The sequence below is a fragment of the Siphateles boraxobius genome, unplaced genomic scaffold (assembly GCF_051911475.1).
Source record: "Siphateles boraxobius isolate OS27281-9 unplaced genomic scaffold, OSU_SipBor_1 1, whole genome shotgun sequence".
In the NCBI taxonomy this organism is placed as follows: Eukaryota; Metazoa; Chordata; class Actinopteri; order Cypriniformes; family Leuciscidae; genus Siphateles; species Siphateles boraxobius.
This window is the reverse complement of record NW_027508699.1, coordinates 46,986-119,074: the sequence shown is the minus strand read 5'-3', so window position 1 is coordinate 119,074 and position 72,089 is coordinate 46,986. Positions and strand designations below refer to the sequence as shown.

The 72,089-nt window shown below is 37.9% G+C and overlaps 4 protein-coding genes across 10 annotated transcripts in view; 3 read left to right on the top strand and 1 right to left on the bottom strand.

The window, feature by feature from the left end:
* The first annotated feature begins 7,785 nt into the window (after positions 1-7,785).
* LOC143747013 (uncharacterized) lies at positions 7,786-10,865 on the top strand. Of its 2 annotated transcripts, none has more exons than XM_077239547.1 (3): positions 7,786-8,076; positions 8,815-9,027; positions 10,027-10,865. In XM_077239547.1, the coding sequence occupies exons 2-3, from the start codon at positions 8,970-8,972 to the stop codon at positions 10,698-10,700; spliced, it is 732 nt and encodes a 243-aa protein (XP_077095662.1). In that variant the 5' UTR covers positions 7,786-8,076; positions 8,815-8,969; the 3' UTR covers positions 10,701-10,865. The 2 variants fall into 2 exon arrangements, with proteins under 2 accessions (XP_077095662.1, XP_077095581.1); XM_077239466.1 differs by having other exon boundaries at positions 7,796-8,242.
* Positions 10,866-14,484: 3,619 nt separating this feature from the next.
* ripk1l (receptor (TNFRSF)-interacting serine-threonine kinase 1, like) lies at positions 14,485-44,014 on the bottom strand. Of its 2 annotated transcripts, none has more exons than XM_077238929.1 (10): positions 43,367-44,014; positions 42,655-42,811; positions 39,545-39,682; positions 33,868-34,099; positions 32,711-32,860; positions 28,863-28,939; positions 26,718-26,790; positions 22,514-23,065; positions 21,734-21,883; positions 14,485-16,287 (listed from the first exon to the last, which is right to left on the bottom strand). In XM_077238929.1, the coding sequence occupies exons 1-10, from the start codon at positions 43,522-43,524 to the stop codon at positions 16,013-16,015; spliced, it is 1,962 nt and encodes a 653-aa protein (XP_077095044.1). In that variant the 5' UTR covers positions 43,525-44,014; the 3' UTR covers positions 14,485-16,012. The 2 variants fall into 2 exon arrangements, with proteins under 2 accessions (XP_077095044.1, XP_077095132.1); XM_077239017.1 differs by having other exon boundaries at positions 21,739-21,883; positions 43,367-43,982.
* dusp22b (dual specificity phosphatase 22b) lies at positions 41,131-63,818 on the top strand. Of its 3 annotated transcripts, none has more exons than XM_077239151.1 (7): positions 41,131-41,274; positions 46,314-46,347; positions 46,444-46,526; positions 50,129-50,178; positions 53,278-53,352; positions 56,321-56,492; positions 61,795-63,818. In XM_077239151.1, the coding sequence occupies exons 1-7, from the start codon at positions 41,251-41,253 to the stop codon at positions 61,903-61,905; spliced, it is 549 nt and encodes a 182-aa protein (XP_077095266.1). In that variant the 5' UTR covers positions 41,131-41,250; the 3' UTR covers positions 61,906-63,818. The 3 variants fall into 3 exon arrangements, with proteins under 3 accessions (XP_077095266.1, XP_077095359.1, XP_077095440.1); XM_077239244.1 differs by lacking the exon at positions 41,131-41,274 and adding an exon at positions 44,862-45,037; XM_077239325.1 differs by lacking the exon at positions 41,131-41,274 and adding an exon at positions 46,071-46,209.
* A 1,898-nt stretch (positions 63,819-65,716) lies between these two features.
* irf4a (interferon regulatory factor 4a) overlaps positions 65,717-72,089 on the top strand; it is a 13,275-nt gene continuing 6,902 nt past the window's right edge. For 2 of the 3 annotated variants that reach the window (XR_013206614.1, XM_077238751.1), the window contains exons 1-5: positions 65,717-65,854; positions 66,200-66,399; positions 67,566-67,752; positions 68,916-69,007; positions 69,719-69,875. Coding sequence is in view for 2 of the 3 variants with exons in the window: in XM_077238751.1 (XP_077094866.1) it covers positions 66,202-66,399; positions 67,566-67,752; positions 68,916-69,007; positions 69,719-69,875 (634 nt within the window). In the remaining variant the exon portion in view is untranslated. Of the gene's footprint in view, positions 65,855-66,131; positions 66,400-67,565; positions 67,753-68,915; positions 69,008-69,718; positions 69,876-72,089 lie in introns of all 3 variants that reach the window. The other variant, XM_077238670.1, reaches the window with a different exon arrangement.

Below are 72,089 nucleotides of genomic sequence, written 5' to 3'. Positions count from 1 at the left end.
TGTCTTATCCACTGCGCCATCACTTCATACATCTCATCCTCTCCTCCTGCTTTCGCACCTCGTTGACCGGTTAGTGCAGGCTACTGTTGTAGTCATGGTTGTCATGTCATCCATGTATGCTCTGATTGGTGGTAGTCGCATCCCAGAAGCCAAGCGCTCTCCTCCTACTGACCCATCTTGATGCCCTAATGATTACTTCCATTGCCATGGTAAAAGCCAGTGGATAAATGGTGCATCCTGCCATTATTCCAACCTCTAAGCAATGCCATGCGGTGCTGAATTTTGGAGTTGAGAAACTAAATTGCCAATCTCCAAAATAGGCTTTCACTAAATTTGTTATTGACATTGGTACTCTAAAAAAATCAAATGCTGCCCAAAGAAGCTCATGTGGCACTGAACCATATGCATTAGCCAAATCCAGGAATGTCACATGGAGCTCCTTCCTCTCCTTTTTAACTGATTGAATTCGTTGCCAGATAACACTGATATGTTCTAAGCATCCTGAGAACCCTGGAATGCCCGCTTTTTGAACTGAAGTGTCAATGAAGCCATTCTTTAATAGGTAGGTTGACAATCTCTGCGCAATAATGCTGAAGAAAAAAAGCATTATACAATATGTAATCGACTAAATAATTTACCAAGACTTCTGACAGTGACATAGACATAGGTATTACCATAAAGTAGCATGGCATCTTACGCACAGAATCCATTGGATTCCAGTTATGCTTAGTGGCACATCCGATTTTCATTGGCATGTGCCACTGATAATTGGTGTGTTCAAGTCATGCTGTGAAGATAGTTTCTGTCCGGACCACTATCGTCAAATACAATTGACAGTTAGCATACAGTTAGGATTGGCGGTATGGTTCTGTTCTGGGCGAGAACTCTGGGCATGGATAAGAGCAGGAATAACCCAATATCAATAACGATACATGACTTGACGCACCTGCCGTCGTAAAAGCGACTTCCCACCTCGTAAATATGAACACTGCTTATGTTGCAGTGCATGTCACCGTATGTTGTAGCTCCTCCAATAGCCTGGCCTATATTATTTAAACACATATTGTAAACACAGTTGTTTTGATAGCTCAACACATGTCTACATGCATAGGATTGACAGTTCAGCTTTGTCATTTGGATTTATAAAAGAATATATATTATATAGCAGAGATGGGGGACTCGAGTCACGTGACTTGACTCGAGTCTGACTTGAGTCGCAAATTTAAGGACTTGAGACTTGCTTGTCTAAATTAAGAAAATTACTTGACTTGACTTTGACTTGAGATCCAATGACTCGAGACTTGACTTGAACTGTATGACTCGAAAATGACTTCATATACATTTTTATATAAATAATAGCAACATCAATTCAATCGATGAACAAAATGAAAGCAACGGAACCATTGACGCCAGTCATCAGATTCTGCGCGATTGCGTGATGCTGCACAGAAAAAACATACACCTCAGTGAGCACGCTAAATACAAAAACATCTCCCAGCATCGTTTCTTTTTGGATATAAACACTAGAAATTTACCATATTCATACAAGAAGATTTGCTGTACGCATAATAACTGGTAAGGGATATCGGACACGACCATCACAACCTCGAACTTCATTCACCACGTCTAAAAGTAAGCTATGGCTTGTTAAACCTGTTTGTTATAGTTAATTTGACTAACGTTAAATCTAGAGAGAATAGTGGTCAAAACAGCATGCCTCTTTATACAATATTATGTTTTCAAATGTAGCTTAAGGCTGTCAATAGATTAAAATGATAATTAATGGTGGCATATGTTTTGTATAACGTGCATAAATTCACACAGACATTTGCCACAGTTTCTTTCAAATCATGCCTTAAAGCCGAATATGTCGCTCTTTCCAATGACGAAAAACAGCATAGAAAACTGTTAATGATGTTTTGTCGTGTTTTATGTGTCTCTTGAAGCAGGGTCAGATGTTAGACCTATCAGGGGCTTGGGGGGCAAACTGCGAGCAGGATTAATATGTACCCAAAATTCAAGATGTGGAAAAAATGTCCCTAGTATGAGTTATTTTTATATTTATAACATGATATTAAAAAATATTCCCAGAATGTTGGCGCAATTGCAAATGTGATCATTTGATTTTGCAACAGTTCAGTAAACAAAGAGTGAATATTGTGGTGTGACATTTTAGACGTAATATTGTAAATATTCGTTTTTGCTCTATTTCTCCAATGACAGTAGTTCCAAACAAGCCACAGAAAAAGAGTTGTACGTACCCGAACAAATCCAGGGTTTTTGTGATTCAGTGACCCAGTTGCTTAGTTCCAGAATGAATCTGCCGCTTTGAACAAATCAGTTGAATGAATGCTTCCATGACTCGCTCATTAAGACGGCGATTTGGCGCCACCTATTGGTGGTTTTAATTTCATAATTAAAAAAATATTATTTTATTTTTTTCATCTATTTTTTTCTATATTAAAATGATTATATTTAAATCATTAATCTCATAAAATTATTTATGGTATTGTAATTGCAGTGTAATGCATGGTTGGAAAAAAATGGTTAGAACATAGTTAGAAAAAAATGCCCCTGGAAATCAATCTAAGGGGTCAAATATGGGCTATTAATGGGAAAGTTAATGTCTGCCGGTGATATTGCATAAACAAAATATAAGCAAAGATAAACATATGACATTTACTATAAAACCAATATAATTAATGCATTACACTTGTGAATTTACCTTCAAATGTTTTATCTTCAACATTTTTCATAAAATTTTTATTATAATAATAATAATTCTACATTTTGATAATCATAAATACATGCTGTAATAAATTATATGAATATTATTAATATAACGATATAAATATATAAGAAAGGTAATTGTAAAGTTTTTGAATATGACTGACACAGCAAAGTAGCTTTCAGACCTTTTTAATGAACTTCTCAATCTCCGTTACAATTCTTTCCTTTCCTTGTCAACACTCCTTTTCTTCTTTTCTGAATCCCGCCCCTGCATCCGCAGACTCAACTCAACTATATAACTCTAACGCCCCCTTGTGGACTCGATAAACAATGTCTGCTTACAAACTAAAACACATCACATGTTATAAACCGTAAACATTACAGTAATCAAGGTAAACAAAAATAAATAAGGTTGAGGCCAATATAAACTTTTTTCTGTTTGGTGTTGTAACTTGAACTTGGACTTAACTTGACCCTTAGCAGGACTTGCTTGAAGTGAACCATTGACTTGACTTGACTTGGTTTGTGTGTACTGCGACTTAGTCTTGCTTGAGACTTGATGGTAGAGACTTGAAACTTACTTGTGACTTGAACATGTGTGACTTACTCCCACCTCTGTTATATAGTGTGGTGGCCACAACGAAAAACATTCTAATTAAAGTGGTACCAACCAGCCGGGGTTATGTGCCATCACAACCGGACACTTACCAATCAGGTATTTCATATAGCATAAGAGAAAATACCACAAACCATTATAAAGTGACACCTACCATTCTTAAATAAATTCTGCATTGTGAAGTGCAGTGTCAAAATCCAGCACACAGTTTTCAGAGTAATGTAGGTCTGGAGATGCTATATTAAATGTTTGTCTATTATAATGTGGCTACAGCAAGTGCAATAGTTTCACAGACAGCTAAATAGTGTTGGTCCAGATCCTGCCCACATCTGGTACACGTGGACTCAATCCTGCCTATACACTAGTTTAACTGACTAGAGGCCAACAGAGAAGGAAATTAATAGTTGAAATAAAGTCGTTATTTTTGTTTGTTTTTGCGCACCAAAAATATTCTCGTCGTTTGATAAACTTAAGATTGAGCCACTGTAGTCACTTGGACTATTTTAACGATGTCTTTAATAACTTTTCGGGGCTGTCAAGTTTCAATCCTTTTGAAGCCTATGGACTAGTATGGAGGAGTGATCCAGCTCTCAGATTTCATCAAAAATATCTTAATTCGTGTTCTGAAGATGAACGAAGGTCTTACGGGGTTGGAACAACATGAGGGAGAGTAAATACTGACAGAATTTTCATTTTTGGGTGAACTATATCTTTAATGTGGTATTCATAGTGATTCACAATAGATTTATTCCATGTGTTTCCAAGAATGGCCAGTTTGTGTGATCAACAACATACTGGTGTTACACAACATTTAGTGGCACATGCAGCTTATTAAACAGCCCCTCTAATAATCAATTCAACTACATTTAAAGAATATATTACCTTCCATTAAGTACGCATAATTTCTGTATGTTAAATACAACAAATAGGCTTTAACATGTATGTTTGGTTTACTGTAAACACTTATGGAGGAAATGGCACTAACAGGCCATTTTGTGTTTTAGTATTACTTTTATATAATAGGATATTTAACATATTTCCATATTCCCACACTTATCGCCTCATCTCAAGCTATCTGGTAAAAAGGAAAGAACTTTGTTTTTCACTAACTCATAAATAACTCATGACTTCACTATCGCCTGTTTCATCTGTTCAATAAATAGGCTACTACCTGTTTGGGTTTGACAATATTCCTGTCTCCTAGTCTGGTGTGTTTCTGGTGGTTATTTCATCTTCATAAATTGAGGGAAAAAATCCATCAGGCACAGTAGTGGTTTCGGTGATAGCCTTCGTTTCATAGTTGAGTAAATTCTGTGACTGAATCCCCATATGAAAAAAACCTGCATGTGTCACGAATCTGGTCCATGCACTTCCAGTTGGTCACCACCAGAGGTCACCCACTCACAGCATGGATTCTTGCACTTCGCTACAATCCCCATCATTCATTGCATTGAGGACACACACAGCTGATTCTACTAATCACGCCTATGTCACGCTCTTTATAAGCCTTGTACTTTCTCTCCCTGTTGCAGAGTATTGTATTGTGTTAGCTACTCTACAGAGCCCATCCAGTGTGCCCTGCCTTGCCTGTTTTCTGATTCTTGCCTGTGTTTCCTGGATTGACCCTTAACCTAGCCTGTTAGCGCCTCGTTTGGACTATTGCTGCTTACCTGGATTATCTCTCTTTGCCTTGCCCCTGTTGGATATTGTTCGGCGATCGTCAACCCACGCTTGCCCTCAGGATCACTCTGTGTCATGCCTCTGCTATTCCTGTTTGCTATTTATTGACCTTGCCTGTATAACGACCATGTTTTGGAAGAAAGCCCTGCATATGTATCCGCACATCTCGTCTTGTTTAGCCCGTTGCAGCATGGTTCATATACAGCAACCATATATCTTCCTTACTTAAATCAGCCAGAATTACCTTTTGTGTTTCATCTAAGCCCAATACATGTCCTATACAAAATCAGACCGATTATGGCCACTTTCATACTAAATAGCATACATACAGCTTGTAGGGGATTTTTGTGTCATATATGAATACTGTAAACAGTCTTATGAGTTTAACAGGACAAAAGTATGCAATGGTGTATGGTATTAGTAGAAAATAACTGATATTCATATACAGTTCTTACATTGAATCATATGCTAGTCAAATTAAAGTCATATAGGATTTATACACATTTTGTGTAATTTGTTTGTATGTGTTTCATACAGATTTCATGTTTTACTATGTTTTACTAAATTCATGTTTACCCTAACACGCCTTTCTGGATCAAACGTCATATAACCCAACCCATTTCAGCGGGTATTATGAATTTATTCATTTTTTAAGTTAGGAAGATAGCATGTATATTAACTCACCGGCCGTGGCTGCAATAGTGTCCCGACTTGTCTCGCAAGTCGCCACTAACAGAGGGACGGTGACCCAGCACACCGTCCATCAAGTCGAACCATGGAAAGTTTTCTTCTCTGAGCTCAGGTTTGTCCATTGTGCGTTTTAATCGGCTTGTACAATACTGCGCCTGCAAGTTTTTTATTTTTTCCCGAACTTGAAGTGTTGCTCGCTGAATGCTTAGCTTAGAAAATTCAGCAACGATGTATTTTATAACGTCCTCGTTTCTTCACACGCTGTTAAATTGATAGATTCTCCATATCGAGCAGCGATTATTTTGCGCAATATAAAAAAGTTAAATGTGCATCTTGCCGGCTTTGCCGCAGACCATAACTTTCCCTAACACCGATAAACTCCACCTTTTACCTTGCCCACGCCTCCAGCCCGAGCTGGCCCGCTTTGGCCCAAGGTATTCGACGGGCCAGAAATCCTGGCCGTTGGCCCTGAGTAAGCCCTGATCAAGTTACGGAAGTGACAGTGGAAACGCGACTGGCCCTGGCACGCACTAGCACGGCTCGGCCCTGGCCAGGCAGTGGAAACGCGGCTACTGACCTTTCTGAGGACTGTTCATTTTCCTAAAGGATTTGAAAGAGCAGTTGACAGCAATGACATTGTGAGACCGTGTATTTACATTATTTGTGAACTGTCTGGGCCTCTTGTTTGTGAACATATGACATATTGCAAATGAACAAAGTTGAGAGTCAAATATGCGTGGCCCGGCATGTGAGTTTGTGACAACACTGGAAACAGGATGAAAAATGATTTTATTCCAGACTGCACTTGAAACAGTACAGCGTTTATTATGCAAAATTTGGGAAATTAGAGAAGATAAGCTTGTGTACATTGATTTAAATCAATAAAGTTAGTTTCTCACATCAAAATGAGTCTTTCTATCTCTCTTGTTCTCAGTCACAACATTAAACATATCCAATACAAAAACTGGCTAAAAGACAACGGTAGCAGCCTCTTATTCTGGAAAACAATACACAAATAATTATAACATTTGTCAGCACAGAAGACCAAATAATGCCTCTTATGTGCCATGATCTCTGCGGGTGATACGCATAAGAATCACTTCGACATTTAGGAAAGTTTTATGTTTTTAGGTTAAGAATAACTGTTGTATACTAAACTTAGTACTGTGATGAATTTCAGAGAAATTGTTACAAATGAAATCTGGTGATGCAGGATTTGAAATGAAAACTATTGATATGTGAAATATGCATCTGTATCTTGTAGAATACACTCTAATAAATAACTTTGTAATTAAAATGTGTGCTTGTGTGTGTAGTTTAAATGTTGTGTTTCATCTAAGGTTGATTATACAGAATATGACCATGATTGACTATAGTGCTCCACTGCACTGTGTTTTATACATGTCGTAAGAGATATGCTGGACATTCATATTAAATTAGCATTATTTTCCTACGTTTTTACATCATGAAAATCTGTATGGCTTTAGTTGTATGTAGGACATATGTGACAAATATGATTAAAAATCCATCAATATTATGCAATTTATATATGTGTTTTTTGCAGCATATATGTCCCTAACAATATTCTGTTGGAACATTTAAGAATCACAGGTGTTTTTAGCAAACCTTTTCAAAGGGTCGTGCTTTAAAGGTTTATAAGATAAACGATTCACAAGAAGGTAATTTAATCTCGGAACAATATAAATTTGCATTTTTATAAAGTGTTTATAGTAAATCATTGTGAGAACCTAAAATAGTCTACTAAAATGATTTTTAATCAAGCAGGTGATCACGAATGTGACATTACACATGAAACCCGTAAATTAGGATAGCGGGGCATGAACACTTTGACTTTCTCAGCTTGTGTAAATCCACTTAGCCCCGCGTTAGGTGGTGCCCGCGCCTACTATATCAGTACACAAACATCATTAACGAAGATTAATACATGCTTTACAATACAAGATGAAGAATGAAATGCGGAGATATATAAACAAGCCTGAGCAGTGAGAAGAAACCCGAAATAACGCGAGAGATCCGTCACGTGAGCTGGACGATTGATCACATGATTCAGTCACTACAAACGCGGACACTGGGAGGAGTTTTCGTCAAAACAACAGTAATCTAGTGAAAGGCCATAAAAGAGGGGCTCCTTGCGGATACTTTGTTTGTTTGTTTTTATGTAATATTTTTTTTTTCAATTGCATTGGACTAAGTTATCACGTAACAACTGTTGTAAATAGCTGACGTGCGCGCGTGAGCTGTTACTGCGATTTAAACTGGACTTTCCGTTTAACCAGAAGCGCTTTATCTTGCATAAACGCATGATTTTGCTGCTGGAAATGTCAGGAGTAAATAAAGAGGTAATTCAGTAACCATATGACCGTATCTGCCGATCACCAAAGGTCTCAGACTTACATTTGATATTAATAAACTGAGAATTCCAGTGCACTTTGTCTGATATTGTCAAACAAACCAATACAAACAGCAAGTCACTGAAGAAGAAACATGTAGGCTGTGAGTTAAACAGTTAACAACTTAAACAAAGAAGACTGCTCTCACAGAATGTCAAAATTACATTGTGATAAGATGTCATGCATTTAATGTTGCATTAGAAAATGTGTTTATACCGATTTTGTTGAATGACCAACATTTGTTTCTGTCCTTACATTTACTTACACATACTTTGGTTACACTTTATTTGAATGTGTCGTTGTTACAGTGTAATTATACATTTAAGGACTGAGTAATATTAACTAACTACATGTACTTACTAAAGGGTTAGGATTTAGGGCTAGTTGCATGAAATTATGCCTAATTTATAGTAATTCGTATAGTAAATATGTAACGTGTTACAAGGACACATTGAAATAAATGGTTACCCATATTTTTACTTAATATTTTTGTTTTGTATAAATATTTTGTTGTATCTGTGTCTCCTTTCATTTATTAAAGTATGTTATTAACTGTGAAGCTAAAAAATGTAATGCAAAATGTAAATGCTTAAAGATTGCTACTCTATCGAAATAAAACTAGGTAGTGTAAATAACGGTATGTTTGCCTATTAAATTCAATAACTTATTTTTGTGTGTTTTCCTTAGATCTGGCACCTTTAGTGCAATTCACCAGTAAATGCTGAATAGTTTTACCATCCTTCAAATGACGGTGTATCCAGTCAACCAGGAAAAACTAGGTGGAACAACGGAGATCTTCATAGCATAATACTGTAAAATTGTCGTTTATTAAAGAGGAAGACATGAGCGATCCAGATCCATCGCAAATAGAAAACAACGATGGCGATGAGGAACAAAAAGGTTTGTGTCAAATCTTGATTCATTTGTAGAGGAATGCAGATGTTGTGACAGGAAAAAAAGAAATCGGTAAGACTTTACAATAAGGTTCCATTAGTTAAGTTTAATGAACAATGAGCAATACATTCTTTACAGTACTTGTTAATCTTTTTAACATTAATTATTAAAAATAAATTGTTAGTCCTTGTTAGTTCAAGTTCATTAACTATTGTTACATTGTTACAACAGATATGACTTGATTTTAATCATGTATTAGTACATGTTAAGAATAAAATTAAATTAGATTTAGAAATGCTTTTGAAATATTTTTAGTTCATGTTAAGTAATGTAGTTAAAGTCCCCCTGTGGTGAAAATCCAGTTTATAATGTTGTTTATATGTCTAGGTGGTGTTTTTAATATGCTTTAAGACAAGCCATGTGTAAATTCATAAGTCGACAGCATCGCTGAGTATTTTCTCCTTAAAACTGCAGTGAACCAAAGACAGTCTCAAAAACACGGTTTGAAATCGCTGGTGTTTCTGACGTCACAATCTACCTCGTAACCAATCAGATCAACGTGTGATCGTCAACGAGTGGATCTCTGAGCTGAGTGAGTGGGGGCTCATTTGCATATTCATAGAACGCACATACTAAATGAGGCAAGGGTGTCGAGTTACATTCAAGATATTTTAAGGCATCACAAAAAAAAATCAAGGAAAAAACGTTTAAATATGTAATTTTGGTGATCAAAGGTGAGTTTTAAGGGATAAAATGATTGACTACTGGGCGACTTTAACTAAAGTTAACTAATGAAATCTTATTGTAAAGTGTTACCAAGAAATCCAAATGGATGTAAAATGAAGATTGCTTTTATTTAGCGCTGATAAATGTGTTATCATAACCAAGTAGATCGAAATGCTTACCTGACATCTGTGCCTTACTGACAGTTTTTACCAGCTGGAGTTTACTTTCTCTTCAGACGTATCCCTCTTGAATTTTGACAATATAATTTGTTCATTTTAGACTCGGCAGAAGTAGCAGAGGAAAGTCAAGAACCCAATGACGTGGCGTGTAACCATGAATCGGACCATCAGTATCAGAAACCTACGCACTTCATAGCTGGAGAGAAATCATTCAGTTCGTCACAGGACGTTGACCAAGACAGAACGAAGAGAACCGAAGCCAGGCCGTTCACGTGCCTTCAGTGCGGGAAGACTTTCAAACGGGCCACGGATGTCAAAGGTCACCTGCGCTATCACTCCGGCGAACGGCCGTTTACCTGCGATCAGTGCGGGAAGAAATTCATTCTGGCGTCGCACTTAAAAACGCACCTGTCGATTCACTCGAACGAGAAGCCGTTCTTGTGCTCCATCTGCGGCAAGAGCTTCTCGCGCCTCTGCACTTTCAAAGATCACGAGAACATACACACGGGTGTGAGGGATCACGTGTGCTCCGAGTGCGGCAGCGCCTTCGTCACGGCCAACGCACTGAAGATGCACCAGCGGGTTCACACCGGAGAGAAGCCCTACAAGTGTTCCCACTGCGGGAGGAGTTTCAGCCACTCGGGAGCCCTGAAGAGACACGAGCGAGTGCACACCGGAGAGAGGCCGTACCACTGTCCGCTCTGCGGGAGGAGGTTCACACAGTCCAGCAATCTACTGACACACGTCAAGAGACACTGTCCTAAGTCACGCTGATCAACGTGCCAACGAGGACCAACTGTAAATAGAGTGAAATTCATACAAGAATCGCAGACTGTAAAACTCCAGATATGCCATTAGCCAAGCCAATGAGATGACATCGTTTTATATTTCTGATTACATGTTCTTGATTATTTCTGATTAAACTCGTGAAGGAATAAGCATGAGTAGCCTGATCAATTAAACCAAATTTTGATGAATGTTATTGATAGTCAACAGAAATATTGATGGGTCTCTCTGCATGATCAGTGGCACTTTTAAAGTCCCCCTGTGGTGAAAATCAAGCTTTTAATGTTGTCTATATGGAGATTTTAATATGTTTTAAGACAAGCCATGTGTAAATTCATAAGTCGACAGCATCGCTGAGTATTTTCTCCTTAAAACTGCAGTGAACCAAAGACGCTGGTGTCGCTGGTGTTTCTGACGTCACAAACTACCTTGTAACCAATCAGATATACGAGTGAGTGAGTGGAGGCGGGGCTCATTTGCATATTCATAGAACCCCACATACTAAATCAGGCAAGGGTGTCGAGTTACATTTAAGATATTTCAAGGCATGACGAATTTTTTTTCAAGGAAAAACATATAAATATGTAATTTTGGTGATCGAAGATGAGTTTAAGGGAGGCAATTATTGACTGCAGGGGGACTTTAACACTATAGGCAAGTCACTTATTTATATAGTGCTTTATACAATACAGATAGTTTCAAAGCAGCTTTACAGTGATAACAGGAAAATGGTGATTCAATAGCTATTTTCCATCCACTTAATTTTTATACGCATTTTGGGATATCGCATAAAAATACGATGGATGGAAATGCCAAGATGCGCATAAATAAATAATGTGCATAAATGTCCAATTTTATTACTGATATGTTGTGCCGATTTACCAGGAAATTACCATTTTGTTCTTCCGAACACATGGGGCGGAAATGGCTTTATTTGGAAAAAATTTAAGGGAATTTCCAATTTTGTCCCCCAAGTTAAATTCGTGGAAACATAGATAATGATGCAAACAGAATTCTATTCTACTGTAAAAAGTTGATATTCAGTTGAAATCAGTTCAGTGTTGATTCAGTTCGGTTCAATAACTATAAAGTTCATCATTTATAATGTATCCTGTTTTTCAAGCAGAAGGAACTGGATGAAATATTAATGCCTGGAATTAAACGACACTATGTCCGATCATCTGGCCAGAGGAGAACTGGGCCTCCATGATGGTATTCCTCTGTAAACTCAGGCTGTGATCCTGAGGTCATGGAGCACACGCTCATGAAAGTGTGACATCACTAGCGAACAGCCAATCACATGCCTTGAAACATAGAGAAACTGTGATTTAATTCTCACGACAGAGTCGGTGTGATTCAATTCTCTGTTCTGCCGAGATTAAAGAAAATGAAGTATATAAATGCATTTGAACAGCAAGAATAAATTATTTCCATATATCAGTGCAAGTGTTGTATATAAAGTTAGTTTATATAGTTGATAATAGATATACAGAGATTTGAACATGTACACTCAAATGCAGTCATTTTTAAAGCTTTATCTACCGATTTCAAATCTTATTTATATTACATAGATAGTATCTGTATATATTTACATTTATTTAAACTAAATGCTTTTGAATAGAATTGTTCAAGTGTAAAGGATTAGGTGTATAATATAATTTTAACAAATAATTTAAAAAAGAAATTCTTTAAAAATCCGTTGCTGTTCTTTAATTTGCAGCAAGAGAAACTGGGGGACTGGCTTTACTGCATCCGTCATGTGTCACTTTGCTGGCAGTGGCTCGGTGGTTCATGTAGGTTGTCTACAGACCGGAAGGTTGGTGGTTCGATCCCCGGTTCCACCTGACCAAGTGTCGAGGTGTCCATGAGCAAGACACCTAACCCCGGCTGCTCCCGACGAGCTGGATGGCGCCTTGCATGGCTGACACCACCGTCAGTGTATGAATGGGTGAATGTAAGGCAAATATGTAAAGCACTTTGGTGGCCATTGGGTCTGTGAAAGCGCTACATAAATGCAGTCCATTTACCATTCTTCAGTTCAGTGATAATCCTAACCAATACCTAAAATTAACAACTACCTTAGTAACTATTAATAAGCAGTAATCAGTAGTTTATTAAAGGGGAACGTTGTAGTTAATATTTAATTAATAGTGAGAATTGGACCCTAATCTACATTTTTTATATATATATTTATATATACATAATCACTGAATTAGGGCACTTAGTCTAATACTCTGTATATATCCCCTATTCTGAAGTCTAGCTATACTGATAAATGGAAGAAGGGCACTTTTCATATGTAGAAACTACAAAGACAATAGAGAGAAAATTATTTCATAATAGGAAAAATAAAATCTTTTTAATAAAACAGTTTGGATTGATATCATTTCAAAAATGTTTATATATACAGATGGGTGATCAATCTGAGAAGAATCCGGTGGCTGTAATGCATTTTGCTGGCATGGCAAACCAATACAACACTGATCAGCTTTATCCCGAGATCTGCATTTCTATCCAGATGGACGTTTTGTCTGTCAGTCACCAGGGGCCAGTTGATTAAAAGTAATCTGATCGGATTTCAGCTATCGGATTGGATCAAATCTTGAAAATGGGTTGTTCAAAAGAAAAAACAAAATGATTCTGAGATCAGATTAGATAAAATAAAAAAAAAATCAAGGCTTGGTTTTGATCTGGATCAAATCATCAGTTTGTGTTGTTCAAAACGTTTTAGTAAGATTAGGATAACTTTGGGTACCTCCAATTTGGAACAACTTAGCTTTGATTTTCTCAGTTTTAGAGTAAAAAGTGTTTTTGAAAAAATATATTTCATAAAAAAAATTACAGAATTTAATGTTTATAATGAAAAATTAGCAAAAATACTATTTTCAATCTTTTCACTTCAAAGAAAAGCGATCAAAGTCTGAAGTCTGTGCTCTAAACAAAGCATTCAAGATTTACGACAATTTAAGTTGGAAATTTCATTTTCAGGTCTATGCTGAAAACGTGAATAAATGGATGTGTAAGCCCGGCTGGATCGGCCCAATGGGGGTCTTCTGATCAGCGGGCGAAGGGCTCTGCGTGTTACTGTCTGTCCTTTTCTGCAACATTCAAGATTAAATGGAATACATTTTCTCGTATGTATTAACTCGTTATTTCATCTGACTGAGGTTTTAATGATATCTGGGCATCATTAAAAGTAAACTAATATTTGATTATTCTTTTTTAACTCTTTAATTATGTGTTACCCGCTCAGATTAGGAAGCTATGCCGCTCGGAGGTCCTCGCGTCTTCCATGGGTCTCACGTTCACATTCTCGACTGTTTCGGTCACCAAACAGAGGTAATTGACTCATATCTTAGACGGTCGGATTCACCCTTACACAATCCTAGATACTTTTATATAAGCCCCTTGAATTTGCATACACTTGAATTTAATGTGATGTTTACTTCAGGCAGAGGTATGGCCACTACTAGCCTATTTATAAGCTAACCAACTTTACTTCTCTTATAATAGATTTGGATTGGCCATCCTGTGGTTTCCCACGTACACTCGTCTAAAGTAACATTAAATTAAAACAGGTAAAACAGACGCAACCATATTTAGGTTGGTCAAACAGTGCGATTGCTGCCCTAAATGGAAATAACTCGTCTCTGCAAAACAAGTACACTTGAATTAGTGCCAAATATTAGTCGTCATTAATCTGACACAAACTTGCGGGAACACACGAATCCAGTTAATCTACTTGGGAGAACAATTTCAGAGTCAGTCAGAATAAAATCAAATGTTTACAATTTATTGACCAGGTAATAGAACAATAATTCAAAATTCAGTTCATCAATCAAATATAATAACAACAATTCGGAAATCGAGGGATTTGTAGAAATTATTATCTGGCAACGGAAAAACTACACACAGCGATCGTGTGGGCAGTCAACCTACAGACTCCCCGAACCTTTTTGCCCATTTTCCTTAGAAACCCAGATAATTCAATTTTCTTACCAAATGGTGGTGTCTGTCATTATAATTAGATTAGGTCCCCTGGTGAGGACTCATGACTGAGAGATCAGAACACATGTAGGGAACACCTTTAAGGGACACATCACTTTTCTCATATTTGATCACTTCGTTTAGCTTTTCATTATGTTTGGGAGAATGAGACCAATTTACCAGGCGCACTGAGACACTTTAAATGATACCAAATATGTATAGTTATGGGGGGGGGGGGGGGTTTGGCTGGGCCTTCCTCCTATAAAAAACCCCAAAAATACAAATAATAAATTAAAAACAGTATCAAACTAAAATATAGTACATTTATTTCATTGAAATCAAATGAAAAATTTGTTAATTTTTGACCGCCATGCGAAGAGCACCAGAGGGTTGACCCACACAGACTCCTCTATCTGTTGTTCTTTATATACTAGCAGCCAACATTGGGAAATGTAACTCAATTTGAAGCACTGCTAATCCAGATTTGGTCATCTGCAAAAGTGTGTATCTGGATCATTTTCCTTTGAAAAACCGGCACAAAAGTACGATGGATTACCTGATCCTGGATAGCAAAACATGGGATTTCCAAATATAGATAATTCTGATTCTGATTTTGAACTACTAGGCCCTGGATAATGAGAGTGACATATTTAAATATAAATGTGTATCAAATGAAAAAAAGAGTTGAAAATCATTTTGCTTTGGACTTCATTACTTCGCTCGCAACAGTTAACGAGTGCGTTTTCATAAGAGTGTGCGGACAAGTACTTTTTTTTTTTTTATAAATCCCCATATGTTTCAATGCCCATTTAGTACGCACACAATGTTTATACACCAGGCCCCAGATCTCCGTCCGAATGACCAAGTGAGGAAACATGGTTTTGAAGGAAGGCGTTTCATCTTAAGGCCTTCTGGTGACACGTGCAAACCCAACACTATACTACTCGTCTGTTGGTTTTTCATGTCATTTGTCACCCGTCTGTATCCCAGCATTTCATTCAAAACAAATCACTAAACAGAAAATCAAACATGAGTTCCTTGAAAAAAAAAGAAAATACGAAATTGATTCAACGGAAATAGAAAATGTCAGTTGCCAAAAACGGTCAATGATGAACTCAAGACATGCTATGATGTGTGTACAGCATTATAAAGATTTGTAATCGTTATGCTGTAGCATTCAACACCTGTCCAATCCAGTAAACGACACACTGTGTAACCGTGATGGATGTTATTCTGTCAGCCTTGTAAAGGTTCACCGTTAGATGAAGGTTTGTGGAGAGGAGGACGTGATGACACTAGCATACGGTGGTGTTTCAGGACTCCAGCAGCTGTAGGAGGACGCTGGATTTGATGCAGCCCTCCAGCGCACGGCACAGTTTGCCCACGGTGATGCCCAGCAGACCCTCCTTCATCTTCCAGCGCTCCAGCATCTGGTGCACCACCTCTGCCAGGCCGTCGCGGCCGTAGTCGTGCTCGATGGTGTCCACGTCTATGTCCGTCAGACCCAGTTTACGAGCCACTTGCTTCCAGTTTCCACCGACGTTCTGCCGCACAAGCTCCAGGTGATCTTCCGTGACGGTGTGGTCCTCTGTTCACGACAACACAATCACATGACAGAGACAATTATCAGATGTGGCGCAGTAGGAATCTCTTTTATTCGTTTCCCAAAATCGGTGTTTTCCGTTATCTTTTTTCTAGAATGTGTTTTTGATGATGGTTTTAATCAGCAAAAAGGATGTCTGGTTAATTGAACTCACAAAACTTTAATAAAATCATTTATTATAATTGTAACAAAAGACATATAAAGCATAAGTCATAATAAGTCATTGTGTTTTTATTACCTTAGGATGAGCCATTTCGATCTAAACACACACCACGGGTCCCCTTACATTGAAATAGCCATTTTGCGCTGACATGTTTCTACGGGAGCCCTGAACGGACAAACTACCACAGAGCGCGTTTCATCACTTTGTTGTTCTTCATGCAAAGAAGCTAGCTAAAGTCAGCGAATACAACAATACAACTGACACAATGATGAACAAGTAACAATAAAATTCGCAATAACATATCGTTTTACTGAATAGTAAAGTAAATATAATTTCCTACTTAATCTTTGTAAAGAAACCTGATTGCTTTACTGGCTACTCTCTGCTGTCTCAGACGACGACATCACTTCCTGTCGGCCACCGTAACTTCTGTTGAAAAATGTCTTCAGTCTGAACTAAAAATATTATTATTTATAATGTATAAATGTATACTTATTAAACAAACAAGAACAAAATCTACCAGTTTTGGAGATGTATTTCAAAGTATTTAGAATATATTTTATAGCAGTTATTGTGTAATCTGTAGTGGAATATGTTGGGTATGTTAATTAAAAAAGTAATTAGTTACTAGTTACTTCTCATAAATAGTAACTGAGTTATAACTTGGATAACTTGTATCCAATAACCTGGATGCTATGGAGCTAGAAATGTGTCTTTATTACATGCGAGAAAATAAATGATCTGAGAGAAGAAAAAAAAAGTTTGAGAGAAAAAGTTATCACACTGATAGCAAAAAAGCATTTCATGAGAGAAAAAAGAATATTTGAGAGAAAAAGTTTACATACCAATAGCAAAAAATAATATTTGAGACTAAAAAAAGTATTGAGAGAAAGTATTTTCTCATAGAACATAAAAAAATATAAATTTGAAATTTTTTAAATTATTTCTGAGAAAAAAAATCTCTCTTAAAATACTTGGAAAAAAAATCTCAAATATATATTTTTTGCTATCAGTGTGAAAACATTTTCTCTAAAAATAAAAAGTGTTTCTCTCAAAACGCTTTTCTTTGCTCTCGATGCAATTTTTTGCTCTCGTGTCAGGATTTTGCTTTAGCTGTGAAAATTGTGTCATGGGCGGGGCCACGTTCTTTTTTTCCTATTGGAACGTTCCTATTGGCCAGTCGGGTGAGCATCGTCTTGTCTTAGGAGTCGAACTGAATCATTACACCATTGTTCGCGTTCGGTTCACCTAGATAGATGCAGTCTCTGCAGATGATGACACACACACAACTCGATGGGTAGCTGGCTGAGCAAGTTCAGCATCACTGAAGATTACACATTAAACAATAGCACTCATGCAAGTTTACCTAGCATGATGGCTAATTAATAATTAGCTTTACTAGCGATTAGCAAGCTAATAATATAATACACATTCATTCATGAATATGAGTGCTATTTTTAATGTTTAATCTTCAGTGATGCTGAACTTGCTCAGCCAGCTAACATCCAGTTGTGTGTGTCATCATCTTACCCAAACATTGGAGTGTCCGTGCTCGACTTAGAGCTTAGATCAGGCCCAAAAAATCAAGCCCGATCCATCCCGAGCCCGTGCACGTTGTGTCCGAGCCCAGCCCGACGCATTAACAATAATTATGAGCCCGAGCCCGATTTAAACCCGAGTCCCGACCATTTTAATACGTGGGTCGTTATAACTGACGTTCTCAACTACTTTCTATGTTACTTTCTCCTCCTCCTCTGTTCTGCACCTCCAAATACTTTCAAGTTAGCCTACGTGTCGCCATCATACACATCAGCATAAATGCTCCTGATAAATTATGTGTTATTAAAGCATTAACACACACACCACTGTTATAACATAAAATCAAGCAGCTACTGAGTGCATGGTTTGGCATGACTGAATGCGCGCAAAGTGCGCTCCCTGAAAAATCCCTAAAGCTGATATCAGTTCATCGCAATCTCACACATCTGTTATTATCAATGACGCTGACTGCACAATGAATCTTTCATAATATATACACTTTGTTTGTTATAATTAGAGGATTTGCCAGCATACAGAATTCAGCTCTGAACAAAAAGTCAGTTTTGAGCAGTGAGGGGAGACTATCTTAAATGCTTCTGATTGGCCATTGCGTTCAAGAAATCAACACATATGTCTGTGATTGGCTACATCGCTCAACGCTGCAAACATGTTATAAAACAAAACTCTGGCCTGTAAATCATTTGTATTTTGTTTTAGTTGTTCTTGTTGTTTTTCTGCAACAGATGAATAAAAATGTATTAGTTTTTATGTTTTATTCATAGATATTTCTAGTTTGCGGGAGTCCCACAAATCGTTTTATTCTCCCGGAACCCACACACACAGAGTGAGTGCATTACAGCCCGCGCCCGCGCTCGCACTCGGCCATCAAACCTAGTCCCGCGCCACACTCTCTTGCGTTGGGTGTGCACGTCTCTAGATCAGAAGCCCGGCCTGGCCCGAGGATGGTGACGGGAAATATCGGCCCGAGGTCGGGCCTGGGCTCGGGCAGGGAATCTAAACTCTAAGGCAGAGACTGCATCTATCTAGGTGAACCGAACGCGAACAATGGTGTAATGATTCAGTTCGACTCCTAAGACAAGACGATGCTCACCCGACTGGCCAATAGGAACGTTCCAATAGGAAAAAAAGAACGTGGCCCCGCCCATGACACAATTTTCACAGCTAAAGCAAAATCCTGACACGAGAGCAAAAATGTTCTATGAGAAAATACTTTCTCTCAAAACTTTTTTTAGTCTCAAATATTATTTTTTGCTATTGGTATGAAAACTTTTTCTCTCAAATATTCTTTTTTCTCTCATGAAATGCTTTTTTGCTATCAGTGTGATAACTTTTTCTCTCAAACTTTTATTTTCTTCTCTCAGATCATTTATTTTCTCGCATGTAATAAAGACACATTTCTAGTTCCATAGATGCCACCAATATTAAATATGTTAAATGAATGAAATGGACACTAAATAGAATAAATTATTATAAAACATTGTACACTGTCCCACAGCAACATTAAAATTGTGTAGATTAATGTGAGAGACACCTATTCAATTCGTAAGGGATAATCCACGGCTAGCCATGCATTAAAGGATTTCCTCCGCTTCGCGTCGGGTGGTTCTTCTCCTCTACGCCGTGTATTAAAATCCTTTAATGCATGGCTAGCCGTGGATTATCCCGCTTATACCACGGTTATTTGCCAAGTTAAAAATAAGTTAAAGCTGCAACTGATGTTTACAGTGTCATTTTTTCACAGACGTGTAAAAATGACGGTTATTTTCTTAAGTTACGGCTCGTTAGTTCTAGCGCTCCGTCTGCTTTAAATAAAGTAGAGCCATCGCATTGCTTTTATTTGAATGAATTATCACATTTATTTAAATTCATTATTAAAAGAGAGAGACAAAGAACTGAAAGAGTCCCAATTGCCAAGGTAGTTGAGCCCCATCGGCTCCCTGGTGAACCACATTTCGGTGCTCTCGAGTTTGCACAGAGGGATGCGTAAGAACGCTCCGGCATTTTCTGGACACTTTGACAGATATTTTTTAAAGCTGTCCACGGGACAAAGTGGGTCGCCGGGGCTCGCAAACATAAATCCTCGTAAATTTTCCCTATCCGATGTAGTGGGATCCTTGTGGTTTTTTGTCTCTGGGTTATGCGCCAGGGTCAGGTACTGTTTCCCATTCTCGTCTTGCCGGAGAACGAAAGACTCTTTTGATAGGTTACGGTTTCCTTCTCTTCCCCTCCGTGCAAAACACAGCTGTATGTCAAACCAAACTTTTCTTACAAGTCCTGTGGGTGTGAAAGGGGAGAGTGCAGGTGCATTTCTAATTTTCTCCAAGTCAGACTCAGTAATACGTGGATGATGGACGCTGGTGTCTTTTCCATTTTTCCTGTAGCGCTTTAAAACTGATTTAAAGATGGCATTGTGGGTTTTTGGGGTTTTATTTTTATACCCTACAGAGAACTTCATAATCAGAAGCTATTTAAAGGGTCATTCCACCGGTGGAGACATGAATATGTATTGAAAGTGGGTCATATATGTAGTAGAATATAGTATCATAAATTTCTAATTTGGGACCTTCTTGGCCGATAAAAGGCAGAAAATGACTTTTTAGTGCTTGTGGATTGTAGACAACAATCCCCATAGTGCATTGCAATGCTCAGCTCCGCAGACCACTCCCACTACAGTAGCTAGCATAACTGCAAGATATTTGTGCAATGAACCTGCCACGTTAGCCTGTTAACAAAATGAAAATAATCTTACTTTACAGAATGACGACCATTTGACCCTGTTGGCTTTGGCTGACGTTGCCAGTTGACGTTAGGTATTCTAAAGTAGGTCTCCAGGACGCCGCTATCCATATGGGGTGCGAAACTCGGGTGAGCAACAACACACACGTCCGTGTCATCCTCCGATTCCGTAGCACCGCTGGAATTCTCGGCAGCAGACAGACTCTTGTTCTGTGTCCATTGGCGCACAGTGAGAGTACAGGCACCACCAATCTGCCCCAGCTCGAGCCATTGCGGGCTCCTCGTCCGCGGCAGGCAGATCGTCTGCATCGGCTGTGTTGGCAGCAGCTTCAGCTGCCTCCGGTTCCTCCATAGCCCTCAGCTCCTCGTTGCTATACTGTGGCTCATAAAGGCAGCCATGAACATCCGTTTCTACCATAACTTCGTCAAAATCCAGATCCTCCATAATGCATCCGCCTGTGTATTCAGTACCTTCGTCCATATTTTCAAAAAGTTTCTCCCGGTGAAATCAAACGCACTGGCACTGATCTGATAGGTCTGTTAGCGCATTAGGTCCAGCCCCCTATGGGCGGGTTTGAAAGGGTGGGAACTAGTGCTTGTAGTCTTCACAGAAATCCCCCCCTTTTACACTTCCTCCTACAATGATGTAAAATGACGATTTTTGCGTCATTGTAGGAGGAAGTGAAAAAGGCAAATAGAGGATTTCTCTCGTCTCAGGGGAAAATGAAAGAGTGTTGCACGACCATTCAATAGTATGACTGGATTTCTAACAATGGAAATCTTAATGCAAATGGGTGGAGTGACCCTTTAAGCAATATATTTTATTGTCAGTAACGGTAATGTCGTTGTAACGGGGAAACAGTAATTCGTTTGATTGCTTGTTACTGAAAAATATAACGCCGTTATTCCCATCACTTTTTAAAACTTTCCACAGCAACTCACTAGGTATGAAGCAGCGTGAAAACGTCTTACCGTACTTCGATAGAAGCTCATTATATCTGGTTCTGTTGGCAGGTCCAGTGGATATTGAGCTGAAAGGGCTGTTATCAGACACTCGCAAATTCATCGTGTTGCAATTCCCGATTTGAATTGCTTTGGCATTCGAGATGTTAACAGGCCACCCTAAAGAAAAAGCAAACCAAGGAGAAAAGTTAAAAGTACATCATTCTGAGAAAAAAAACAACTCAGTAGCTTCTCATGCCTGCAAACTCAGTACCAGCGGAAAATGTGATGTAAACAACATTACAGTTCTAATAGTTAAAATAAAATGATAAACCCCAGATTTCAGCCTAATAAATGGTTATGTATGTTACATATAACTGGCCTGAACAAAAATGCCAGAAGTGTTAAATGAAAATGAAAATTCACTCTCTGACAGTAGATGGCGTTTATAGACACGCATAAATAAAGTGGTTACCCCTGTTAAAAAAAAGCATCGCTGTGCTTATAAACACTACTTTATTAGGTATCATATGGATGTAAGATAAAAAGAAAATGCAATAAAAAAAATTCTGAAGACAGACTTTTCCTTTTATTAAAATTCCTGAAACCTAGACTAAAATTAAAGTGAAAAAAAACAAAAAATATAAAATAATTAAAATCTATAATATTATATCACTGATACTAAAATAACATTGCCTTTGATTTGCACGAATCACACGAACGACCCGTTTTAATGTCAGAACGGGGAATTTCACCGCAAGCTGCCGAGTTTGCAGGTATGAGCGGTGCACTATTAACTGTTAACTGTACCAAAGTCAGACGGAGGAGATATGAGTTGTGAGTTAAAACGCTGGCCAGCGTTTGCATCCGGTATGAGATACTCTGCTGCAGATCCACTATCTGGGCAGGACTTGAAACGATCGTATATTGGATGATGAGGATGATTAAGTCTGTCCGCCTCAGAATTCGGCACCGAGAGATGACTTGCAAAGTCTTGCCTGTGAGAACCGTCAAATGGACTCGCGGCAGCCGGTTTCAGATAGACATCGTCCAGTAGGGTTGGGTAAGTGGTGGGTTTCACAGAAGACACATCTCCGGCACACCTGCTACTGGCTGGTTGCTGTAGGAGCGGATTATAGATGCTATAGTCTGGCTGATCGACTATTCGACTACCATGTTTGTGATAGTTGTACTCTTGTGCCAGTTTCAGCTCCAGATGTGGAGAGCTGGGAGGAGCTGCGTCGATCTCCAGGAGAGACTCTTCAGCCGTCCTGTAGCTGAGGTCTTCAATGCTGGCCTCCACCGGCCCGATATCTGAGCTCCTCAAGGGCGCTGGAGAGTCTCTGGAAGATGGGGAAGGGTCTGCGCAAACACAAGAAACGCTGCATATATGAGCATATAAATAACAAAAAATTCACAGACTATGAAACAACTTAATCAAATTCAGTCAGTGTTTTCACTCTTAGGCGGCATTTACACTTAAGCTGCCCTGTCATACACTCGGCGCAATGCGGCACGATGCAAGTGTTTTTTGCTAGTTTCAGCCAGAAGCAGTTATCGTTTTCACGTCCTGCGCCACGTTGTTTAAATAGCAAATGCATTGCCGCCTGTTACGTCCAAGGACGTATTTATTTATTTATTCATTTACTTATAATAATATAAGTATTTTCTTCTGAACCTTTGATTTACTTTATTTCTGAAAGTGCGTTGTGTGGAGAGTATAAGGCTGCAGTCCAGTGTTTGCAGAGGGAGACACATTCTCCGCTGCTCCAGATTGAACACTGGTGTTAAATTGGGCTGGTTCTGATATTCAGAGACTGTAGTTGGGAGTTAGCTGTGGCTAACTGAGAGTCACCGTGTTAATGAGATCCTGATCTCATTTCAGCTAAATACTAAGCAGAAGTTAAAGTTATTGTGTGATTGTTAACCTGTTTAGTAGTTACTGTTGTGAGGGAAGCTTTAGGGGGTAAGTGCCTTTTTCTTTGAATACTGTTTGTCCCTGTTTTTGCATAGCAAGGGAGTTGAGGGAAGTTTGTGTTGTTTATTTCTTTTTGGTTAACCTTTCTTAGGTTAGTTAGGACCCCTCCCAAACGTAGTTAGTGGGCTGTTTTGTTTGTTATTTTAGGCCTTGCTCTCCCCTGAGCCATTGTTCCCTGACAACGTATGTTCTGTCCTCATTTTCTTTTTTTTTTGTAAATAAAATCCTTTCGTTGATATCATCTGGTGTTGTCTTCACTCTGGGACAGAGGATTGAAGAGTGTTCTCGCCTTTCTCTTTTTTTCCTTTGTTACCTCTCCTTCCGACCCTTAGACGGCTAGGGGAACGTAATACGCCCATTTGTGTGCCCATGGTGCCCTAAAGTCAATGGCGCGTTAGTAATGTGCGCCTATAGGCGGGTCCACAACGTTCTGCTTGCACGCTTTAACTTCACGCACGAGCAGAAGCGTTCAGTCTTTCTGCTTGCAAATTCCGCCATGTAAATAGCGAATCCACAACGGCGTGAGCGCAACTGGCTTTTAAAGGGAATGGGAGATGAGACTCTGATTGGTTGATTGCACGTAAAGCCCAAAACACACCAATAACTCATGAGGAGAATAAGGACAATCCCTATAAACCACGCGCTGACAATTTTTCCCATCGTTAAACTAGCAGAAGTGGATTCGGACACGCCCTAAGTGCACTTGCACCATGCGCTTTAGACCATATGCTTAGATTGATAAGGTCTTGATGCCCAATTTCCGATATGTTGACTATATCCGTTTTTTTTACGACCAGCTTACATCTGCTTTTAAAAGTGACCCATATCCCATACCGTATCTGCATACATATTATTCACTTGCCGATACAACCCAAGGTAGAGGTACTGACCCAGAAAAGCTTAGGCCAAAAAGGAAGTAAAAACGGCATGATTTGCAATGGAAAAATTGAAAAGAGTCATGTGATCACGGTTGGTGTCCACCTGAGTTGACGCCATCCGCCGCCGATTTTTGCACGAATCAGATTCATAGCAGATTTATTTCCACATATGAATGAGGTCTGAAAACAATCTGAGAATATTGGAATCCATTAACTTTTTTCCAGCTTATACATCCGTGGGTCATATCAGACCTGGAATTCTGGCACATGAACCATGTAATGTAAATACGTCTCCAGTCGACACTTAATAATATTTATACTCTAGCAGTCTACAGTCGACAACTGGCTTCGAGTCGGACGACGTCTCATCCCTTTTTACACAAGTACTCTGGAATAAGATCTCTAGAGTCCAATAACCTGCTGCGCTGCATTAACTGGACCGACTCCAGACAATGCCTTAGAATATTGTTTAATCACGGCCGGAGGATCTCAGACAAATACAGAGAAAATCCCACCAGCAAAAAGAGTACAACAGTTTTATAGAATAGGAGCATGGCAAAGGGGACAGGGTTCATTACATAGTTTTTCTCTAATATTATTGGTTCTTCATATGCATAATTCAGCAAACCCTTCTGTTACTAGGTAGAAGCTTTACTTTGTTACTCAAAGTCATGAGTTAATAAATTTAGATATGTCTAGTAATTTCCCGTTTTGTTATATTCGGAGTTGAATCAGACACACACTGACTGACTTTGACCACAGGGTTTTTTGAAAACATTTAGGTTTCAAAAGCATATAAATGTTAATCCTGCAAGGAAAATAAATGTTAGTTATGATTAGTTTACAAAAAATTAATCACAGTATATAAACATTTCATTATTGCATTCAGTAATGGAACCGTTTAACAGACTGTGATGATGCATTACCTTGGCATTAAAGTAACACTATGTAGTTTTTCAACCTTCATAATATATTTCCAAGACCCTTGTGATGGTACATCGATTTATAATAGGTTAAATGACACGTCTGCCATAGCCTGACGTGGTCTGTATCGCTTTTACTGGCACTATGTAACTTCGGGTTTTGGGTAGTGACCGGAGCACAAAAAGAACTACAAAATTCGACTGCTTTACGGCATACATAGTTTTTCTTCGTTTGTGATGTCTTTCATAAAATCATGCATTATACTCTACCTTGTCTGTGGCCATTGTTGATTCCAAAGCCGGTGCTGGATAAACAGCGAGCGTGCGCTTGCGACAGTTAGGCTGCGGTAGGCTAAATTATTTACAACAGCGGTAATGGACAATTCCGCTTCCAACCTGTAGGGCGACCGCAGAGGAAAAGTTCCTTGGTGTTGCTTTAAATTACAGAAAACTGCTGCTGAAGTGTTTTGAATACAGCGGCTGAGGGAGTGAAGGCAAATTTGACATCTCTCTCTCTCTCTTCTGACAAACATAATCAATCTCGACATTTTTGTCCTCTTTTTAACATCATAGAAATGCTATTGTGGATTTTTTCTTTTGTAATTGGAGCATATGTGAACGCAAAAAATCCTAAATTGAACAGTATTCCGAACAGAAAGGGAATGAAAAATACAACAAAAAAAGACATAAAAAAATACAAAATACAAAAAAAGCAAAACATGCGCTGTATCCGAACACGCCTACTTTCATACTATATAGTAGGACTTCCATAAAAATAGTATGTGACAAAAGAAGTATGTCCCAATTCAAATGACAAAATTATATCTGTTATATTATATCTGCTCTGTCTGTGCTCACGATACTGGTGTGTGTCTTTCTGTGTGTGTGTGTGTCACATGGACAGGACATTCACAGGCAGCGTGTTCTCTTTTGTCTTGTCACGCTTGAATGTTTTAAAGCATTTGCATGAATAAGAGCGGGATCATATAATGTAACGCTACCGAAAGGATTACAAAAATTAACGGATGCTGCATTAATTGCATTAAATATTTTAACGCATTAAACTAGATCGCATGTGTTAAAGCATTAACGTTGACAGCCCTAATATATATATATATATGGGTGTCACAATGATAAACAATAAAAATGGCATTTGATGTCAAATGGTTGCTAATCCCCGAAGTAAAACAGCAAATCCACAACATGAATGTCATTTTATGAATACATTTGCTTACCTTCAGGAGTGAGTGAGTCTGTTGTGAGGGATTTCATTTTTTCTACAAGCTCCTCAGGGCCCTGATACAATCTCTGTGCAAAAAAAAAAGCAATGTAAGGAAATAAATAATACTAGCACAACTGTCCTATGTTTCACTTCCTGACTGCATCTCTACCACAAATGCAGTCATTATTATGTGACTGGTTTCAAAACGTGCACAACATTAGTTCAAGTAGACGTGTGAATGCAAGAAATATGGTCTAGTAACGACCAATTCACGACTGAATCATACGGAGTCTGTTCTTTTCAATAGCTGTGTTTACACAAACCCTAATAATCCAGTTGTAGTCGCAATTTAAAAAAAGTCAATTGGAATGAATTGGCCAAATCCATAAAAATGTAATTTATAAAGGGTTGTTTAAACCTTTTCCAATCAGAACAAGAGGACATGTAAACACTTGATCGGATTGAAAACCGAAACAGGAAAGTGCAATGCATGGGCAATGACGTAGAAATGGCGTAACGGCGTATAACGCACAGAACGAGTTATTGTTGTTGATGAATGAAGTGTCATAAATGACCGTCAAGTGTTGCCAACTTAGCGACTTTTTCTCTCTGCGTCTTCTCTGTTAAGAGAGAGGAGCAGTGCATTCAGGCCACATCCACACGAAGACAGAGCTTTCCCTATCCAATCTTTTTTTTTCCCTCGCACTAAATTTTTTTTCGTAAACACGGCGTCATCTCAGGAAATATATGCGTACGCACGAAACCACTGAAACTGACTGAAAAAGATGTGGTATACATGCCAGACCAGTATGTGGCGCTTTAATTCTGCCATAGACATACACTAAAGGAGAAGAAGACTCGGAGCTTGCGCATAACCTTGTGCGCTCTATACGAACCAAACACGACAGCACAGTGAAGACGAAGATTGCTCACCGTAGTAGCATACGAGCAGAAGATTTTGCTTTAGTAAAGCTAATAGGCTCAGTAGCTTCTGCAGCACGATCACAAGCATATAGTCCGCCATTGTTGTTGCTGTTACGTGTGACGTAGCGGTGTGTGACTAATGCTGACATGTGGTGTGAAGACATCATCATTTCACAAAATGTTCAGATTGGCCGTACACACGAAAACGTAATGGTGTCGGTTTCAGATTTATCCACTCTGGGACCCGGTTTCAGTGTCCCAAAACGCCGGATCCGTCTGGACGAAACGCCAATACGATATACAATTTGTACGTATACAGCTTAACGCGTCTACGTGTGGACAGGGCCTCAGTTAAAATAGATATTCTGTTGCTTCTAACCTGAACACAGCACAGCCATTTTCTTTATCATATGTGTATGGAGATTTTATCAGACGACATCTCGATTATAAATCAGGATTTTAGTGCAGATTAACAGTTTGGAAGGGAGAGCTGGTTAACATGTAGTCTTTAATGCAAATACTACGCAATTACGTTACAAATATGCTAATTAGTGTATGACGCCATCAAGCAACTTTTCGAGCAGGCTTTAGCTACTTTCCATTGAAAGAAGTTTGCAATTAATTCTGCTTCCACTCAGCGTCTGTGAAGTGGAGCAGGACAACATCGCCCCATCAGTCCTTGCCTCGGACTCTCATCCACTGCTTGTTTTGGGCGTTTTTACTGCTTGATACATATACGGTACAAAGCTTTATGTGCTCATTGTTTCCTAAATTAGCACCCGGAATAGATAAATATCAAGTCTGCTCTTTAAAACAAGGAAAATAAGCAATGTAGGAGAATGGTTAGTATGCTTTTGCATTGAGTTCTTTGTGAGCAAAAGCAAAGTTTCTCGGGGGAACGCAAAACTTTTACGAGAAAATACACAAGCATTGAAATATACTTTTTCATTCCACCCCATATTTTTCCACCAGCATGTCCCTACAGAGGCTCTGTAGATTTCCTTTAACAATCATAAAACTGATCTTGCACAGGATAGAAAATAATAGTATTCTATTAAAATGTTTTATCATTTTGAAGTGTAAATACTGTTAATATTTAAGTATTTATTATGTATATTTCAGGGAACTGTGCTCAGGCGATAATGTAATAATCTCAGCAGGCCTAGCAACCAGATTCACCTGACACGCAAGCTGAGAGAAAACAACAACAACAACAACAACAACAACAACTTACCTTCAGACTTTCCAAATCCACTTTTACATTTGGTTCCAGATTTTCTCTGTAAAACGGTAAAAAGCTCTCATAGCTATCTGTAAAAAAATAAAAAAATAAAAAAATAAAACAACCAAATTGATAATCAGTTCAGTAGATTACATCTACTACTAGATTAGATACAAAAGGAAATCCAATGTAATCCAGGCCCAAAATAAACAGTTAACAGGTGCCAAATGCAATCACAAACTGGCTGTGGCAAGCAAATAAAACTTGAAAAAAAGGCATATGCAAAATAAAGGGTCTGAGCCTGGTTGAGTTAGTTAGTAGTGTTAACCAACCCAGTTGCCTGAGAAGGTAAACAAAACACTGCATCTGGTATTGCCACTATGGGTAAAACCACCAGTGTGTAAACAAAAGGGAATAATCATTAGCAGACGGCATTGATGACAGTAACGTCCGTGAGACTGTGTTTGGTATTGATGCTATGGGGAATCAATACCCAATACGCCATGCTGAGGGAAAGCCTGCCTCACAAGGCTGTGAATATGCATAAACATAGTGGGCAAAGCATAAATATGCTCTACGAAATACCCAGCCGGAGTCAAAAGCATGTCAACCCCATGGGCGCATCCCATGTGACTCATATAGTGGTGTTACTACCCAAGCCAATAAACTAGGAAAGATCCACAAGCTTCTATCCTCCAGCAAGGGAAGTCCTGGGTTACGTTTCCCAAAAGCATCGTTGGCCAACTATGATCGCAATTTCCATTGAACTCTATTGGTAACGACGGAACTTGCGACCATAATTGGCTTTGGGAAACGCACCCCTGGCTGTTACACCTTTCTCCCTACCTTACGGAACAGGCCTCAGCCCTATATGTCCCAGAGAGCAGAGCTCAAAGAGGAAAATACCCAACATAACCTCAGCTATGTCAAGCATATCTTAACAGAATTTGACAAGGCTGTTCGGGAGCAGCCAACCGAAGGGAGTCTACTCCATTTTAAAGACCCTAGAGTGATTAGGGGAGAATAGCTAATCATACCCTGACTTAACTAAAGTCAAATCTCCAGGACTCACTACAGTTAATGACTAAACTATAGAATGCTACAATGAAAAGGGGGGAGGGCATGGGCTCTACCCATCAATTTGCAACACTGATTATACCTATAGGAGCACCCCACCAAATAGGGGCATATATCCCTTTTTCCAGACCCAACAACAATTGGGGAAAAAATAAAAGGAATGAAAAACTTAAAAAAATTGTGAATTGCCCATCATAGATCCATTTACCCTGCTATGCCCTAAGGTGTGCGTGAGCAGCCTAGCATACAAGGTGCTAAAAACCACAGTAATTAGCACCTCCCTTCGGCATTGCCACTCGTCCAAGGGGGAGCATGCATCCTTACCCTTTACTCAGGAAAGTGAGGCAAACGAGAGCAGGACATAATGCAGTTTGCCCAATATCTCTCATCATCAATGCTCTAAATGCTAAGGAAGCTGCAGGGAAGCCTAGGACCTACATAAAGACCCCCAATGTAACCGGGGGAGGGCAAGCCATACTCTGCCTTGAGCCAATGCACTCTACCTAGGATCCGCTATAGCTTATTGCGTCATCTTTAGCGCTGAACCATAGTAAGCAACTGTAGGGTATGGACCAATCAGACACATACTAATTATTCATTATATACAAAGGTTTATGATACTCCTCACACAGCCCAAATGAACAAACACAAGGGCAGAAACAGTGTCAGGTTACAGGGCATGATAAGGAGATTTTACGACCTCCGAGGAATGTGGCCACATACTCAAGAGAGAGACTATGAAACAGAAACCTCTTTAAAACAGACTTTGCTGCATTAATCATAGACTAACTGATCTATAAATGAACATGCATAAAACTGTGAAAGAATCAGTGTAAATGGTTTACTGTCTCGTGTACTATTAGGTATATATTATGGTATGTATCCTGGTATACAACCAACTAACGATCAATGTAACCTCACCTGTATCATGCCTCCTACCTAATTAATGCTCATTTAATGACTCACACTTTGATGTACATCACCTTCTTCTAGAATGCAGTGTGGATGTGTTATAGCTATCTGAGCATTAATGAAGGTATAATCATGCTAGGGACAAAGATCTGTAAATCAACTAAGAGCCACTTTCCCTCTCAGACATGTCCCCTTTCTGATTGGTCGAGTTCAACCCTTAAGGTAGGATCTTTTCCAGGCCTTATTAGAGACAGTCCACATGTGACCTCGCTCTCTTAGTTCTTTCATCCAGCCGCAACACTGTTCTGGTGATTCTGGGGAACCCCCTCCCCCTCCACGGGGGCCCCAGGGCCCAGCAGGCCTCGATTCCAACCAGATATGGGCTCAGGCAGGAGAGAGATGACTCTCTCACAAAGAACCAAGGACAATCTCAAGAGTTTTGGAACAAAGACTCCAACCAACAACGACTCCAATCACCCATCCTTCCGACTTCCTCACTTCTCCTGGGTGCTCGGCGTGGCCTCAACAGAGTCCCAGGCCTTCACCAAACCAGTCATGCGTTCCTGGAGAAAGAGAACGCTCAACCAACTTCCACTTGACACTGCCGGAACCATCAACGACTTCAATTTTCAACAACTTCAAGAATTGTTCCCATTACAAATGCAAGTATTCAATTCAATGAAATGTGAAAATGAAATTCTGATGGTTCTTCTCATAGACCCTCTTCCGGTTTCTAATTTCATCCTATCACTAACCTATTTATGTATTCATGTGTGTATGTTGTTTAGTTTATTTATATTCATATAAATATCTATATTTAGTTAATAAAACTTGTACATAATATGTATTTGGTTCTGTTTTGTTTGCAATACAAGTCACTTTACGATCACGGTTTTTGCTACTGGCTCAAAGTACTGTACAGGCGAAGAAATAATTATTCTTCTGTGGCCATGGAAGATACCCTTTATTAGAATAAATTAATAATCAAAAGAGTTCGTTGGAAGAACTGATTAATTGATTGTAATATTAATTCAGCCACATCAAGTTAATCCAATTAACTGACCCAAATATTTATAATTAATAATAACAAGATATTATTGATTATTAATATTTCCAGAAAGCTGAGTTCCTTACACAACAGATAATAAGGAGGAACACCCCATAGGTGAACTTCCTATACTTATTAGCATTGTCGAACCAGGGCAATAGAACACCCATCAAAGCACCCATCCCTACTTCAGAACCCAACAGAAGTTTGGCAGGGAGGTAAACGAAGTAGAGTGAACCTATACTGCCCTACATAACTCCATTCACTCTGCATCAGCCCTCACGGACCCCCAGAGAAGGATATATCTCCTGAAAGCTGAACACCGAGGTCCTGTGATAATATTCGTCCCATGCGAATCGGCATCTCTCTGATTTGGCAGGTTTGTATATAATTTTTTCAAGGTTTTTGTTTCCTGTGCGTCTTTTTATCCATCTTTCACGAAGAATGGAGTGTTTTGATAGTATTTTGGGTGCTGGGTCTTATCGCTATACCATCACAATACATTTATACAATTTGCAGAAAGAGAAAGCTGAAAATCATCAGAAGAGCAAAAACAAAAAGAATGATAAGATGTATAGCATCATGCGGTAATTTTTTTGAGAAACTTTTACGCAATGGAAAGGTACCATGTATGTTTAAGGTTCTTGGAACCATTGATGCCAATACCTCTATTTTTAAGATTGTAAATGAGGGTGCTAAATTGACAGAAATATTTCAAAAAATGTCTGGTGTGGAAGATTTGTGGTTGGTAGATATTCTCAATTCACTCGCATTGGCACGTGTGACAAAAATTAATTTGAGGATAAAACTCCAGTGCTTCTACCTTTAAACGTGGGGCGGTCCTTAAACTCCGTATTCCAGCATGTCTTCATGAGGTCTATGATCTCTTTAGGTGTGTCACTTGGGATTAGAGCTTCATCGGGCCGTTCCCCCTTACACACACAGAGGCAGATTTGATCCTCACTTCTGGCATCTGAAGAAACAGAAAAAAACACTTTCTGGTTAAATACTGGTCTTGAGCTTGTTATAGGGAAACTATTAAAGAGGGTTTCCATGCATTTACATAGACTTAAAAGCACAATGGCAAAAAAGGACTATTTTACTGTAGGAAATGGTCATCTTAAACTATATCATGGCTGTTTTGGTTCAAATAAATTTACATGAGGCTAATAGAATATATCAGGGACCTACGGAAGCCCTGGACCGCAACGTAAAAATAAATAAAGCCGAAACATTTTGAGATTAAAGTCGAAACATTTTGAGATTAAAGCCGAAACATTTTGAGATTAAAGTCGAAACATTTTGAGATTAAAGTCGAAACATTTTGAGATTAAAGTCGAAACATTTTGAGATTAAAGCCGAAACATTTTGAGATTAAAGTCGAAACATTTTGAGATTAAAGTCGAAACATTTCGAGATTAAAGTCGAAACATTACAAGAATACCATCTTCCGTTGAAGTTGTGTGTGTGCTTGCCGTTGTTTCACATTGCCGCACAAGCATTCATTACGGTGCGCGTCCACTGCGAGTGTGAGCGAGTGTTTCCAATTCATTACTCACGTGTATGTGTGTGTGTGTATATAAAGAAATGTGTTTGTGAACAAAAGGAAATTCTAACCGTAACACACACACACACACACACACACACACACACACACACACACACACACACACACACACACACACACACACACACACACACACACCTTCTAAGGAAGACTGTATTCTCAAAATATTTCGACTTTAATCTCAAAATATTTCGACTTTAATCTCAAAATATTTTGACTTTAATAAGACCCCTTTTTTTTCTTTGAGAATAAGGAACTGTGCTGTTCAAAATGACAGCAGTAATGAAAATTAATTTTTAAATGATTTTATTAAGACCATTTTTTACTACCCTGAAAAAGACTCTCTTGCACATAAAAGAGCCCTGTTAACATTGTCCTTCCACAGAAGGAAATGGTTCTGAAACGAGACTCACTTTCATACGGCTCACGGCCCGTGAGGATGACCCAAACTACAATGGCAAAACTGTAGACGTCAGATTTTTCGGTGGAGCGAGTGTGGATGCTCCCGAGGTGCTCCGGGGCCATATAGCACAGCGTGCCAGCGCCATGCAAACACGACTTCTTTCCCAGGCGACTTTGTCTGCGAGATTCCTCTTTCGTCAGCTTGCTCCATGCCTCAGATGTGGCCAGACCGAGATCTGCTATCTGATGCAAACCAAACAGAACCAGTGTAGAGGATGCATGAAATTTCTTCTGTCTTTGGGTAAAAGTCAAGTCAAATAGGATTATCTCATAAAATATTTGTGGATAAAGCACTGTTTTTATTCCATGTGTTTAAAGTCCCCCTGTAGTCAATAATTGTATCCCTTTAAACTCATCTTTGATCACCAAAATTACATATTTAAACGTTTTTTTCCTTGGAAAAAAAATGATTCATGCCTTAAAATAGCTTGAATGTAACTCTGCAGGACAGTTGATCAGCAGGATTGGGCACCCCTGATGTACAGTTCAGCTCCAACCCTAATCAAACTTTAATTTTGAAGTGATCCTGAAGACGTTAACTGGTTGCTTCAGGTGTGTTTGATTAGGGTTGAAGGTAAACTGTGCAGGGGTGAGTTTCCCAAAAGCATCGTTGGCCAACTTTGGTCACAAGTTCCGTTGTTATCAGCATAGTTCAACAAGTCGGTGTTTCCCGAAAACATAGTTCTAATGAACATCCGCAAACAGCATCGGTTTGAACGACAGCTCTAGACCAAGCATAGTTTCTTGTTTTCCTGACATCTGGACTTAATAAATCCTTGTCTTGAGCAAAATAAGCAAGCTGACATTCAGTGCAATCTGTATCTTTTATTTAGAATACATACAAATGTCATTTACGTATTTTCGTTTGTCAAGAGATTTAAAGCACCGTTTTTGAAGAGAGCGCATGTGCGAATGTGATCTACCACGTAAGAACGAGCCTATGATTGAATCTGGGAATAGAGCAAAATAACTGAGAAAAATAAGAAATAGTCCTCAGATGCCATGTCCGTAATTTATAGCAAAACATCTAGGATTAATTTGATCTCAACAGATTCATTAAAAGAAGTTATTACTCCGCCACCTGTGTGACATCATTAACCAACATGGTTGAACGACCAATTTGCGACAGTATGGTTTGTGTTGTGGTTGTGTATAGTCGTGACTAGTTAGTTGATTTCTTCGACGATGCAACGTACTATGAGCAGCGAGTTACGTCGTTTAAAGGGAAACGCACCCCAGGACAGTCGATCGGCAGGAGCAGGATTGGACACCCCTGCTCTACACCCTTGCTTCATTTAGTATACGCGGTTATATGAATATGCAAATGAGCCCCGCCTCCACTCACTCACTCAGCTCAGAGATCCACTCGTTGACGATCACACGTTGATCTGATTGGTTACAAGGTAGTTTGTGACGTCAGAAACACCAGCGATTTCAGACCGTGTTTTTGAGACTGTCTTTGGTTCACTGCAGTTTTAGAGGGTAACTAAACACTAAAACAACTTTTTTTAGTTAATGATCTGTAAGAATGGAGCTTCATAAATGCTGTTCATTGATTCAAGTAAATTTTTTTACATTTGGGTTTAAAGTGTTTTAATTCTACAATATATGGTGTAAAAACGTCTGAGTGCTGCCCTCTTCAGGTTGAACAGTGGCTACTGCAGTTGAATTTTCCTATTGGAAGTTGTGGTACCCTTTGACCTCAGAGGGACCAGCTAACCACGCCCTTGCCTACAGAGAGATGCGTCTCAGGTGCCCTCCCCCCCTCCGCTGGGCTCTGCCCACTTTTCCAGCATTTTTCAAATATTGCCAGTGGGTGGAATCAGGCTCTGACCAGTATGGGGGTAGAATTGTTGCATTATTCCAAATAAATAGATTATGATCCACAAATAAATGTAAAGAGATTCACAAAAATGTATCAAATTCACAAATAAATAGATTAAGATCCACAAATAAATGTAAAGAGTTTCACAAAGAATTATAAAACTCACTGAGATTTGCAAATAAAAAATATATTTACAAATGTTGTTTATACCACAAACACAACTCTGCCTGGCATTTATTTGTGAATCGTTTTTTGTGCATTTGTGAATCGGTTCCTGTGCATTTGTAAATCCCCTCACGCATTTGTGGATTTTGAAACACTTCTAGCGTCAACATGCAGACAAATCCACAAGTAAGTGGACTCCACCCACTCTTTGCCTAAGCCAATCAGATAACGGCTACATTGAGCTGACCAATCGTAGCACGTTCTCGCTACAACCAATCACGTTAGGCTTTACACTCGGGGCGAGAACTGCATGGATCTGATATATTTTGTAGATATTGACACCCCTGAAAGCATCTGTAATGGGAGCTTCATTCAAATTAGCTGTTTGTGTGGTTAACGCACCCCGTTTCCAAAAGATTGTAGGAGTTCAAGGCTTCTTTATATTTATTGTTCTTTATTATTATCTCAGGATTACACACAAATGATCATCACAGATCCCGAGCATCACCCTCTCTACTGGAGTCAAGCGGCGCGTCAAAAGCAAATAGCCGATTATCTTCCCTGCCGTAGCAGTTTCACATCATGTAACATGTTTGCAATGTTAACACATTTTGCCCATGACGTCTGTTTTCTTACCTGAAGATATATGACGTGTAATCTATTTTATTGACTATGCTGGCTACATGAAAATTCATAATCCGTGATAGTGTCTACTGGACGCGGTGCAGCGCGACACGATGATTCACTGATAGTAAACGGATGCCCGTTCTTCTTCTGAAGTAGCGGCTACTACACGCAACTACGGAGGACACATCATTTGCACATTTGCTCCATTGTCCATTTAGAAAGCCTCGCACGGGGTAGACACGATGTAACAAATTACAAAACGCATGATTTTGTCTTTTAAAGCACAATCGTTGTGACAAATAGCTAGCTATAGGACATAAATATTATGTAGAAGACAAAATATCAGCCCAAATGACCATCATTGAAGATGTAACAGCTAATGGGGTTTTGAGTGGATAATGCAATGCTGAAAAAATACATATTTGCATTTATATTGGATGCTGTAAGTAACTTTTACAATACAATATTATTAAGTCTGATTCATATGAAATATTATTTATGTGATCAAGCGTTTTAACGGATAAATTCAAATCGCTTGTCTGCTGGGCATTTCACTTTTAAATGCATGTTCTATATTTAATCATTAGATCCACGGACCTGCTATTTAAAACTTGAATGAAGAAGTGGGAAAAGCTGTTGTGACAGTAAATTCCCCAATATTACACAAACTCGCGTATTTATCACGAGGTTGAATCCAGTTATTCATTAGTCAGCAACGCATTGATGCTTTTCTGTTTAATCATGAATAACGTGACGCTTCCATAACGCGTTGTTCCCATAACTTAAGCGCTGTTTCTCTGCCATTTTCAAAGGCTCATAAAAATGTGTCTTGGCTTGATACACAGTCTAATGGTCTAACTCTAACGAAATCAAAATTTTAAACATATTTTACTGAAGCAATATTATGGGCCTTATAGCACTTCCTATTTGAGCCAATGCAGATGAGTGAACGAGCAAAGTTATTTAATTCAGGGCAAGACTACTCTGATTGTAAAGCCTAACGTGATTGGTTGTAGCGAGAACGTGCTACGATTGGTCAGCTCAATGTGACCGTTATCTGATTGGCTTAGGTAAAGGGTGGGTGGAGTCCACTTATTTGTGGATTTGTCTGCACATCGACGCTAGAAGTGTTTCAGAATCCACAAATGCGTGAGGGGATTTACAAATGCACAGGAACCGATTCACAAATGCACAAAAAACGGTTCACAAATAAATGCCAGGCAGAGTTGTGTTTGTGGTATAAACAACATTTGTAAATATATTTTTTATTTGCAAATCTCATTCTATTTATTTGTGAGTTTTATAATTCTTTGTGAAACTCTTTACATTTATTTGTGGATCTTAAACTATTTATTTGTGAATGTGATATATTTTTGTGAATCTCTTTACATTTATTTGTGGATCATAATCTATTTATTTGGAATAATGCAACAACTCTACCCCCATACTGACCAGGGGTTTAGTTACCCTTTAAGGAGAAAATACTCAGCAATGGAGTTGACTTATGAATTTACGTGTGTTTTGTCTTAAAAAAATCCATATAAACAACATTAAAAGCTTGATTTTCACCACAGGGGGACTTTAAAAAGAACAAAACCATCACTTCTTGGGAAATCAGTGCAAAATATCTATAATAAAAATGGAAGTTGCTGCAATCTGGGAAGAAACTCTTTTTTCCTCCATCATAAATGACTTGCGTTACAGAGCGTGCAGATGAAACACAATACACGTTGTTGTGTTATCTTGCGTTCAGACGCTGGTGTTTGGGAACGCAGTCATGCAAGACATTCTGAGAGGTCATTATACCGAACCACTTTGATGACAGACTTTGGCTATGGTTTCGGACACCAATACAAATCTCTGTCCCCTCAAATAACGCCCTATCTGAGGGTCTAGGGGGCGATTTTGGATTCAGCCTTTGGATCAGTAATTTCAGAATGATTAAACCAACATTTAAGATGCTGTGCGATGCGATTGGTCTGCTGGTTTGTCTAGTTATCCAATCTAACCTGTTGAGGCAAAGTCACATGAGTTTTTTGTTGCGCATCGAGGGATTTATTTGGTAATGTGTTTCTATCGTAGTTTATATGCGATATCCCAAAATGCACGCGATATACTATATATTTCTTCTCTTTGCAATTTCTTTCTTTTTTTATTTTACAATGACAAGATATCGCAGAAAGATACTGCAGACGTTATCAGCTGCTTGACGAGACACATTTGCTAAATATTAAGTCTAAAAAATTTTACTTCATAGTTATGAGATACACACTAGCAATTATGATTATGATACAAATCATAATTGTGTCTTGTTTTTGTGAGGTTGGTGCTGCGGGACCATATAAGACCATAATCTAATCTATTAATATAATCTATTAATATAAATTTTCATTTAAGGCAAAACATCACAGATCAATAGAGTAAAAATATTAACTAATAGTTATCATCATACTTCCCCAGTTGACTGATTACATTAAGAATTGCAATACATTTTTGTATTACAAGTTTTCTGAAAACTCAATTACACTTTATTTAAGGTGTCTGTGATACAGTCAGTGTAATTATACATTTAAGTACTGAGTATTAATAATTAACTACATGTACTTACTATAGAGTTTGAGTTAGGATTAGGATTTGGTTGAGGGTTAGTTGCATGTAATAATGCATAATTTATAGTTATTACTACAGTAACTACATGTAACATGTGTAACAAGGACACTGTAAAATAAAGTGTTACCGAAAACTTATTATGAAAAACAACTTTTAAAAATATGAACTGTAATTTAAATATATAGACGTAAATAAAATGCAAAAAAAAGTGTATTTTTAATGTTTTCTTTCCACTAGTCTGAAACAACACAAATGCCAAATAGCCAAAAATCTCAAAATTGACCAGTGCAAGAAGAAGAAGAAAGTGTCTTGTCTTAATATGAAACAGGTCTAAATATTTAACTATTGCACAGCTTTTACAAAAGGTTGTTTTTTGGGGAATTAAGAGGTAAGTTTTATACTTTTATATGGAAATTCTTGTCCACCAGGATGTTCTCGGGTTTCAGATCTTTGTGAATAACTTGGTTCTCCATGAGATAAACCATTCCCTCCAGGATTTCCAGAATGATCCTTCCTTTCACAGATACTGGAACCGTCACCTGGAACAAAAAATATGAGGGAAATTATTAAGTGCACCACTTCAAAACTGAGGAGAAATTTCTCTTAAAATGAACCGCATTAACTGATGAATTGTTTATTTTCATGCACTGTCTTTGGTTTCCTAATTTCCCGGTAAACTAAAGGAATTGTGCAAATCAGGGAATGAAGCAAACAATATTTCACTCGACTAAAATACGATGACAGAAACAGAGTCACGGTGAAATAAAAAACGGACAAATCTTTTTTCTTTCTTTTATGGAATATTGCAGTATTTATTATGCACATCCTTATTTCTTTGTTTATCCATGTACCTCGTAATCTTTAATCAAAATAACTTCTGCCTCCTCTTTCGCAGCATCTCTTCTCAGATGACGAGGCCTACTGTTGTTCTAGTTTAAGAAGCTGTTACACGGATATACGCGGGGAAAAAAGCTGAACTTTTTCAGATTTTCTGAAAGTTTTGAAAATAAAATCACAAACCACAGTGGGTATTACATGCAGCTGTTAAAGTAACATTTATAGAATAATTATGAACTTTGACGAAACAAAAACGGAACATTTTGGAAAAAGTAATATTTGAATCCATTTTTACACTTTAATTCATCAAGTGTAGTGAAATTTCCCCTCTTATGCCTTTTCCTTTCCTCACTGAAGCACCATTATCTCGTTGGTTTCACATTACATAACTAATTTCACATTTCAAGCTTTCTATAGATATAACTCTTATTGTGACTGAGGCACATATACACCAAGTTTTGGTTCATTTTTGTGACGCGCTCCAGTCTCGAGAATGCGTATCCTGTTTGTTTGTTTCTTTCTTTTTCCTTTATTTTACAAAAGAATAAAGATAATAAGATACGAATAAAAGAAGACCCTTTAGTTTCAAATGATGTCTAACTATTATCTGTATGACCAAAAACAACAGAGTATTTAAAGTTATTTTCAGTTTTATGAGAAAACAAAAATCCCAGTGCGTTCTTCGAACGCTAATATAACAAGCCAGAATTAACCTGATTTTAGAACAATGCACAGCGCCACTCGTGCCAAAACACTTATTTATAAACTTCAATGAATGCGCAATGAATGGGATGAATGTTATCCCAACCGGGGCTAAAAATAATTCATCAGAGGCAGGGATACTTAGAGCAGATCCCACCCTGGATACACGTCACAGTTAGGGAATGCAAAGGGGCGTTTCCAGAAACTTTCCATGGGAAGTTAAGCTGGGGAATTTTGGATATAGTCCAAGTTGGAAACTTAACAGGAATTTATGGGAATTAATAGAGGGTTGATGTCACTTTCCCGCGGGAACACACTCCCTCAGCCGGACTGAGTGGCACAAGAGCTGCTGAGTGACTGGGTTTAATAGGGGAAACTGCGAAAACGCGAGTAAAACAAACGATTATCAGTTTAAACTAACGGTTAGACTCGATATATTTTTCCTTACAACTTACCAAAGATCCAGTGATCCGTGGATATTGACATGCAGCCAGGAATCGTGTTTCCTGACATTTATATGTGCCTGGTTTTGACACCGGGGAAATACATACAGCAAATTTGCCTGTGAATGCTTTATATAAATACAACAAAGGTAGGTCTAAATCCGGGTGATCACTTATATCATCATATCATCCAGCCCTAAAACTTGTATCGTTTTTTGTCAGTGTTTATTTAAAAACATCCAATTATGCAGAATATACGATGGTAAATAATTAATTGATTGATGAGTTGTCAATACAATAATATAGGGTATGATTTTACCCCTAAATTCAGCATATTGACACAAAATGATAACTGCAAATCCACCCTTTGCTCTACATTTGTTTCTGTGAATTGCAGAGAATCATTTGCTTGTCTGTGCTTTAGCTTTCAGCAGTCTGTAAAAATATACCTCAGATTTCTTGTCAAATCTAGTTGTACAGTCAATCTCAAAGATCTTTCCCTTTTTAAATGTGTTTTTCACGGCTTTCACGCTCAGTGTTTCTGCCACTCAGTGTGTGTAACCGCATCACTCCGGCCGACGGTGACTGTGGCGGGGGAGGCGTGGTTCAGCGAGGTCTGCGACGAGAGAGAGAGTGGAGAGACGAGCGGCGGTAAGTGGGTCAAGCGCAAAATGACTGACACCTGTGTCTCGTTGCAGTAATTGGCGTGGGGAGACCGTATAAAAGACAGACTGGAACCAGCGTCCGGAGAGAGAGGGCTGAGGTCTCGTGGGATCGGAGAAAGAGGACTCTGGAAGAGGAAGACAAACCCTATCGAGTATTTTGGAACTGTGAATGAGATTTATGTTCGACGTGCGCATGTGGCGCGAGTGTGATCTGAGTTTATTTAATAAAGTACCCACGAGCCTCAGCCAGCTGACCCCGGTCTCCTTCCTTCTCACACACAAAGGGGAAACTACAACAGTGTCGTCACACACACACCCTCAATTAGACATTTGGGATCAAAAATTCAAACATAGCCTAAATATAAATTTGTGTTTGGTCATAAGCAATTATGCATGCAAACTAATACATTTTTTAAAAATGTCATTTTTGACTTATTTTTTGATGGAACTTTAATTGATTGTTTTATTGAACAAAGAAAAACAAGCATAATGGTGTGTGTGTGTGTGTGTATATATATATACACATACATACATATACATTCCCATTAATTCCAGGAATTTTGCAACCCTAGTCAGGGAAGAAACCACTAGCGCAACTTTCATGCTGACTTTAAAGTATTCAACTCAGAGAGTAATAATGTTCATTTTGCAAGTTAAAGGAACATTAACTGATGCTGCATTTTATATCAAGCTACTTAACAGTAACTTTACAGATGTTGAGCGTCCTTGAAATAGATTTCATTGTAAATTTACAAGGACATTCAGATTATCTTTGGACACTTAATATCACACTGGTCACATTCAAATAAAAACTCGATGTACATTTTTGCGTATAAGTGCTACAGCAGAGTCTGCAAGTCTCACCGTCTCCAGCATGCTGAGCAGGTTTCCATTAGGAATGAGCTCCATTACTAAAGAATAGTCTCCGTCTTCCAGAATAACACCCAGCAGCTTGACCACTCGCTGATGGTTTAGTCTGCTCATCAGACTGCCTTCATCCAGAAGAGACTGCTTCTGGCGCCTGACACACAGTCATATTAAAGTGTGTTAGTTAGTTCACACAAAAAATGATCCCATGATTTACTCAACCTGAAATTGAAAGTTCACCTAAAAATGAAAATGCAATCATCGTTTACTCACCCTCGAGTTGTTCCAAACCTGTATGTGTTTCTTTGTTCTGCTGAACACAAAGGAAAATATTTGGAAGAATGTTTGTAACCAAAGATCTCGGACCCCATTGACAACCATAGTAGTTTTTATTCCTATTGTGGAAGTCGATGGCGTCTTCCATAGAAGATCTGTTTGGTTACAAACATTCTTCCAAATATCTTCTTCTGTGTTCAGCAGAAAAAAGAAACTCATACAGGTTTGGAACAACTTGAGGGTGAGTAAACGATGATAGAATTTTCATTTTTAGGTGAACTTTCCCTTTAAGCCATTCTAGGAGTATTTGGCAATGGCATATTAGTAAACGGATCGTTTTCATTTTTGGATGAACGAAGCATTTAAATGGAATGTATTAAAGTCAACAAAGCATAAATAATCGAGTTCATGCTCCGACATGCCCGTTACTCACCCGTTGCGTGGCGGTCCGGTGTAGACTGTCTTCAACACCACCTGGCCTAGTGTTTTGTGGTAACACAGGTAAACTTCCCCAAACCCTCCATAATCCAAAGGCTCTTTCTTGATCAGATCTGTTGGCTTCATGAGATTCAGGCTCGATGCTGTAGCCATAGTTCCTCTATTCTTAAAGACCACTTCCCTTAGAACAACAGAAATATAGGCTACAACTTTATAACTCTGTCTGGAGCATTGCGGAAGTGGCGAACATTAAGTCTAACAAATCGCTATTTCGCGACGCTCAAAAGTGAGAATTGAAACGAAAAGCCACAGAAAAAAAAGTATTTCAGAGAAAAACATTAGAAAAAAATTAATAATAATTTGCGCCAGTACGCGAAAAGTTGCAGTTTGTTGAGCTGTTCATTTCCCTTTGACAAAACTTTTCCATTAGTTAGTTACAATACAAGTCATATCGACGCAACTTTTGCTCTGTTCCTTATTATTGACTTCAACCATTAGACTTCACCTACTACTGGTTACGTTTAACACTGACCAGAAACACGAAAGTTAATCAGTATAAGATATCGTGTGACATAACGCCAATCCTCTCTCTTATCCTTTGCTTCCGGGATAGGTTTACAAAGTGAAAGTAAAATTCAGGCAGACAAACATAATCAACAGCAGAAAACCAGATCACGAGACCACACTTAATCTAGTGATGTCAGTTTATTACTGCTTATGTAGGTAATTATGTTCAACAATTGAACATTTATTAGCTTATTGTTAATAAACAGCGAATGTTTGTAAACTTTAAAAATGATGCATCAATGCCAAATGTTCTAATCAAAGGTTTGTAGGGTGATGGAGCAAATAGAAGATAGATAAATAAATAAATAGGATTTATTTTATGGGCTTACTTGTAGAGATAGTGGAGTGACAGTTGCAGCACTGGTTTACAATGGATTGACCCATCCGAATCAAGCTTTCAAGTTAACTGTTATTTAAAATATTTCCTCTTTGTTATCATTCTCCAAGATATGCAATGTACTTAAATAAATAAATACTATATTAAATAAAAAATAAATAAAACAAGTATGCATCAAATCAAAGATTAGGGTGATGGAGCAAATGGAAGAAAATAAATGTGATATATTTTTTTTGGCTTAACATTTAGAAGCAGTGGAGTTACGGTTACATCACAGTTACAATGGATTGACTAATCAGAATCAAGCTTTCAGAAAACGGTTGTAAAAATTAAAAATGTCCTCTTTGTTAGCGTTCTCCAAGTGTAATGGATTCATATATGTAGCTATTTTGCAGAGAAGGATAACACTGATGACACTTAAACCTAATTTAAAATACAACTGTGTGTTATTAAACTTATTTACTAATTGTATTCTGAAATACAGTAGGCTAATTTCACTTTAAATCAGTCCTAATAGCAAAACGACCTGTGAGTCCATGGACAGAATAGGTGTCTGTTATATTTTGTGTACTGTGTCTTTAAGAGAGGCTCCAGGAACTCGACACAGATTGAGTGTAAACACGACAAGTTGGTGAGGCTTGTGTTGTGAGCGCTTATTGTGAATCAAAATTGTTGATACTGGTACAAGCCTCGTTTAAGCGGACTCCTGAAATAAAAGCCACTGCTAACAAACACCGTGGCATGGGAAACGGAATAAATAAGGTATATGAACATGCTTCCCTCATCTCCTTCTACTGTAAGTTAGTGCTTTACGTCTGTGAGTTTGAGAGGGATTATCGATCGATGTGACGAATCGATGCGCCTTCAAACACGAACAAAACACGACGCAGCCTTTCAAGTGTTTGTGTTTATTAGTGATGTTGGCTGAGGAAAGCGTCACTGTTGCTCATACTTTGGGCTAGAGATTTGAACAAATCAGTAAGTATGAAACTTTGTGACGGTTATGAATGATTTCTCAAACTATATGTGTTGTTGAGGAGTTGCTCGGTTACTATTACTACGATAAAACGGATGAAAAAACAGATCTCACAAATAATATCACTTGAAGATGGACTCTTTTGACTTTGGGCAGTAAGCAACTGCCTATAAACAACCAACAACACGCTAGCAGCCACGCAAGTTGTCAACTGCTAGGAACCGGAACACCTTAGAAACTGCAAAGCAACGTGCTGACAACAATCCAGAGCACCATAGCAACCACTTAGCAGTGTGCTGACAACTAGACCACCTTAGTAACCACATAGCAATGCTCTGGCAACAGCCCACAACACCCAGACAGTAGCTCGAAACATCTGCAGAGCATTTTGCTAAAAATCGCTCATCATAGCTGTATGATAGCAACCGCACATAAGCACCTTAGCAACGCACAGCAACATTCTTTCATCCTTGTGTGTTATCGCTGGATTGGTCATTTATGACACATTTTGTTTGAGATAAAATAATGCGCAGTTTATATGAAGAATGCATTATTCGCTAAAACAGGAGATTAGAACTTGATTTTATCCATTGGGATTAGATTGTAGAAAATGTTACCATTTGCTAATTGTTGCCATGGTTTCATGTGAGTGACAGGGTTAAAGGCGGGGCAGGTTAATGTTTTCGGTTTCATGGGGACTTTAAAGTCAACATGAAATGGAAGTTGAGTCTTTTTCCTTCCGATTGAGTGAACAGGCTTCTGGAACAAGCAGGAAAACAATTAGGGTGGGGCTTGATTTTATCCATGGAATTAATTGGATGGTTGTGGTTTGCTATTGGTGGATCTCATGTGAGTGACAGGTTGCCCCGCCCTCATCATCAGAGATGTTTCTGAAGAGGGAGAGGAAATTATTCTGATTCAAGAGACACATGAATGAAGAAAAAAAAAAGATTTTATGGTGACTTTAAACACATCTGTTGTCTATTTTTGAGTGCTGTAAGATGTGGTTTTGTATTATTTTGGTCTGGTTGTGACTGAACAAACCTGCTTGTTTCGTCCCAGGTTCTGTCAGACCTGTACTTGGGTAACTTCAAAGGTAAGAACGGACAATACTGGAAGCGAAAACATTAATTTTTAATAAGGTGCATGTTTAGGAAAGATGATAGATGTGTTTATTTGTATTGTTTTACAGATGCCAGAGACAGGGAGCAATTAGCGAGAAACAACATTACACACATCCTCTCCATCCATGACACCGCCGCTCCCATTTTACAGGTAGTTTGACTCTTTTTTTCATGTCTTCAAAATATAAAGAAGCTTTTGATGCACTTACGGTCACAGTGTCAGCTGAATGATGACATCAGGGTTCCCACGGGTCATGGAATTTCTGGAATGTCATGGAATTTTAAAAGGTCTATTCCAGACATTGAAAGTCAGGGAATTTTATATATTTTTTGTCCAAGTCATGGAATATCAGGGAATTTAGTTTGTTGCTTTAAATTTTAGTTTCCATTTATCAAAATGTAATTTTTCTATACCGATTCTCACCAGCAGCAGGGGGTGCAACCGCGTGTTGTTGACGAAGACCAGAGCAACAGTTAGAGCAAGCCATTCATTCATAAAAACTCACATACATGATCTATAGTATAAGATACATGTTAATATTCCTACATACATGATTAATCTGGGAAGGGTCATAGCTCTTTCATATTGTTGTCCTATATTGTTAGTTTAACTGTAACTTATGTCGCTTTGGATAAAAGCGTCTGCCAAAAGACTAAATGTAAAATTGGCTTGACATTCGCACATTTAGGGACCGTCTCTAAAGTAACATTGGTAGTCCTATAGGCCTAAACGTTTCTAACTTCAATAGCAAACTTAAATTTATCTGAATAAATTGCGCATTATGCCTGACACCTACAGGAACACTTAACAGTTGGTTTTATGACTGCAAGTCGTTCTCTTCAAATGCTATTGAAGATAGAAACGTGTATACCAATGTCGTATGTAACTTTAGAGATGGTCCCTAAATGTGCGAATGTCCAATGTCAAGCCAATTTATGCCAGTATCACTGAGAAACGCCCAGCTTTAAACTTTGCGCGTTAAATTCATATTCTGAGTCCTTCTGCTTGCCTGCGAGTTTGGTCTTTTATATCACTGTATGAGTCCATTAAGCTACGTTAAGCGTTTTATATGTCCAGCAGGGGAATGCTGACATATTGAGGGAAACCCTAGTAGCTACTGCATGCAGCACAATCACCGCAATATAAGGTTGAGGCAACTAAACAACCAATAGATATGTCAAACTCAAATGTAACATTGGATCTGTATACATCCGTATCGGTGGAATAACATTATAATCTCGTTCACGGTAGAGATGCATGTAGGCTACACAGGAAAAGTAATCGTGAAGACACTGAATTTCACATAAAACATAATAATCATTCACAGATACACTTACATTGTTGTAAATGAGTTTTTATGAATGAATGGCTTGCTCTAACAGTTGCTCTGGTCTTCGTCAACAACACGCGCTTGCACCCCCTGCTGGTGAGGTGGACTAACAGCAGATGGAGATTATGCTCGGTAATCTACTGCTTTTCCTGCAGTTCCTGGATGTCAACGTTGAATTTACTGTCGAATTTGAACCACTGAATTTGTGGAAGTGAATTTGCAAAGCGAAATAAAATGGACCGAAAACCGCCTGTTGAATATTATAGGTTGTATTTTTAATCAGTTTGAATATTGTGGAAGTGAAATATGAAAGGTGAATATGGATTATTGAAATTTTACTAATGAAAATGTGTTTGAAATGTTTTGAATTTAAATATTCACAGCTTAAATATTCAACCATGCTAAATTTCAGCCCATAAAAATGCAAGCCCTAAAAATACAATGCATTAAAATACAAGCAGGGTTAATGCAATGCATATTTCAAGTAGTACAATTTATTTATTTTTGGATTTTTTTGAAAAAACAAAAGGGACAATACATATTGATGAACATTTTCACAAATGTAAATATGTCAGATTATAGCCTTAGGCTAATTTCCATCTGCAATTCAACAGGCTTTTTGTTTCAAAAACATTTGGCCTTATTTTACTTCCATATTATAGGTCATGGAAATTCATCTTTTTAGTCAGTGAAAGTCAGGGAAAAGTCAGGGAATTTGACATTTGGTTTAGAGTGGGAACCCTGTGACATACTTCATTCTCAGTATTTTACCCTGTTTAGCATCTGAATGTGTGTTGCAGCCTGTTTAATTAAAGGAGAAGCTCACTACAGAATTAAAATCTCCAGATAATTTACTCTCCTCCACGTCATCCACGATGTTCGTGTCTTTCTTTCTTCAGTCGAAAAGAAATGAAGGTTTTTGAGGAAAACACTTCAGGGTTTTTCTCCATATAGTGACTTCAATGGAGTCCAACGAGTTGAAGATCCAAATGTGAGTTTCAGTGCAGCTTCAAAGTCTCGACACGATCCCAGACGACGAATAAGAGTCTCATCTAAACAAAGCAGCCGCCATTTTATTACAAAATAAACATTTATATACTTTTTAACCACAAATGCTCGTTTTGCAATAGCTCTGTGATGCGACACACATTACAAAGGTAGAAGTAGCGACCCAGTGTTTACAAAGTGAACGTGCAAAAAATAAATAAAAGGTAAATTAACGATGTCGGACGATTTTGAAGTTTTTCGCCCTATACCAGCATTTTCTGCTTACGTCAGGTTAACGCCTGACCTTTCCAACGGGATTACGTAATGCCTGAAGTCCAGGACGTGCAAGACAAGCATTTGTGGTTAACCAAAATCATATGTGTGGGATGTTTAGTCTCTATAAACTCCAATCTTCGTCCCCCATTTGTTAATTTACATTACATTTTGCTAACTTTGTGAGTATTATAAGAATCTTGAAGATTATTGAAGATTACAAACCATCGCTCATTTTATAAGAAGAAAATAAACATTAATATACTTCGTATACTATGTCGTGGACGTGTGAGACAAGCTTTTGTGGTTAAAAAGTATATAAATGTTTATTTTTTTAATAAAATGGCGGCTGGTTTGTCTAGATGAGACTCTTATTCGTCGTCTGGGATCGTGTCGAGACTTTGAAGCTGCACTGAAACTCACATTTGGATCTTCAACTCGTTGGACTCCATTGAAGTCACTATATGGAGAAAAACCCTGGAGTGTTTTCCTCAAAAACCTTCATTTCTTTTCGACTGAAGAAAGAAAGACATGAACATCTTGGATGACGTGGAGGAGAGTAAATTATCTGGAGATTTTAATTCTGAAGTGTATTAATCTGTAATAAAGTATCGGAGATGCAAGATTTATTTTGAGATTTAATGTGTTTGTTCTGTAGGGACAAACGTTATTCATTTAATTCGTGCAGGTTTTAAACAGTCTTAAATTCTGCAGATACTCTTATTCAGCGATGGACTTCTCTTACAGGAAAATAAGGCCTGCATTTTTCCAATGTATTTGAATTGTTTAACAAATATATAAATATATATTTTGTCAAAGTTATCTAAAGTTTTGGGATAAAGTAAAACTAAAAAAACAATCCATGCAAAAAAAAGAAACAATAAGAGTTGAGTTTTTTGACATTGTACACATTTTGACATGCTCGTCTTGCACGAAGACAGATAAAAGAATAAAATATGCTGCAGCATTTCTGCATGAGCTATGAAATGCTATGTTTTAAGTTTATTATTGAAAGTGACCACATTGTGGGCATGTGTTGTGCAACTAAAAGGTCTGGATTTGACATGCAACTCTCTGTGTTGCATACTTATGTTTTTCCCCTTTACATGTGATTTAGAGACACATATTAAAGCACATCCATGTCTTTGCTCCATTTCTTTAGGAGATGACTTATCTTTGTATCCCAGCAGCAGATTCGCCCACGCAAAACCTGTAAGTATAGCTCCGTGCATTTCTGACGGGCATGTTTGCTGATAGCTGGCCGCCAGTGGGCAGCGCGAGTAACTGTGGCAACCTGAAGATGTCAATGCTTTTTATAAGCGAACTTTTTTATAAGTTCTGCATTTACACATGCTGTTCCCTTGATTACACTCAGTCTGTGATGTTGGGTTTTACAAGCCATATCAAACTAGTTTCACCCTCGAGCGCACATGTATTAACACACACACAAGCACGTAGAGACCCGCACATACGCACACTTCCTCTTGTGGCTCTCTTGGTTCAGGAAGGAAGTTATGAGCTGGGTTCTGCAGTGATGCCTTGGTCTCACTACGCCTTTATTTTTATCCCCCCTTTACCATCAGCCCTCTTGTCACCCTTACGAGCCTGCGAAACCCGGCCATGCCTAATGTGAAACTGACCCTCTTTAACCAAACTGGACAAACCCAGCCCTTTCTCATCCTGGTCCTGTCAAAAGGATGGATGTTCTGGAGGAAACGCTACCGTAATTGACCGTGTTGTTGATGCTTAAGAGAAACCACAGTCAGATTTCTTGACAGTTCTGGACAGTTTCAAGCAAAACAATGTCTGTGTTTTGTTGCTAGTAGGATATTCAAATAGTAAGACAATGCAAAAAGGTTTTATTATGTTAGGAACAATATGTTAAGTGTATGTATTCTTAAACACACATAAGGTTTTAGGAAGAAGACACCCAACATGTCCTCAGAACCCCTCGTTCACTGAAAAAGAAGAAAAAAACAATAAGTAAAATGTACTTAATTTTTTAAGTAAATTTCACATATGGACTAATTTCAGAAAATTAACTTTAAAAATAACTTGGATGCACAATTAGGTTCATTGGTTAACATTAGTTAATGAATTAACTAACATGGATTACCGATGACCAATAGACTTGTTCCTGTATTTGTTAATCTTTGTTCAAATCAGTTCTTTGTCTGTTCATGTGAGTTCACAGTGCATTAACTAAATACAACCTCGAATTTTAATAGAGTATTAGTACATGTTTAAATTAATGTTAATAAATGCTGTAGAAGTATTGTTCATTCTTAGTTCATGTTAACTAAGGTAGTAAACTAATGTTAACTAATGAACCTTATTGTAAAGTGTTACCAGTAACTTTAACTTGTCCAGTTAAAGTTTGTTGAGTAATTTGTACTTAGTTGAAGTTTACTTTGCAATACAAAAACAATATAACACTGAATTAAGCCATGCTTTACTTCGAACATCTAAATAAAGAATTCAGTAGATATTGTGTAGACAAGATATTTACATAATAGAAGTAATGTGGTACCCACCAGAACACAGAGATCTCAATGCTTGGTACACTATAGACAATAACAGTAATGCTCGTTGGATCATTTTTGAGTATGAATGTGTCATTTTGAGGAAAAAAAATTAACTCAAGATGTTCCAAAACTTAACAACAAATGATAAAACTGGAAATACAGCTGGAAAACCGAGAAAATGCAACTGTATTAATTATGCATGCCCCAGTGCATGATGGGAACACCAGTATCAGAAAGTTGAGTAGCTTTTGCTTAATGTTATAACGTTGATAATTAATTAGACTTTATACTGTTGAATGCTTGATTCTGATTGGTTGTTTTTCTGATTGGTTATTTTCAGTTATCACTTCGCCAAATTATTTCAGTTATTTCAAAGGTCTTTACAGCCCACAGAACCTTAACCCACAACGACACTGACCGAGCAAATAAATATAGCAAACAATAGGATAAAAATGACCAATTATGTATTTTGCATTTATTAGTTATTATGGAAAAGTACATCTCTCTTCATTGCTCTCTCTTCCAGTCAAACACACACACATGCAGTACAGACACACACTCGAGTGTTGTCAGCGCTGCTCTGACGATTTTATCATTAAAATAGATGTTAAAACATCTATGTATGTTTTTGGATGTGGTCACCGTAGTATAATAAGCGGAGTAATTGACTCTGGGCCGTTGAATTATTGAAAAATAATTGAAAACAAATCCTTGCCTGCATTAACTTGATATTTAAATGAACTAACGTGACATTAAAATTACATTTGTGTTTTCTGTAGTATTTACTTCACCACAGAATCATCTTTATCAGTTGTAGCATATGTTATAAGCATACCAACCTGTCCAGATCATGGAAAACCTGTAAATATTAGGGAATTTTATAAATAAACAACACATGAAAATATCTGTATGAAATCTGATTTTCTAGTTTTGCTGTGCTCTAAATTATCTTTGCGAGTGCGTGTGTAGAGCAGAACCTGTCCATCAGTCTGTCCATCTGGCTCATTGTGTGCATTAAAAAGCATAATCACTTAATTATATCAAATCAAAAGATTGATAGTTGTTGGTACCCTACATATAAATGGAAATACCAGTGTCTTTTTTTTTCAATTTTATTTTTAAGTATTGGATTTTCATTGGTTAAACAGTGTGGGACCAAGAACAAGTAAAGCACAATAGTTGCAGGGTTAGTTCACCCAAAAATAAAAACTATGGCCCGGTTTCACAGACAGGGCTGAGATTAGGCCAGGATTAGTTCAATTAGGGAATTTAAGTATCTTAAATAAACATGCCGTAGGGGAAAAAAACACATTACTGATCTTGAGACAAAACAGTAGCACTGACATATTTTTAAGATTTGTCAGTGCAATTTGCTTTCAGTATTAACAGTTCAAGCATACATTTTAGTCTGGGACTAGACTTAAGCCTTGTCTGTGAAACCGGGGGTGAAAGTATCTGATTTTAATAGTACTTAAGTATTTTACTCGACATTATCTACTAAATGTAAGAGACATGCCAGTGAAAAAACAGAAATAGTTGATTTGTGAGGAAAATATATTTTGGTGAAATATTTTTAAGCCACACTTACTGCCTTAATGCCAATGCATTAGATAGCAAAATGTCAAAACAAATCTTTGACATTCATACATTAAGTGTGTCTTCAGTGTCCAAATATGACATGACTGCATTGAAAGAGGTTATTTGTCATTCCAGCATCCTTCACATTTGTGTCACTTCTGTGTAGACCTATATGTGGTGAAAAAAATGCTCTCTTTCCCCTCCACAGCATTCAGCATTTTAAGAAGAGCATTGTGTTCATGCACGAGTCCCGACTGAAAGGGGAGGGCTGTCTAGTTCACTGGTAAGTGAGGGGTTTGTATGTAGGGCTCGACATTGACATTTCACTCCTACCAGCCAGTTTGGCGGGTTTAATTTTATATATAATATATATATTTTTCAATTGTAGTCTTTTAAAAGGGCATCTGAAATAATTAAGTGCAATTTAGTTTTGTCAAAAATATCGATTTTTACGATAGATATCGATACTGAAATATCTGAAATGCTTCCGATACTCATTTTCTGCAGAATAGATACACGATACCAGCTGCTCTTTCTCTCTCTCTGATCTCTCCGACAGCGAGTTACACACAAACCCGCCTCTCACTCACTCGTTTCATTTTCTCCAGGTGAATATTGTTGCTGTTACAGGGCTTGAATTTCGGCGTGGGATTGCCCGTATTGCGCATAATTTTACTAATTTTGGGCTCAAACCTAAAGTGTGCGAACATAAAGCCGCCATTTAGTACTAAATTGAGGTCTTTTTTTATGCTTATTGCGCTTAAACGGTCAAATGCTATGTTATGTTTTAAGAGAACGTAATCTGTTGAGAAAGAAAATGCATGTGTAACAGTATAATGGATCTGTGCTTCAGGTCTTAAAGTGACAACAGCCTAATAATCCTGCTGCCAAATTATGAGATAATATTAAAAAAAATATATGGCAGTTTTTCCCCATGGTATCGATGCCCAATTTGTGGCCAGTAAAAATGCTGAGTGGCTAGTGACTTTGGAAAACCACTTGCCACAGTGGCGACTGAGCAAAAAAGTTAATGTCAAGCCCTGTTTGTACTGTATGTCCTCTAACAATTGATATCTACACCGTAAATGAACTGATGTTAGTAGACCCTCATGGTTGCATGCACCAAGATATAAGAGCCTACCTTAAGAGGAAGCAAAATGTGCACACAACCAAGATACCAGCCCTAAACAAACCCAGGGTGATAATGTGAACAGCTGATAACTAGGTGTCAAGGGGGGGCTATTTTTGAACTTCCCAAAAACAACAGTAAACATGAGGCTCTCTGTTTGATATGAGAATATAATGCAGCATAATGTGTAGAGTGCTTCATTCTAGAAAACAATGAGGTTTGAACTTTGAAATGTGAAACTCTTGCAACATCAGTGAAGTTGAATGCTTTGGGTTTGGGGCTCGTTCTAATCCCTAACCTAAACAAGCGGCAGTAATCATTATGTCGTATTGTCCTGTAGTTATTTTAATGTCCATGTTGTGTGCAGGATGAGGTCGAGGGCCGAGCGAGGCTGGTGGCGTGATTAATGAACGACACCTGCGCGACGCACCGGTCTCGTATCTCTCACGGAGGAGTGAAGACAGTGGAGATCGAGAGAGGAACAGGCCTGGTCTTATGTTGTGTTTTGATTTATTATATGTGAGGGGCTGCTGTATAATAAAACAAAACACAACATGAGACCAGGCCTGTTCCTCTCTTATGGGGGTAGAATTGTTGCATTATTCCAAATAAATAGATTTTTGAGAATCTCTTTACATTTATTTGTGGATCATAATCTATCAAATTCACAAATAAATAGATTAAGATCCACAAATAAATGTAAAGAGTTTCACAAAAAATATAAATATAAAAAAAATTATTTTATCTGGTATTTATTTGTGAACCGCTTTCTGTGCATTTATAAATCCCCTCATGCGTTTGTGAATCGGTTCCTGTGCATTTGTAAATCCCCTCACGCATTTGTGGATTTTGAAACACTTCTAGCGTCGACGTGCAGACAAATCCACAAATAAGTGGACTCCGCCCACCCTTTACCTAAGATTGATTGGTCAGCTCAATGTGACCGTTATCTGATTGGCTTAGGTAAACGGTGGGTGGAGTCCACTTATTTGTGGATTTGTCTGCACATCGACGCTAGAAGTGTTTCAAAATCCACAAATGCGTGAGGGGATTAACAAACGCACAGGAACCGATTCACAAATGCGTGAGGGGATTTACAAATGAACAAAAAACAGTTCACAAATAAATGCCAGGCAGAGTTTTGTTTGTGGTATAAACAACATTTGTTTCTAACTCATTCTATTTCTTTGTGAGTTTTATAATTCTTTGTGAAACTCTTTACATTTATATGTGGATCTTAATCTATTTATTTAGAATAATGCAACAGTTCTACCCCCATACTCTCTCGATCTCCACCGTCCTCCCACGGCCCTCGACCTCATCCTGCCCGCCACAGCCAACATTTTGTGAAAATATGGAATCAAATCAGTAAAAGATACTTAGGCTACGTCTACATTAATCCAGATACATTTGGAAACAGCTTTTTCCTTTAAATATGCTCTCCGTCCACACTAGCGTTTTCAGGCATTTTCTGACATTTCAGTGTGGATGAGAAACTTTTGGAAAATGCCTGAAAATGCTAAATTCACCTTTCTGCACATGCGTAAAACCTCACAGAAGCTCACGGAGATGATACAGACGGAAAAATAAATAAAGTTATCGTGCAATTCTTCTGACGGGATCATTTTATATAGCAAAATATCTCAGCGTTCACTGAAGCGTCCAGGTCGCACTCTCTCACCATTATACGTTTGGTCTAAAACGCTAAAACTGCTCTCATGTTTTGCCGCAGGACAGCAAATGTGAGTAAATTCTCTCATGTTTGCAGGACTGTGATATGAAGAGTGTGCAAAGTAACGTATTTTAGCAACAGTGTGAAAGTGAATAGCAAATTACAGGCACAATGCCAGTAAAAACATGAATATCTGTATGTGCAATATGTGTCACATGACTAAACTTACATCATTATTTTTAAATACCTCCGTTTTGACAGTCCACACTACAACATGAAAACTGCGTTTCCAAATCCATCCACTTTGAAGAGCATTTTCATTAATAAAAACGCTGTCTCAGTGTGGTCGGAAGGCCAAAACTGAGAGAAAAAGATGCGTTTTCAAACGAAAACGATTTAGTGTGGACATGGCTTTAGTGAGTGGCTGATTTTTGATTTCCTGTGATCCAGTCTTGCTGGCGTGTCGCGCAGCGTGACGCTGGTGGTGGCGTACGTTATGACCGTCACTACCCTGGGATGGCAGGACGCTCTGGCCGCGGTGAAGGTGGCGAGACCCTGTGCTTCACCTAATGAGGGCTTCCAGACGCAGCTGAAGGAGTTTGAGAGCACTCAACTACAGCAGGTGATTCCTCCACACGTGATGAATGAAATGACATAGTCAGTGGTTAGCAGCACCAAAACAAAGATGTGAGTTCAACTGAAGTCAACAGTGCCTTTTGAACCTCGTGAGTTCATGTTTGAAGGTGGATGATCCTAATCAAATGAGTTTGTTGTTATTGTGGCAGTATCTTTAGTCACCTGACCACTTTACCATTGACCTGGAATTGTCAATGACCATGTTTATGTGCAACCCCGGATTATCGTCGTTCTACACCCCTAACCCCAGGATAAGGAACGTTTTACATGTGTAAAGTGGGTTAGTTTTGTGCTAGTTTTAGCCCTGATTGGGCGGGTTTTGTTACGCAAACCTGCCGACCCAGATGCTGCGCACAGTCACGGAAACAGTGCGCTGTATGAACAGTATTTGATGAACAGTGTTTTCCCCTCAAACACTGAAACTAGTGACTGAAGAAGCGACAATTGGAGTGAAGAAGAAACTTTTTCATTCTTACCTTTTATAGTCCGAAAAGTCCATTAAGGATAAACTTAACACTACAGTGAGTCGGCAATATATAATATGAGGATTGCAATGCGAGAGCCTTTATGTAAACATATTGCATGCGGCATTCGTCCAGTAAGGGTATTAAAGGAGTAGCTCACTTCAGAATTAAAATCTCCAGATAATTTACTCTCCTCCACGTCATCCAAGATGTTCATGTCTGTCTTTCTTCAGTCGAAAAGAAATGAAGGTTTTTGAGGAAAACACTCCAGGGTTTTTCTCAATATAGTGACTTCAATGGAGTCCAATGAGTTGAAGATCCAAATGTGAGTTTCAGTGCAGCTTCAAAGTCTCGACACGATCCCAGACGACGAATAAGAGTCTCATCTAGACAAACCAGCCGCCATTTTATTAAAAAATAAACATTTATATACTTTTTAACCACAAAAGCTTGCCTCACACGTCCACGACATAGTATACGAAGTATATTATTGTTTATTTTCTTCTTATAAAATGAGCGATGGTTTGTAATCTTCGATAATCTTCAAGATTCTTATAATACTCACAAAGTTAGCAAAATGTAATGTAAATTAATAAATGGGGGACGAAGATTGGAGTTTATAGAGACTAAACATCCCACACATATGATTTTGGTTAACCATAGTATGCAAGTCTGAAACATTAACCCAAAAAAGTTTAAAAGAGAGAATGAATACATAGGCCAAACCACATAAAAGGAAAATCATGAGATGGGAAAATTATGTACATTTTTATACATTTCTCAAGTGGTTACATATAGAATGTATAGGATTTAAAGGGTTTATTTCTCCTTCTCAGCAATAATTTAGAGAGTCACAACCAAATTCCTTTTGGGGTCGTAAAAGTCTTATCAGTCTTAATGTGTCCTGTAACAGGACACCGGGTGTGTGTCAGTGTGTTAGCTTCAGTTGGCATGCTAGTTTTGGGGGAAGTTTCATAGACCTTTGTTGGGAGAGTGAGTTTGCTGGATTATTCAATAAATAGGGCCTATAATGAATAATTTGTGTGTGTCTGATTGTTCCAGATGCTACACTTGTAAATATCAGTCGTCACTCTATATCTTCCAATAATATCTTAGTAAGATGATATTTAAATGCTTAATTTTATGATCAAAGCTCTGTAGTTTTAAAAGTTATAACGCAACGATGATTGAGAGATGAACAAATAAACCTTCCTCAAAAGCCTGATGATTATTTGAGACTCACATTTGAACATGATTTTTCTAAAATAATAATAATAATAATAATAATTTATGGATTATCAGGTAAAGCTAAGTTGCTTCAGTCCAGTAAGTATTCACCTTGAAATACTGAAATTACAAGTGATTCTTACGGTTACTTTATAAAAACAGTGAAGATTTCACTGCAAAAAAGACACGTGATGCACAAGCTGAATGTTTGTACAATTATCCTGAAATACCTTTTACATGCTAAAAAAGTCTAAACCCTCAATCAGACGACAGTAGGACTGTAGTAGATTGTGGGTTTTTCAGCAAAGTTTTTACCGTGTTGAAAATTGAGTGGCCTTAGAAATTTGGGTAACTTTATTTTACCGTTGTCATTGTTACTTACATTATCATGCTAGCCAACATGCTTATTCTAAATAATGTTAGTGACATGGCAATTCATGTAAGCAACATGATCATTTATGTTAACATGCTACATCAAGATATTGACATGCTAATTCATGCTAGCAACATGTTAAATAATGTTAGCAACATGCTAATTCAAGTTAACAACATGTTAGCAAAATGCTAATTCATGCTAACAACATGTTAAAATCCTGCTTTTTCATGCTAAAACATGTTAGCAACAGGGTTTTTCAACAAAGATTTCATCGTGTTCATCATTTAGAGGCTTTAGAAATCTGTGGGGGGGATTTTGAAACATAACCCCTGAAATGATGACTTCTGGTGAATATTGTATGCTATCATACATTATAGCGTATTATAATACTTATTAAAACCTATTCGGCCTATATATTTATAGAATAGCAAAATAGGCCTAATCAATATACAAGACTGAACCACATAGATATATAAAGGCTATCATGATCATTTTGCCAACAATGAACCATGGATTTGTTTAGTTTATAATATGTTTTATTTTTTACTGAAACAAATACAACATATAACATTCAAAACCAGAGTTGGGTATAACGAGTTACAAAGTAACTGTATTCTAATTACTTTTCGTGGTAACGCAGTAATGTAACTCATTACATTTTAAATTTATGTAATTTGATTACAGTTACTGATGTCCATAAAATTAAGTTACTTGCGTTAAAAATGTATTGGTAAGAAAAAAAATATTTAGTAAAATGCATTTCTAATCACGTTTGGCCGGCTGCGTCAGCATGCGCTTTAATGAATTACCGGAGAACGCGCTTCATGAGGCACACACACAAACAAACGCAGCGCTACACGGTTTGGAGCACAGTCTGGCCGTTTCTCAATACTCACTACGCAAACTTCGGACTTGCGTCCTTGGTAGTTCAGACTTGCCAAGTTTGACTCAGGAGAACGAACTCCCGAGGACGAGAGGGCGCGAGTCCGGTTATTCTGCAAACGGAACCGCGGCGTTCTTGATCTCGTCACTCAGCACGCTCTGGCTAATCCAGTTATCTCTTTATGTAGCTATATTTCAGGCAACAATATATGAAATATGGTATAAAGTACAACTCTGCCTCTTTTCGTCAACAATAAAAGAAAATATGTAATAAAACACCACTCTGCCTCTTCTCATTTAAAAAAATCGTAAACATATTAATGGCCACACAAATGTGGTACAGGCAACGCGCACATTGATTATCTTCACTGCATATATTTATAACAACACGAAATATAAATCACAACCCTGCTTCTTTTTGATTTCATTTTAAAAATATTAAACATTATTGATCATTAAAACTGCTATTTAACAGAGACAGGCTTGTCATTTTATTTTATTATACATACAGTGAAGAGAATGTATAGTAAAATAAATATAAAAAATATTCTATATATTTTTAAATATATAAAATAAAATTACACAACCCTGTCTCTTTTTGTTAAATGTCAGTTTTAATGCTCAATAATATCCAGTATAAAAGTATAAGTAGCCTAAAAGGTATAAGAAGCTGTACAATTAGAAATAAAGCAAACAGTTCAGTCAAACATAAGTCAGCTCTCTAATAGGCTACAAAGTTAAAGTCACCTCTCGATGCATCCTGGGTAAAAGGGGCGGATCAGGAACACATCAGGGGTCTTGAACTGGACTTGGCTAGATGTGAACTTTGAATTGGAACAGTACTTGGGCAGCGACTGATGACGTTTCACAAGTCCACAAGAACATATTGAGAAACAGCCCACTCTTCTGTCTCGCATGCGCGCTCTTTCTCGCTCGCTCTAGATTCCGGGAGATTTGAACTAATTTGCGGGCATCAGGGAGCCGCTATCAACATGCGGGAGACTCCCGCAACTTCCAGGAGACTTGGGATGTCTGTATTCTGCAATATTAAATTACGGAAAGAACTGAGTTTCACTTTGTAGTGTATTCTTGTAGTTTTAATAGGTTTTCAAAGTAACTTGAAAGTAAAGTAATTAGTAATCTGATTACTTTTTACATGCAGTAATCAGTAATGTAATCAAATTACAATTTTAAAGTCAAGTCAAGTCACCTTTATTTATTTAGCTCTTTTACAATACAAATTGTTTCAAAGCAGCTTTACAGAGATAACAGGAAAGTAAAGTTGTAATAGTATTGTTAAATTCAAAATTACATTTTAAATGTCCCCAACTAAGCAAGCCAAAAGCCAATGGCGAATGAAGGCGAGAAAAAAAAGGCGACAGTGGCAAGGAACCAAAACTCCATCAGGTGACCGAGTGGAGAATAAAACCTTGGGAGAACCCAGGCTCAGTCGGGGGGGCCAGTCCTCCTTTGGCCAACAAACCAACAGTGTATGATTATGATTTAGGCGGCATAATAGGTCAGAAGTCAGATTGGATCAGAACTTTCACAATTAATGGATTTATTTTGTATGGATTACTTTTTTTGAGTAACTTACCCAACACTGTTCAAAACTCTTCGGCTTAGACTTCATTTGAAGAAAAATAAACACAAGCTTGTTGTAGCCTTGTGCGAACTTATTCAATAGAATTAGACTTCTAGAATGTTCTTTCCAGTGCAAAAAAATTATTTTTAATTTAATTAGACAACATTTTAACATAAGTGTAGTGCAAATATCTTTATATAATTATACTTCCATTATAGTTGACTTTCTTTTCGCCGGCTGCTCGGAGGTAAAGTTAGTCATTTTTACATTTCCCGCTGTTGTCACTCGTTGTCATCGTTGCTACGATACGTGACTCACAATGACTAACGACCAATTAAAAGGGCATTCTCTGATGATGTTCCAAGATGTTAAAAACGCTACGCGGCTGATCATAGACAAACAGGGGGAGAAATTAGTATCGACCGCACCGTCGGGTTGTTCTTTTTCTTGTCAAAGCCTACAAATGTCTTCGTTCATAGTCTGTCTGACATATATTAGAAGCTATGTGTCTGTCATGGATTTGCACTGAATTGATTCTCAAAAATACGGAACAAAGTGCGTTCCGTATCAGTTCAATACGGAACAAGACTTTTATGTGTCAAATACGGAACGATTGCGTATTATACGGAACGGTTGGCAACCCTAGTTAATGCCGATTTCTACTGTATAAATATGAACACAGCTGGGATTGTGCATTAATCAGAACCATGTGTGAATGAAGTGCTGGATGATAGCTGTTCATGTGTGTGTTCAGTTCAGAGAGTGGCTGAAGGAGGAGTACAAGGAAAACCCCCTGAATGACGAGGAGGAGATCCGCACTCTTCTCGCTCAGACTCCCGAGGAGGACCAGCTTCCGGACGCCTGACCTCACTCCTCAATGCCACGGCTTTATGGTGTTTATAATGGCACAGCACTGTTTTACTCAAGGACCCTTTGTGTAAATATGCAAGGTTTTAATGATTACTACTGATGTTAAAGGCAAAAAATGATTCACAGATATGTTATAAATTTTGATTTATACTATGGTCTCTTACTGACTGTTTGTATTTTTCCTCTACACTGGCTGGGAATGTGGGAAGCTGGATTACCAAAGCTTGCCGAGGCGGGAAGGAGGAAAGAGTAGAAATAGTAATTAAATAATAATAACTGCACAAGTTGTTTAATTTCAACGTACGGGTATTTTTGTAGTGGTAAGGGAAACGTGGGGTAAGATGAGCCTTATTTTTTTTTTCAAAACACAATCTCATCTCAGCACTTTTAATGAATGGCTACTACGATATTTTTTAATTTCGTCATTTCATCTGAATATCTACATTTGTATGATCTAGTCAGTTGAAACAGTTTTATGGTGAATTGATCTCTGGAAAATAATCTATGATGTTGAATGCCAAAGGTTTGTTTGTCTGTTTGTTATTGAGGGATTGGTGGACGCATCTATGTTTTGGGATTTGTGGAGTAAAAGTTATAGTTTTTATTTTCAAGTAAAAAGATCAAATCGCCAAAGAAGGCCACATTAATTGTGTTATTATTTTTAAATGTAATAATTGTAATTAAGTTGACTTGAATAAGCCAAGTTACTGGTCTACTATTAAACTACTACTTCTTCTGACCCAAAGTTTAGACTGTATCTCCTCCTACAGCTTTAAAGCTACAACCACCAGACTCGGGTGCGACCTTTATAACTCTAATAGAGCATTTAAGCTTTGTCCACTACGTATCTATCATTAACAAAGCCCAGCTAACTAGCTTAGCATAGATATATACACTAGATGCCGCCTTAGGGTTCTAAGCATGTGTCAAAACCGCCGCCATCTTGGAACAGGGGTCTTGTCATAGGAAGTAGCTTGGTAACGCTGAATTCATGGATGATGCCGGACTTTTGTACTGCGTATGGATGTTCACACGAACGAAATCTAAAAACCAGACAGCAAGGGATTACATTTCACAAGAATGTGAAAATTTGTAAATTTTTTAAAATTTATCTGGACTCAATGATAAATACATGTCTGACCGTTGGAACGAACCAAAACAACTAGAAAATCGCATTCAAGACAATTTATGGTGATTTTATTTCCGTTAGACCTTTTCCTACATTGACGCTGATGCATTAAAGAGAAGGGGCTCCCCTGTTCCATGATGGCGGCTCTGTTGACGCATTCGTTCCAATGAACTGCCGTAGCCAAGGCGACATCTAGTGTATATATCTATGCTAGCTCAGGACATGTTAGCAAACTTTTCATAAATCATGCTAGCAACATTTTAATTCATGTTAACAGCATGTTTAATCATGTTATCAAAATGCTAGCAACATGCTAATTCATGTTAGCAGGATGGTAATTCATGTTAAATAATGCTAGCGACATGTTAATGCATGCTAAAAGTGTGTTAAATATAGTTAGAAACATGCTAAGTAGTGTTAACAACGGCTGTTTCTCAATTCCAAGAACGCAAGTAACGGACTTGCGTTCTTGTTGAGAAAGAATAAACTCAGAAGGACGCGAGGACACAGAACGCATCTTTGTGAGAATTGAGATTTGCTGCGATCTTGCTGATTAACTGACCATCTCAATGATCAAAGCACAATGAATACAACATAACATCACAAACAAATGTCACAACCTATTAAACATTTCTTTCATATTATTATAGACATTGTTCTCATATAAATGTATATTTTTATTTTATTTTACCGCGTGTATTTATGAAAACGAGTAGCCATGCTTTGTCAGTGTTAAGATTATTTTTAATATTCCAATAAAAATACTACCATTTTCTTAAGGTCTTTATCACTTTATTAAAATGAAGCAAAACAGACGGACAAATGTTTACTTTCACGAGCCGTCACGCATTTCCAGCTTTTAGCGGGAATCTCTTAAGTGAGAACCACAGGCTATGGTGAGAAATGAGAAGTTTGAAGCTCACAGGCTTCCGTATGTCGACCGCCCGCAGTGTCTTATGGGATTTTTAATGGTTTGATCAAGGGTGTAATCCATCAGCCGGAAACTGAAGCCTCCCTGGGCGCCGCCATTGTAGCAGACCATCACCTGCTGTTAGCATTCCATTGACTCCCATTCATTTTGCCGTCACTTTGACAGGCGTCCAAAGAATTCATTTGTCCATTATTTATTTCTAAAGAAACACGACAATGTATAAAAGGCACCATTACTTCATATCTTCCGTTATGACCCCATAGAAGCTGTTTTTGTAAAAATAGGCTAACGTTTGCGTCATAACCACGCGACTCTCTGTCGCACAGTAGAGAAATTACCCCATAAAGAGGAAGCATAATGAGAAACAGCCATGTTAAATAATGCTAGTGACATGCTAATTCATGCTAACAGCATGCTAAAACCTGCTGTTAACATGCTAATTCATGTTAGCAATGTGTTAAAATATGATAGCATCATGCTAATTCATGATAACAACATGTTAAAACGTTAACCATGTGGTAATTCCATACACTGTAAAAAAATATAACATAGTTCTGTGACAAAGAGGCGGATTAGCTGCGTTGACTTGACGCTAACAGACAGCAGACAAACGGCTAGTAGTGACATCAGTGGAAATCCACTTGTCACTCAAGTGACCACGCCCTTAATTATGCAGAACTTTAAGGCTTAATATAATTTAAAAGTTATAAAAAAAATCACCCCCCTCACAGTTGTCATGAAGGGCAAAATTAGCTATATAGACCAAAACCACTTTTTGCACCAGGCTGTAAACATTTTTGCTGTCAAATTTTGAACATGGGGGTATAGGATTGACTCTCTTTTGGAGCCCTAGCGCCCTTTTTTTTTTTTCTTGTTTACGAACTTTGCTCATCCAGTAAATGGGGTTATTATTTAATATTTCCATGAATTAAATGTACATTTTAAACATTGCTTTCATTAAAACCTACAGTTTGAGTGAAATCATTCAATTTGATTTCAGTGTTTCTATTATAACATGTCTTTAATTAAAATATGGGCAATTAAATATGTAAATATTAATAATTTTACTTAACAGATTCATCTCTTTTACTGGTATTCTGCGTTGTCTGTCATCTGTTATTCAATTAGTATCAACTAAATTGTCAAAATAACATTTTAAATAGATGATTTAGTATTTTACATTGACACTTGCTAAAATGATATCTAAATATGCTACAGAAGTAACTTGTTCTTGATGCTGTTGTTTCGCGGGCAGACAGCAGATGGCGGCATATTCAACACTCGCAACACGGTGATAGCAGATTTGAAATGACTTTATATGAAACGCTTGATGAATTTCATATAGTCTACATATCGTATAATTTGCTTCTATTATTTTGGGATTAAACCGACCTCCAGCAGTGTACGACTATGTGTCTTTCTGTAAGTGTTTTGAAAAGTCACAATTACTTTGCCATTAGTCTCTTTGGACGGGACACACACTCTCAGATAACAGGTCTTGTTCCGTGACTGCTACGGCTGTGAATTTCCTCAAAGAAACCATAAACAAACATCAAACACCAGGATAATTCTGATGACGAGTGCTGGGAGATTTTCTGGCATATTTTATCGACATTATTTTTGTTCCATCGTGTGTGTCTGTATGTGTGTCTCGGACGAGGGATTTCCCGTATGTTGGATGTTTATTCTTGCGGTTGTGTCGTGTTTCTCTGAAGTCTTCAACTCTTAATGTTGCTGGAGGGAGAAACAAGCTTCCACGTAACGCTCCACCCCTCTCTCCACCTAGTGCACTTTACATTATTTAAGAATAGAAACACCTTCCTCTGACATGACTTGAGAAGTGTCGGCTGTGAAAGTCAAGTCAATCTGTCTGCATTCACTAAGGTAAGACTTGTTGAGCCTTGATCAGCCTAAAATGATCTGAATGCGACTTGATTTTAAAAATAAAAGTATAACGTAGCCTCTGTGCATTTATGATGCTTATGCTTCATACTTATTCTTATATATATGCATGTGTGTAGCCTATTGACTTGCATGTAAACGTTCAAAGTTGAAGCTTCATTCTTTTTATACTTCAAGATGCTTTTTTATAGCCCACAGCAGTGTCTGTTGGTTTCACCTGAACGCCTGCAGTAGAGTAGTTATCATGTTTGTTATTAAGGAATATGCATGCATGAACTCATCTGAAACACTCTTCTGCTCACTGCATGTGCACCTGCTCCCGGACAGACATGAACTTAGATGGGGACTGCAGCATGACAGTCAGTTGTGGGAATGGTAAACTTAGACAGTGGCTCATCGATCAGATTGACAGCGGGGAGTATCCCGGCTTGGTTTGGGAAAATGACGAGAAAAGCATTTTCAGGATTCCATGGAAACACGCGGGGAAGCAGGACTACAATCGCGACGAGGACGCGGCGCTCTTCAAGGTGATTGATGATGAGGAGGATGTCGCTGTAAAAAATAAATATCATCAATAAGTTATGACAACATATGTTTTGCGTTGCTTTAACTCATCAAATTAAGATAAATAATTTTCAACTTAAGTTATAGAAGATTCAACTCATTTTAGCCACATTTAAGTTGTAATGACTTAAACATCCAAGTTGATTGTACTTAAAAATTGAAGGCAGCTTAGACCTTATTCAAGTCTGTGTAGTTATCAAACCAAGAGTCTTTTAAACTCACTTTTTTTTCAAGCAAGGCAATACCAACAGAAGTTGGTTAGCTTTTAAATGATACGCAACAATAGATCTAGTGTTGAAAATGAAGAGAGAAGTGGTTGAAACATTAGATAATGCCTATAGTTAATGTGATGGGACACTTGTGTGAATATGAGAAGAACTGACTTTATATGTCCACTAAAAACACCAACTGATCCTGAGTCAACAAGCAAAAAATGATAAAGAAAAGTGCAGTTGCACCTCTAAGTGGCTTCAGTCAGTGTCCAGTCCACATACGTCATGGGGCAACTTTATAATGTATAGGCATTAATATAATAGTAAATACATAAAAAATATAATTTTGACAATGTGTAATACGTTTTATTTTAGGCTGTTATTTTTTACTTTTTTAAAAATCATCAGTAAAACTTTATTCTAAGGTCACGTAGACTAGTTACACATTACTACATGTACTTGCTATAGTAATAACAGTAAAGTATGTATAATTACAAGTAACTATAACTATAGTGCATGTACTTAATTAATATTAGTACTTATGTAAGTATGTACATGTAACTATGTCAGCTTAAAATAAAGTGTAACCACATATTCTGTTGGATGATTTATGTCAGTCAGAGAAGATGAGATGAAAAAGCCTATTTTTTTCTATATCTCCAATTCTGTTGTTGTAGAAACAACAGCATTGACAGTTTAATCAATCACATATACTAAGTGTACATCATTTTATTAATTTCCTTATTATATTATTATCATTAATAATAATCGTAATGACTATCCATTCTGACATTCATCGTCTCTTATTTACATTGTATACGGGGTTCCTATCTGTTCATAATTGGTAGATGTGAGCATTAAAGTTCTCCTCCTTCATGGCTTCTTCTCATCTCATCTTATCTTCATGGTTGTTGTAGGCTTGGGCTCTGTTCAAAGGCAAATACAGGGAAGGCTTGGACAAACCAGACCCTCCAACATGGAAGACGAGACTCCGCTGTGCCCTGAACAAAAGTAATGACTTCGATGAATTGGTGGAACGAAGCCAGTTAGACATATCCGATCCTTACAAGGTCTACAGGATAATACCAGAAGGAGCAAAGAGAGGTAATTTCCAAACATGGGTGCTTGGTTTTCACTTGTTTCAAGAAAAGAAGGTCTTTTATTACCAATTTATTGATTGCCTTCTAATGCACTTTTTGGTAATAGGAAGTCACATATTTTAAGGGTGCAGTTTTTGGTCTTGGTTTGATGCATTGAAACTCACCTGCTCTTTCTTAAAAGTAAGCACAATTTTGAGCAGAGCTAATTTGCCACACGAATGCTCTACATTTACATTAAATATTACTACTTGCCTTCAGTATGTGTAGCAGGAAGCTAAGAGGAAGCCGCTACATGTGCTAAAATCCCTCAAGCTTTTTATAGAGAGCTTCGGTTACGAAGTGCACAGCGCTAAGCAACAAAATCACCCCTCAGACCTTGCATAACTCAAGCTTGTGCTTTTGAGAGGTTGGTTCAAGACCATGAAGACACATGGTTGGACCCTAAAATATCCAAGTATTTTGTGCAAGAACAAGAATTTCATAAAAGGTGACACAAAAAAATAGATTCACAGCTAGTTGCTATTCTTAGAGCTTGTGAATGTGAACTACCTGTGAAGTAGAGGCTAGATTGCTTTAGTAGATATACACATTTAAAATGTTCAGATCAATGTCCAGAAAAGCTTCTGTTAAAACGAGAAATACATCAACACAGGAAGGAATTCTGCATTTGCGCTAATTCATAACTGTTTTACATCCTGGCGAATTGGTTCAAATTCATGCAAAATGACTAATTTGTAAAATAGTTTGCTCATGAGATCGGGTTGGCTGTTAACAGCTTTCCAAAATCTATACTTGCTTTGTGGGTGAGCAAAACAAAATAAATCTCAACATGAAATAGAAAGTTGTGATAGACTTTTCTTTCCTAATGTGACGTATGTGAAACGGCTTCTTAAACAAGAACAAATGTGGGGCGGGGCTTGATTTTGTCCGTGAGGAATTGATTGGACGGTTGTGGTTTGCTATTGGCTGATCTCATGTGAGTGACAGGTTGCCCCGCCCTCATCATCAGAGAAGAAAAGAGGGAGGGGAAGTTATTCTGATTCAAGATCACAATGAGAGATAATTAAATAAAAAAAACTTGCAGGTTTTGCAGCTTGAGATTGATAAACATTGTTGTGCAGTTATTCTCTGCGAAGGGTATGAAGAGCTGTTATTTTTGCATTTTAGGCTCTAAGGCCAGTAGTATGGAGGACAACACGGCACACGTGACTCCTATTAGTTATACCATGCATTCTCCTTATCCAGCTCTACAGCCTCAGGTAAGATGCCATGATGTCACACTTTTCTCAAATTATTAATATCCATGGCAGACGTCTCATGTGAAGAGATATTTCCAATCGCATTCAGTGTCCTATTAGCATTGCATCTACATCAACTACATTTACTTCCTTTTCCCAAGCAGACGCTTTCCAAGTGAGAGTTATTTTAGTATCATTGAGATACTAATATAGTGTTTATGTTAATATTTACTTTTTGTATCTGTTTTAGTTTCAATTTTAGTCATTTTGTTGTGTTTATTATCATTATGTTTTTAAATATGTCTATAGTTTTAATTTTTATATCAGTAGTTTTAGTTAAATTAGTGCACCAACTTTTTGTAAGTTTTTAGTTTTAGCTCTAGTTTTGATTTACCATAATATCCCTGAAGTGAAAGTGCACAATCAACCCTGCTGAAAAGACCAGCTGGTTCACGGCTGCGTTTCTCAAAAGCAGAATTGAAGCTATACTGTAAGTTGATCATAGAGGAGCACGCCATTGGTGGCAATGATTACAGTATATGATATATTTAGGCTTACGATGCTTTTGGGAAACGCAAAGTAAATCTCATTGGTTAATCTAGTTAAGAACTCTAATAGCCATCCCATGCTGGGTATCAGTATCCAAAATGAAACCTATGCTGGTGACCATGTTGTTTTTCTCAGGGTAGTCTAGTGATAAAGACTCAAAAACCTCCCCATTGTCTCCTGCAGATCCCAGGATATATGCTCCCCCAGGAGAGGCGTGATTGGAGGGAATATAGTGCAGACCAGCCTCATGCCCAGACGCCTCACGCGGAGTTACCGTACGGCCAGTGTCCGTATCCCCCGTCTCGCTCCTTACCCTGGCATGCATCGCCCTGTGACAACGGTAACGGCTTCCAGCTTCTACAATACTACAAAATGAGTTGACAACATCAAAGGGATAGTTCACCAAAATGAAAATGTCATTGCAAACCCGTAAGATTATCGTTCATCTTCGGAACACAAATTCATATATTTTTGATGAAATCTGAGAGCTCTCTGACCCTCCATTGACAGTCTATGCAACTAACACTTTGATGCTTCAAAAAGTTAATAAAGATATTGTGAAAGTAATACATTTGAATTAAGTGGTTTAGTCCATATAAATGTTCATCAACTTACACATCAGTTGTGGAAAACGGAAGCCCAAGCATGTTTGCTTGACGTGTGAGAACCACTGAGGTTCATTCTCGTGTTGCACAGCACGTGTGATCTTCCGCAAGAACCAATCACCTTCGTTCTCGCGTGTCCGTTGAGCTTCTGTTTATGTTCCCTGATCAATGTTTACTTGTGAATAAAAGCCTAAATTAAATCTGTTCATCATATAAAGTGACGAGTCTCTTCAGAAAATTTGGACTAAATCGCTCAATTCATATGGATTATTTTACGATCTCTTTATGAACTTTTTGAAGCGTCAAAGTGTTAGTTGCGTAGACCTTCAATTCAGGGACAGAAATCTCTCAGGTTTCATCAAAAATGTCACATTTGTGTTCTGAAGATGAGCGAAAGTCTTACAGGTTTGGAACGACATGCGGGTGAGTAATTAATCACAGAATTTACATTTTTGGGTGAGCTATGCCTTTAAATTGTGTTTAATTGTCCTAATTGTGTTAGAATCATGTAAGCAACAATCTAATTGTGATAGCATTTTGTTCGAAATATGCTAATCATCCTTGCATATTTTGACTCGAGGCATTGTATTTTCGCACAGCAAGCACCTCTCACATTCTCTTCAGAAAATGTATGTCAAAGTCCAGATGGGTCTCTTTGCAGGACTGTGTCAAGGGGCAAGGGGGTGGGCTCATTTTACTCAGACAACCAATCAGCCTCCCAGGATCTTCATGAAGCTATCAAGCTATCAAACATTTAGAGCATATACTCCCATAGACTTTAATTCAAATGGTTATCTTTTTTTCAGAGAAGCTAACTGTTATTCTTGGTGCTAGAAGCTTTCTCTTGTTCACTTGTTCCTGTAACAATTAATAAGAGCGTTTATCAAAGGCGAGCAACTTTAAAAAGAAAGAGGAAATCCATATTTATGATACACTGTGTCTGTATTAAAGGTTATTTATTATTGTCTCTTCTCACTCTGCAAAACGGCGTACTCAATGTGTACCAAATAATTTGCATCACAGATGGACTGTCTGCAACTGCATTGGGAGTCTTGGTCTTGAGGACTCTCAAGATGATGCAAACAGTGCCTTGGTCAAATCTCAAAAAGTCTTTATCCAGATCTGGCTTTTATCATTAATTGTTTCAGGGATAATTGTACTAAAGTTGATCATTGTAATCACCATTACAGAATTTACAAAAAACTGCATGGTCCTGAAATGCTACTTAACCTCTCTAAAAAAAAAAAGGCCCTAATTTAAAATGAAGGTAGCCTGGTCCTTGGACTGACAAGTTTTGATCTGGGTTTCTGGTTTAGGCCTTGGTCTAGTCTTCATCTGTGCTTAGCAGGTCCAGTCGTGGCTCTCCATCCCGACTCTGATTGTTGAAGGCTTACAATGAGAGAAAGTGGAAAGCTAAACATCCCAGATAACAGGGAATGTTCTTAGAATTTTGGCAAATATAATAGCAAAGTTATGAACCAACATTCTTCCAGTAAAGTTAATAGAATGTTTCGTTAGAGTTATCTGGTCTTTAATAATATGGTCAAAATGTAAGGACAAAAAAACGTTACTTATACATTGTACATGGAATGTTTTTTTTTTCCTAAACATTTTAGTAGTGCAGTCGTCTACATTTTTTAAAAAACGTTTCAGAACGTTCTGAGAATATTCGAAAGTAACGTTCCCATAATGTTTTCAATAGAAATAGTTGAAATAGAATGCTTAACGTTTGCATAACAAGAACATTTAAAAAACTGGACATTCAGAGACAGAAATAACGTTTTCATAACTTAATGGGAACTTTAGAACAATGTTCTTATGTTTGTTAGCTGTGATATTTTATATAATTAACTTTTTAGGCACTTTTATCATCACAATTTATACTTGTTTTTGATGGTGCTCTGATTGGTGTCAGCTGTGGTAAATTCAGCTATTTTAATGCTGGTACA

Coding starts and splice junctions, on each gene's coding strand:
- LOC143747013 (XM_077239547.1), top strand. CDS start 8,970: ATGAGCGATCCAGATCCATCGCAAATAGAAAACAACGATGGCGATGAG. Junction 9,028..10,026: donor TGGCGATGAGGAACAAAAAG/GTTTGTGTCAAA, acceptor TGTTCATTTTAG/ACTCGGCAGAAGTAGCAGAG.
- dusp22b (XM_077239151.1), top strand. CDS start 41,251: ATGCTTTATATAAATACAACAAAG. Junction 41,275..46,313: donor TTTATATAAATACAACAAAG/GTAGGTCTAAAT, acceptor GTTTCGTCCCAG/GTTCTGTCAGACCTGTACTT. Junction 46,348..46,443: donor GTACTTGGGTAACTTCAAAG/GTAAGAACGGAC, acceptor ATTGTTTTACAG/ATGCCAGAGACAGGGAGCAA.
- ripk1l (XM_077238929.1), bottom strand. CDS start 43,524: ATGGCTACAGCATCGAGCCTGAATCTCATGAAGCCAACAGATCTGATC. Junction 42,812..43,366: donor ACCGGACCGCCACGCAACGG/GTGAGTAACGGG, acceptor ACTGTGTGTCAG/GCGCCAGAAGCAGTCTCTTC. Junction 28,940..32,710: donor GGACCGCCCCACGTTTAAAG/GTAGAAGCACTG, acceptor ATTTTTTTACAG/ATAGCTATGAGAGCTTTTTA.